This window comes from Bos indicus, chromosome 18 (assembly GCF_029378745.1).
Source record: "Bos indicus isolate NIAB-ARS_2022 breed Sahiwal x Tharparkar chromosome 18, NIAB-ARS_B.indTharparkar_mat_pri_1.0, whole genome shotgun sequence".
NCBI lineage: Eukaryota > Metazoa > Chordata > Mammalia > Artiodactyla > Bovidae > Bos > Bos indicus.
Genome location: NC_091777.1, coordinates 54,030,657 through 54,095,945, shown reverse-complemented (window position 1 = coordinate 54,095,945; position 65,289 = coordinate 54,030,657). Strand labels below are relative to the sequence as shown.

The 65,289-nt window shown below is 49.1% G+C and overlaps 3 protein-coding genes, 1 non-coding gene and 1 pseudogene across 7 annotated transcripts; 3 read left to right on the top strand and 2 right to left on the bottom strand.

The window, feature by feature from the left end:
- The first annotated feature begins 21,279 nt into the window (after nucleotides 1-21,279).
- Nucleotides 21,280-23,816, top strand: LOC109572218 (insulin growth factor-like family member 1). The gene is made up of 4 exons (XM_019978804.2): nucleotides 21,280-21,328; nucleotides 22,342-22,395; nucleotides 22,508-22,772; nucleotides 23,640-23,816. Exons 1-4 carry the CDS (start codon nucleotides 21,304-21,306, stop codon nucleotides 23,662-23,664), a joined length of 369 nt encoding a protein of 122 aa, XP_019834363.2. The 5' UTR covers nucleotides 21,280-21,303; the 3' UTR covers nucleotides 23,665-23,816.
- Nucleotides 23,817-25,034: 1,218 nt separating this feature from the next.
- TRNAW-CCA (transfer RNA tryptophan (anticodon CCA)) lies at nucleotides 25,035-25,107 on the top strand. Its single transcript has one exon. It is a non-coding gene; the product is annotated as a tRNA-Trp (tRNA).
- Nucleotides 25,108-30,374: 5,267 nt separating this feature from the next.
- On the bottom strand, nucleotides 30,375-31,237 carry LOC109572946 (phosphatidylethanolamine-binding protein 1 pseudogene; annotated as a pseudogene).
- A 6,362-nt stretch (nucleotides 31,238-37,599) lies between these two features.
- Nucleotides 37,600-39,775, top strand: PGLYRP1 (peptidoglycan recognition protein 1). Its single transcript, XM_019978620.2, has 3 exons — nucleotides 37,600-38,013; nucleotides 38,739-38,860; nucleotides 39,512-39,775. Exons 1-3 carry the CDS (start codon nucleotides 37,745-37,747, stop codon nucleotides 39,691-39,693), a joined length of 573 nt encoding a protein of 190 aa, XP_019834179.1. The 5' UTR covers nucleotides 37,600-37,744; the 3' UTR covers nucleotides 39,694-39,775.
- A 562-nt stretch (nucleotides 39,776-40,337) lies between these two features.
- Nucleotides 40,338-60,542, bottom strand: CCDC61 (coiled-coil domain containing 61). Of its 4 annotated transcripts, none has more exons than XM_019980047.2 (14): nucleotides 60,484-60,542; nucleotides 52,283-52,441; nucleotides 51,951-52,033; nucleotides 48,964-49,121; nucleotides 48,236-48,397; nucleotides 43,595-43,805; nucleotides 43,434-43,516; nucleotides 42,575-42,744; nucleotides 42,383-42,458; nucleotides 41,946-42,082; nucleotides 41,793-41,871; nucleotides 41,563-41,617; nucleotides 40,762-40,840; nucleotides 40,338-40,647 (listed from the first exon to the last, which is right to left on the bottom strand). In XM_019980047.2, the coding sequence occupies exons 2-14, from the start codon at nucleotides 52,428-52,430 to the stop codon at nucleotides 40,550-40,552; spliced, it is 1,539 nt and encodes a 512-aa protein (XP_019835606.2). In that variant the 5' UTR covers nucleotides 52,431-52,441; nucleotides 60,484-60,542; the 3' UTR covers nucleotides 40,338-40,549. The 4 variants fall into 4 exon arrangements, with proteins under 4 accessions (XP_019835606.2, XP_070627408.1, XP_070627407.1 ...); XM_070771307.1 differs by lacking the exon at nucleotides 60,484-60,542 and adding an exon at nucleotides 56,317-56,411 and having other exon boundaries at nucleotides 40,762-40,837; XM_070771306.1 differs by lacking the exon at nucleotides 60,484-60,542 and adding an exon at nucleotides 56,317-56,410.
- Nucleotides 60,543-65,289: the final 4,747 nt, after the last annotated feature.

The following is a 65,289-nucleotide window of genomic DNA, read 5'->3' as shown; positions in this document are numbered from 1 at the left end:
TCCCTGCAGATGGTGACTGCAGCCATGAAATTAAGACGCTTGATCCTTGGAAGGAAAGTTATGACCAACCTAGACAGCATATTAAGCAGAGACATTACTTTGCCAACAAAGGTCCATCTAGTCAAGGCTATGGTATTTCCAGTAGTCATGTATGGATGTGAGAGTTGGACTGTGAAGAAAGCTGAGTGCCAAAGAATTGATGCTTTTGAACTGTGATGTTGGAGAAGACTCTTGAGAGTCCCTTGGACTGCAAGGAGATCCAACCAGTCCATCCTAAAGGAAATTAGTCTTGAATATTCATTGGAAGGACTGATGCTGAAGTTGAAACTCCAATACTTTGGCCATCTGATGCGAGGAACTGATTCATTTGAAAAGACCGTGATGCTGGGGAAGACTGAAGGCAGGAGGAGAAGGGTCAATAGAGGATGAGAAGGCTGGATGGCATCACTGACTCGATCGACATGAGTCTGAGTAAACTCTGGGAGTTGGTGATGGACAGGGAAGCCTGGAGTGCTGCAGTCCATGGGGTCACAAAGAGTCAGACACGACTGAGCGACTGAACTGAATTGAATATGCTCATCATATTAGAGAATCATAGCACTGACATTCCCTGTCTTTAGGGTATTTGAGTGCTAGACAAATTAGCCAGTCGCTCTATTTTTTCTTCTCTCTTAATAGATATATGAATGTTTTCATTTAGCCCTTATATCAAAATGTTGTCTATCAAGAAAGATAGACGTTTGACTGGATTTTGTCTTATTCACTTTAAATCTAAACTTATTAGTCATCGAAAGCAGGGACATCCGGCCCTGTAATGTCTGAGAACATCGACCTAATGGATCACTTCCTATTTATCATAAATTACAGATTCACCATCAGTCATCCCCAATTCTGAGATCCAAAGAGCTCTGAAAAGGAGAGCGTGCCATTGAGTGCACTTGATGGCAAAGGCTGGCCCCACGTGGGCTACTTTGGTAATCTATATTTATCCTACTGTGGTGTAAACAGCCCACATTTCACTGTGGGAATATTGATCTGTTTGCTTCCAGGAGTCACCCTGAACCCAGGTGGGCTGGCCTCATACATGTCACGTATACAAACCACCTTTCTAAAAATCAAACACCTCCTTCATTCTTAAACACACATGCTTAGTAAAGGACTGCCGAGCTTATTTTTCTTCTGGTTCTTTTCTAAACTATAGATATCTTGCCATCATTTTAAAATGGATTTTATTTTTGGTTGCCCTGGGGTCTTTGTTTCTGGGTGGGCTATCCCTAGTTGCGGAGCACAGGTTCTAGGTGGACGGGTTTCGGTAGTTGCAGCGTGTGGGCGCAGGAGTTTCGGCTCTCAGGCTCTAGAGCATGGGCTTAAATGCTTCATGACACGTGGGATCTTCCTGCACCGGGGATTTAACCCGGGTCCCTGGCATTGGCAGGCAGCTTCTTACCCAGTGCACCACCTGGGAAGTCCTACCATAATTTTTAATTAGACATTATAGGTACAGATGAGTTAGTCTGTGCATGAATTTCATTTCCTGGTAATAAAAGGAATATATTTTAAAATCTATTATTTTTAAAGGGGGTACTGGATTGAATAGATTTTATATCTATTATTACAGTCAATTGAAATTATATCACTAAGCCAGTGATTCCCAAAGTATGGTCTGCAGACCCCTGGGAGTCTCTGAGCTCCTTTCATGAGCTCTGCAGGATCAAAACTGCTTGCATCAGAATATTAAGATGTGTTACTCTTTTAAAAATTTATTTGAAAAAAAAAAAAAAAACTTTATTTGGCTGTGCCAGGTCTTAGCAGCATGTGGGAGTCTAGTTGCCTGACCAGAGTTCAAACTCAGGTCCCCTGTATTGGGAGTGTGGAGCCTTAGCCACTGGATCACCAGGGAAGTGCCCTGGCCTTATGCTACTTCCCGCTATAAGGTAAAGTTTTCCAGAGGCTATGTGATACTTGATTATGTCATTGGTCTGATATTAACGTGCAGTGTATTTATCACTGCTACTTTCCAATCAATAAATAAATCTTTAAAAAATTTATCAGTTTAGGGGCTTCCCTGGTCATCCCGTGACTGGGACTCTGTGCTCCCAGTGCAGTACAGGGGGCCCGGGTTCAACTCCTGGTTGGGGAACTAGATCCCACTTGTCACACTGAGACCCAGTGCAGCCAAATAAATAAATAAGAATGTTTAAGAATGATCAGCTTAGATTCATATATGGTAAATTGGAAGAACTGTCCTGTAGTGTGCTGATGCCAGCTCTTACTGGCTCGGGAGAGTGAACTGTTTAATTTCTGATCGTATGTGCCAATTGTTAAATCTTTGGTAGCATGAAATGAGCCCGGGTTTGGAGAATTTACACCACAGAGACATTATATCACGGATTTTTTTTTTTCAGAGAGCTGGATGAACATCACACCATATTGTATATTACCCACACAAACAAAGACTCTTCAGGATCCTGGAGATTTCCCAGGCAATCCAGTGGTTAAGATTCCCATGCTCCCAATGCAGGGGGCACCCATTTGATCCCTGATCAGGGAACTGAAATCCTGTATATTGCCCAGTGTAGCTAAAATAAACAAATAAAGAGATGTTGTAAAAATGATTCTTCTTTCCTCAATAGTTTTTAAGAATATAAAGGCATTCTGAGACCAAATCATATTAGAACCAGTCCTCTCAGATCAGATCAAACGAAAAAGCAATCAAGCCCTAATCTAAGCCTGACGCGCCCCCTGGTGGATGTGATGATATACACACCCAAACATACACACCTAAAAAGTGTGTGTGTGTCTGCTTGGTTGTGAAATAGCAATGTACAGGTAAAGATCACACTGATAACGTATTTTAACGCTTTCCATTTATTTTTACAACTGTATTTATTATCTTTGGACGCTCTGGGTCTTCCTTGTGGTGCGCGTGCGTCTCGTTGCTGTGGTGTCTCGAGTTGCAGAGCACGTGCTGTAGGGTGCGCGGGTTTCAGTGGTTGCAGCTAGTGAGCTTTGTAGTTTCAGCTCCCAGGCTCAATAGTTGCCGCCCCCGGGCTTAGTTGCCCCGTGGCCGTGGCATCTTCCTGGACCAGGGATCCAACCCATGGTTCCTGCATTGGCAGGCAGATTCTTAACCACTGGACCACCAGGGAAATTCGGTCTTCACTCTTTTGAAGCTTACAGGCCAGTTATTTTGTAGAACATCCCTTGTTTTTGGGGTTGTCTGATGTTTGCTCATCATTCACTCCAGCATACATATCTCTGGTAGGAACACTACAGAAGGGATTGTTTTCTTATTGTGTCCTTTCCTGGGACACATGATTCTGATTTATATCATTATCCATGAAATTAACTTTGATTACTTTTAATGATTTGAGCCTGTCAATATCTCTTGTTCTTGTATTGTTTAGTCGCTAAGTTGTATCTGACTCTTTTGTGACCCCATGAGCTGTAGCCCACCAGGCTCCTCTGTCCATGGGATTTCCCAGGCAAGAATACTGGAGTGGATTGCCACTTCCTTCCCCTAGGGGATCTTCCTGACCCGGGGATGGAACCTGTGTCTTCTGCACTGACAGGCAGATTCTTTACCGCTGAGCCACCAGGGAAGCCCACCAGGGAAGAATGCTGCTGAGTCACTTCAGTCGTGTCAGACTCTGTTCGACCCCATAGATGGCAGCCCATCAGGCTCCCCTGTCCCTGGGATTCCCCAGGCAAGAACACTGGAATGGGTTGCCATTTCCTTCTCCAATGCATGAAAGTGAAAAGTGAAAGTGAAGTCGCTCAGTCGTGTCCGACCCTCAGCGACCCCATGGACTGCAGCCTACTAGGCTCCTCCGTCCATGGGATTCTCCAGGCAAGAGTACTGGAGTGGGGTGCCCCTTGTGTATAATAATGGCACTTTTCCCGCTGTGTTCTGTGCGTCCACCAGGTGGCGCATAGCATTCCTTCAAATTACAGTGTCGACAGCCATTCACCGCCCATACTGCTTAGATCCATCCATCCACGAGTCACAAAAATAGTAATCATGTAATCCTGCCCTTTATCCCAACCTTTTTTTGTTTGGATTACTTCTATGAAGAAAAAAATTCTTTCTCCACTAATTGTATGTCCTGAGGTCCAGGTCTTATGTGAAAGGCAAAACAAATACTTGATTTTTTTTTTTTTTTGACCAATTCTCATAATACTGACCTGGTTCCCTGATCCTGTAACAGGAAGAGGGCTTGTCCTTTTCTTTCCTGTCCATGGAGGGAAAAAGTGTTAGAAGACAAAGTTCAACTGAGTTCATTTTAAAGATCTTATTGGTTTTATTCAAATACTCATGAGCTGGGTAGTATCCAGTTTAGCAGATGGAGAAGGGTACTGGGTGCTGTCATAAATCCTGTCTGTTCTCATAAGAGACACAAGTCCTTTACACCCCAAAGGCATAAGGGCTGTCAGTATAGATATTAACCTTCATTCCTCCGCCCTTAAGGCAATTTGAATGAAAGTCATTCATTCACCTTTCTGAACTCATTTATCAGGACCTACTATGGGGCTTCCCTGGTGGCACAGTGGTAAAGAATCCACCAGCCAGTGCAGGAGACGCTGGTTCAATCCCTGGGTTGGGAAGATTCCCTGGAGAAGGAAATGGCAACCCACTCCAGTATTCTTGCCTGGAGAATCCCATGAACAGAGGAGCCTGGGGGACTACAGTCCACGGGGTCGCAAAAGAGTCAGACATGACTAAGCGACTGAGCACAGCATCAGATCAGATCAGATCAGTTGCTCAGTTGTGTCCGACTCTTTGCGACCCCATGAATCGCAGCACGCCAGGCCTCCCTGTCCATCACCAACTCCTGGAGTTCACTCAGACTCACGTCCATCGAGTCAGTGATGCCATCCAGCCATCTCATCCTCTGTCATCCCCTTCTCCTCCTGCCCCCAATCCCTCCCAACGTCAGAGTCTTTTCCAATGAGTCAACTCTTCAAATCAGGTGGCCAAAGTACTGGAGTTTCAGCTTCAGCATCATTCCCTCCAAAGCAATCCCAGGGCTGATCTCCTTCAGAATGGACTGGTTGGATCTCCTTGCAGTCCAAGGGACTCTCAAGAGTCTTCTCCAACACCACAGTTCAAAAGCATCAATTCTTCGGCGCTCAGCCTTCTTCACAGTCCAACTCTCACATCCATACATGACCACAGGAAAAACCATAGCCTTGACTAGATGGACCTTTGTTGGCAAAGTAATGTCTCTGCTTTTGAATATGCTATCTAGGTGGGTCATAACTTTCCTTCCAAGGAGTAAGCGTCTTTTAATTTCATGGCTGCAGTCACCATCTGTAGTGATTTTGGAGCCCAGAAAAATAAAGTCTGACACTGTTTCCACTGTTTCCCCATCTATTTCCCATGAAGTGGTGGGACCGGATGCCATGATCTTAGTTTTCTGAATGTTGAGCTTTAAGCCAACTTTTTCACTCTCCACTTTCACTTTCATCAAGAGGCTTTTGAGTTCCTCTTCACTTTCTGCCATAAGGGTGGTGTCATCTGCATATCTGAGGTTATTGATATTTCTCCCGGCAATCTTGATTCCAACTTGTGTTTCTCCCAGTCCAGCGTTTCTCATGATGTACTCTGCATATAAGTTAAATAAACAGGGTGACAATATACAGCATTGATCAACTCCTTTTCCTATTCGGAACCAGTCTGTTGTTCCATGTCCAGTTCTAACTGTTGCTTCCTGACCTGCATACAAATTTCTCAAGAGGCAGATCAGGTGGTCTGGTATTCCCATCTCTTTCAGAATTTTCCACACTTTATTGTGATCCACACAGTCAAAGGCTTTGGCAGAGTCAATAAAGCAGAAATAGATGTTTTTCTGGAACTCTCTTGCTTTTTCCATGATCCAGCGGATGTTGGCAATTTGATCTCTGGTTCCTCTGCCTTTTCTAAAACCATCTTGAACATCAGGAAGTTCACGGTTCACATATTGCTGAAGCCTGGCTTGGAGAATTTTGAGCGTTTCTTTACTATCGTGTGAGATGAGTGCAATTGTGCGGTAGTTTGAGCATTCTTTGGCATTGCCTTTCTTTGGCACTGCCCTACTTTGGGATTGGAGCACAGCATGGGGCTTACTATTCAAGCGGTTGTGTTAATTACGGGTAGGGTGTCCCGCCTAGAAAATCCCGTACTCTTCTTGGAGCTAAGAACATTGGACATGAAAAGTAAGATCAACTTGGAGAAGAGGGATTTCTGATCAATCTAATCTGGGACAAGATAATAATCTAATATGGCGGCACCATTTGGGGATGTCCAATCAGGGGGTAAAGGAAGCAGGGCATCAGGGTTAAGGTTTGACAGGGGTGTATGGTGATGTGAGCGGCAGACAGTAGGTCTGTAGAGACATGAGAAGTTCTGTGTGTTCTCATTAAACGATCGGTCTTCACAGCCTGAGGGACTCAAAACCAAATCATAGATGGCATAGAAGTTTGGGAGTTGCACACACAGCACGTAAGGAGCATGTGCTCAAGGACAGGAATCCCTCCCTCAGAAGCACGAATTCTGCTTCTAAAAATATGAACTGGTTGACATCATGAATTACTAGAGAAATGCAACTATAATGAGGTACCACCTCACACTGCTCAGAATGGCCATGATTTAGTCTAAAAACAATAAATCCTGGAGAGGGTGTGGGGAAAAGGGAACCCTTCTACACTGTTGGTGGGAATGTAAGCTGGTGCAGCCACTAGGGAAAACAGCATGGAGGCTCCTCCGAAAATGAAAAACAGAACTACCATGTGATCCAGCAGTCGCACTCCTGGGCATATATATTCAGAGAAGACTACAATTCAAAAAGATGCAGGCACCCCTCTGTTCATAGCAGCACTATTCGCGATAGCCAAGAAATGGAAGCTATCTAAATGCCCATCAGGGGATGAAGGGATAAAGACGTGGCGCATACATACAATGGAGTACTACTCAGCCGTAAAATGGAATGAAATCATGCCACTTGCAGCAACATGGATGCAGCTAGAGATTATGGTACAAAGTGAAATAAATCAGAAAGAGAAACACAAATACTGTGTGATATCACTTATACGTGGAGTCTAAAATTCGACACAAAGGAACCTATTTACATAACAGAAACAGACTCAGACGTGTGGTTGCTAAGTGGGAGAGGGGGCTGCGGAGGGATGGAATGGAGTTTGTGATGAACAGATGCAAACTGGTATATACAGACTGGACAAGCAACAGAGTCCTGCTGTAAATCACAGGGAAACATTCAATATCCTGTAATCAACCATCATGGGAAAGAATATATATGTGTGTGAATCACTTTGCTGTAGAGCAGAAATCAACACAACATTGTAAATCAACTCTACTGCAATAAAAATGATTAAAAATAGAAAATATACAGAAAAAAAAAAAGAAGGAAATTTCTGGGTCATACATTGACACACAAACAGAAGTATTCAAAGGCCTTTGTAAGTCCTAAAAGCCAGGTGCCTTTCTCTGGGTCATGCTCCTCCCCCCAGTTTCTCCTCCTGCATATCTGACACTCTCTCTGTCCTCATGTAAGGCCACCTCCTGTAAGTTTCCTGGGAGACGTTCTCTGTGGCCAGATAAAAAACAACAGTAGATGCTGCCAGGAGGACGATTTAGTCCATTCATTCTTGGGGCAAAGGGAAATCCAGCGAGGAAGCAGGTGAAATGGGAACTGAGCATCATCCTGGCTTCCACATCCAGGAGCCCGGCTCTGCCATCCTGGACTTGGAGCTGGGGGAAGGACATGGTGGGGCTTATTCAGGGGTGGCTGTGACCAGGGCTGGCCTGCCTTTCCCAGATGGGCTGGGCCAGCGGGGTTGGAGGCTCTTGGAGGGATTCAGGGGGCCTGGGGACTGTTCCAGCCTGTATCACCGACTAGCATGGGACCTCACCTCAGTATCTTGCTTGAATCCAGGGATCAGGTTGAGAGAATTCAATAAATGGCCAATTGATTTCATATTTACCGTCCAGAAACCCAGCATCTTTTACACACAGCAGAGGCAGAGTCCCAACAGCTGAGCTAGCTTCCGTTCAGCATCCTCACAAAGCTGGGCTCAGGAGCAGAAGTCAGAGCCATCCGCACACAGAGAGGGTGGGCACCCAGGTGGGCAAGAGGCAGGAGACAGATGGACAGTGTGAACAGCTGGAGTTGGTTCCCTGTGAACAGAAACTCGACAGCAGCAGGAGCAAGAGAGTAGCAGGGCCCTGCCCAGATAAGAGACAAAAGACCTCGTGTTCCTCATCCTCAAAGTCAATGACACATGCGCAGAAAGGCCAAAAGGGAGGGGGTGTCACCTATTAGTAAGTGATGTCCTCCTACCCACAGCCATTTTCACCAGAATCCGCATTGGCTAAGAGATGCACGTGAACACACGGGAGCAAGATGATTGGCCAAAGGAGACCCGGGAGAAACGCCCCACACTAGTGATTCAGACCACCCTGAGGGTGCAGCTGTCTTTGAGCCCTCCCACTTGTCTATCCACACACACTCTTAACTCCTCTCAGTAAACACGCGACTTGCTTCACATCTCTCTCTCTCTATGTGGAAATTTATTTCTACACAGCTGATGGTCCTGGGCCTTGTCACTGACCCCTGGTCCCTGGTGGGCTAGTGGTTGGGATTTGGTGCTCTCGTTGCGGTGGTCGGGTAAACTCCGGGACTTGGTGGTGGACAGGGAGGCCTGGCGTGCTGCAGTCCATGGGGTCGCGAAGAGTCGGACACGACTGAGTGACTGAACTGAACTGAACTGACTCCAGTCTCGGGCGGGGAACTGAAATCCTGCCTCAAGCCGCTGCAGATCAGGCAGAAGGAGGTGGGGGGTCTCTGAGGGAGCTGGCAGTGGCACTGGATAGCGCCACGTGTAATGGCTTTTACGACACTCGAGAAGGAACAGAAGCAGGATGCCAGCCCGAAGCCTCATCCCTGTCGAATCAGGGCTCTCAGAGTCCATCGAGCCCTGGCCTGGCCCCCCGCTGCCCTCCCAACAGCACAGCCTCTGAGTCTCCCCTGCGATGTCGGGGTCCCCCTCCTCTGTCCCACCGCAGGGCCTGACTCAGCGGCCCTGAGACACTAGACTCCAGGCCGGGGCGTGGGGGGCTGGGCTCCTCCCTCCTCAGTGATGCTAGCCTCGCTGGCCTCCGCGCGGGGCTCCTCTCCCTCACCTCCGCTGGGATCCGGGTCTGGCCTCACGCCCCTTTCTGATCGCGCTAACCAGGTTTGCATTGCTCCAGGAAACTCCTGGTAACACTGAGGACCAAAGAGAGGAACCCCTTCATGGGAACACGACATGACGGGGCAGGGATTCTCAGGAAAAGAGGAGGCGATTCCCCCAAACCTTCCCTATTCCCAAGTGTAATAACAACTCTGTGTAGTGACTTACGGAGGGAAATAGATATTACATCATTATGCGGCTCACATATAGCCACAGAGAAAAGTGCATGAACCAACATAGCAGAGGACTCTGCTCAGAGCATTTTCTCTGCTGTTCTAGTCTATTCTTATTCACGGAAAACATTAATACTGTTTATGCCCAAGTGAACCGGTTTTACATCCTACCCAAAACTGTCCCAGTTTTTCTTAATTGGGTCCGTCAGGTCTCAGTTGCGGCGCGTAGGATCTTCGTTGCGTTCCATGAGATCTTCCGCGGCAGCCACACGGACTCTCTAGTTGCGGCGTGTGGGCTCAGGAGTTGTGGCGCTGGGGCTTAGTTGCTCCCAAGTATGTGGGATCTTAGTTCCCCAACCAGGGATCAAACCTGATTCCCTACCTTACAAAGCGGATTCTTTTTTAAAAAATAATTTTATGTATTTATTTTTGGCTGTGCTGGGTCTTCGCTGCTGCGCGGGCTTTTTCCTAGTTGCAGAGAGCCTTGGAGCACTCTCTAGGTGTGGTGCAGGGGCTTCTCAATGCGGTGGATTGTCTTGTTGCAGAGCAGTTTCCAGGGCATGCGGATTTCAGCAGTTGCAGTTCGTGGCAACAACTTAGTAGTTGCTCTTCCCAGGCTCTAGAGCATAGGCTCAATAGTTGTGGCGCTCAGGCTTAGTTGCTCTGTGGCATGTGGGATCTTCCCGGATCAGGAATTGAACCCCGGGTCTCCTACATTGGTAGGTGGATTCTTTACCACTACCCCATCAGGGAAGTCCCTACCCCAATCTCTTCCTTGGGAAATAGAGTTCCCTGTTCACTTTGAAATGAACTAATCACACCTGAAACTAACACCACATGGTAAATCGATGATACTTCAATTAACATTTAAAAATTAAATTTTAAAAATGTTAATGAAAAAAAGTTAAAAGTTTCTAGTTCAGAGGTGTTGTTACAGGTCATCTCTGGGGGGGCGGGGGTCTGACATGAATTCAACACTTGCAGCCCTGCCAGAGATGAGTCGGATCCCATTCACTGTAAAAGTCCTATTTGTCATCATTTGTCATTTGAGTAGCTTTTTTTTTCTGTCGTTGTGACTGCTGCTTCTGCTGATTCACAATATCGGAAGGAGGAAGGGATCTGGCCTGACCATCAGGTGTGGTAAGTGGTCGCCTGTGTTACATGGAGCAGGGACCAGCCTGTGACAATGACATCTGCAGGGAGAATAAATAGCATGATCAGATATCAAAGGTTGGGGCCCTCTGGCCCTGGGGAGTCCCGGTCTCACCTCCTAACGGGCACGCTGCATACCTGACATTGTTTCAGAAAATATGTTCCACCAAGTTCCTGCCCGCTCCCTAGTAGGGGATCCCTGAGGCCAGATGGCGATAAAATTTCCTACAACCCAGGAGGAAGTTCAATCTTTTTACACTCAGGTACTGAGGGGAAGTCCCTGACTCTGCAGATTACTGGTACATTCCAGAAGCACTGCTGGGGTTTGTTCAGGAATCCCTGAACGCAGGGCCTCCTCGCAGTTTCCCAGGGGCTGGGCTTGAGGCTGATGGAGTTTCCCTGGTTGGTATTTGGGGTGTCTGGGACCAGTCTGGACTGTGTCTCTGACCTGCAGTGGGGCCTTATGCCAGGGTCTTCCTTACTTCCAGGGAACTGAGGTGAGAGATAACAACCAATGAGGCTTCCAGCATCTCTTGTTTCCCATGGTTTTCTGAGCATCCTTTGCCAGTGGGAGTACCTAAGACCATGGTGGTGATGAGGCAGCCGTGGTTCCTATCTTCCCGGAGCTCTGAGTCCAGTAGAGATCCCAGACTCATCCCCAGGTGACAGGCAACTTGTTTGGGGACTGTTGCTGTTTTTTTAAATGTAATTCATTTTATTTTTTAGTGCACTGGATCTTCGCTGCTCCCTGGACTTTCCTCTACTTGTGACGAGCGGGGGCTACTCTCCAGTTTCGGTGCGTGCCCTTCTCATTGCAGTGGCGTCTCTCGTTGTGGGGCATGGGCTCTAGGGCTTGCAGGCTCAGCAGATGTGGCACTCGGGCTCAGTTGCCTTGAGGTACATGGGATCTTAGATTCCAGACCAGAGATCAAACCTGTGTCCCCTGCATTGGCAGGTGAATTCTTAACCACTGGACCATCAGGGAAGTCCCTGTGTTTGGGGACTGTGGATGTGGGCTTTCAGTTGCCTCTGCTGCCCTCTGGGCCGATGACTGCCCAGGAATGGTCCTGGATGACAGAACAACACTCAGGCACCGCTGTATTTAAAATAGTGCTTATGTTTCCCCTAAACAACAGCAACAGGCCTCACCCAAGGAGGTTCAGTGCCATGTGAAGCGAGTATGAACAGTGACTTTGACTTTGTTCTTGGGTCCAGGAGCTGGGGTCAGAGTGAGGTTTGTTTGTTTTTTTAAATTTTTATTTGTTTTGGGTTGTGCTGGGTCTCTGTTCCTGTGCCAGCATTTCTCTTGTTGCAGAGCCCTAGCTCTAGGGCACTTGGGTTCAGTAGTTGAGACTTGCTGGCCCCTGAGCAGAGGCTCAATAGTTGCAGCCCACGGGTTCAGTTGCTCCCAGGCATGTGGAATCTTCCCGGATCAGAGATGGAACCGTGTCTACTGCATTAGCAGGTGGATTCTTTACCACTGAGCCACCAGAGAAGCTCCACAGTGAGGTTCTTGAATATGGGCTGGGGTCGAGGGTTTGACTTTCCTTCTGCCCCCAAGAAAAGGAGAGCATGGTCTCCCCAGAAATGCCTTGGAGGTGAAGCTCAAAAGCTGTCAGAGTCACACAAATATAGAGAACAGACTTGGGAGTTTGGGGTTACCAGATGCAAACTCGCACATACAGGATGGATAAGCAACAAGGTCCTGCTGTATAGCACAGGGAACTATATCCAATATCCTGCGATAAATCATAATGGAAAAAATATGAAAAAAAATGTTTATATATGTACAATGAATCACTTGGCTGTACAGCAGAAATGAACACAACATTGCAAATCAACTATACTTCAACAAAATAAAATAAAAATAAAAAGCTGCTTGGACTTCCCTGGTGGCTCAGTAGTAAAGAATCTGCCTGCCAATGCAGGAGACACAAGTTCGATCCCTGGATCACGAAGATCCCACAGGCCATGGAGCAACTAAGCCCGGGTGACGCAATTATTGAGCCTGTGCTCTGGAGCTGGGAATCACAACTACAGAAGCCCTCCCACGTTAGAGCCTGGGCTCCGAAACAGGAGAAGACACCGCAGTGAGAAGCCTGAGCACTGAAACTAGAGAGTAACCCCCGCTCGCCACAGCTAGAGAGGGGCCCACGCAGCAACAAAGAACCCAGCCCAACAAATAAATAAATAAAATCTTTTTTTTTTTTTTAAAGCTGTCAGAGTCAAACATGAGAAACTGGGCCCTCCTCTCATGCAAGGTATTGCCTATAAATGGTCTATTTGGCCCTTTGAAAAAAGCGTAGAAGTTCAAACCCAGGGCTCTCTGACTCCAAAGCCTCAACACTTTGGGGGCTGGTGTCCTCCATGTCTATGGAGCCCTGGTCGGGCCCCCCACAGCCTCTCTGAGTACAGCCTCTCAGACCCACCCCTGCTGCCCTGATTTCCTCCCACTTGTCCACCCAGGAACTGACTCAGCCACCCGGAGAGACCAGGCTCTGAACTCCGGATGCCGGCAGGAGTGGCCCCTCAGTCTGAGAGACGCCAACTCCAAGCCCGCCCTGGGCAATTGGCTTCTCTTGGGAACTGGCCCGTGTCCACACCAACCTCAACCCTCCTTTTGGTAGAAACACCACGCTAGGTGCCAAGCCTACCAGGCTGGGTGCCAAACACCTGGGGTGGACGACGTGAGAGCTGAGCCCATTTTTCCGAAAGACACAGCGGGACAGCAGATCGCCGGAACTTTGGAAAGCAGCAGGCAAGCCTGTGCCTGGAGATTTCTGATCTCTTGTGTGTTTATTAATCTCTGTATGTGACTCACTGGGAAAAATAGATATTACTTCCTTTAGTTACACACAGTCCAAAAATATGTGATTACCAAGTATTTGTGAAGATTCTCTGCCATGCACACTCTCCTATCTTCCATGAATTTTGTCTTCATTTTATTTTATTTTATTTTTTTCAGTGCCATTCTCCCAAATCTTCCCACCCTCTCCCTCTCCCACAGAGTCCATAAGCCTGTTCTATACATCAGTGTCTCTTTTGCTGTCTCGTATACAGGGTTATCGTTACCATCTTTCTAAATTCCATATATATGCGTTAGTATACTGTATTGGTGTTTGTCCTTCTGGCTTACTTCACTCTGTATAATAGGCTCCAGTTTCATCCACCTCATTAAAACTGATTCAAATGTATTCTTTTTAATGGCTGTCTTCATTTTAAAAGCTTTTTAGCTTTCCTGGTGGCCCAGTGAATAAGAATGCACCTGCCAATGCAGACGACACAAGTTCGATCCCTGGTCTGGGAAGATCCCACATATCATGGGACAATTAAGCCTGTTCACCACAGCTACTGAACCTGCGCTCTAGAGCCCATGTGCCGCAACTATGGAGCCCAGGTGCCCAAACTACCGAAGCTCGAACCCCGTAGAGCCTGCACACTGTACCTACCGTGGGCCTAGAGCCACCGCAGTGAGACACCCACATGCTGCAGAGAAGAGTAGCCCCGCTTGCCACAACTAAAGAAACAGCCCACACAGCAGTGAAGCCCAGCACAACCAAAAGTAAATAATAAAATAAAAATTCTCTTTTAAAAAGCCCTAAATGGAAGAGTTAAAACTAGCCAAGTCTTAGAGAAAACAACGGAGTAAGTGTTGTTTTGGATTTGGAAATCGTTTCTTAGATATGACACCAAAAGCGAAGAGGCAAAGGGAAAAAAAAACATACAGGCTATACTGGACTTTCAAAAAAGTTTAAACTTCTGTGTATCAAAGGATACTGTCGAGAAAGTGAAAATGCAACTCACAGAATAGGAGAAAATATTTGCACATCACAAATCTAATAAAGATCTGAAAGGTAATCTCTAGAATACATTCAGACTTGTAACTGAAAATCAAGGGCTTTCCTGGTGGCTCAGTGGTAAAGAATCCACCTGCCAATGCAGGAGACACAGGTTTGATCCCTAGTCTCGGAAGATCCCACTGCCTTGGAGCAACTAAGCCCATGCTCCACAATTATGGACCTGTGCTCTAGAAACCGGGAGCCACAACCGCTGAAGCCCAAGAGCCCTAAAGCCTGTGCTCTGCAACAAAAGAATCCACCGTGATGAGCAGCCCCTGCATGGCAACTAGAGAGTTGGCTTTCCACAGCTAGAGAAAAGCCCAAGCAGCAGTGAAGATCCAGCATGGCCAAAAATAAACACACTTAATTCTCTAAAAACCGAAAAGTAAAAAGATTTGAATGCAGATGTTGTCAGTCCAGGGAACACAAGGAACTGTCCACAACGCTGGTGCTGACCAATCTCTTTCATTGTTCTGTTGCTGGAACGATACTTTCCCTGAGTAGCTTCACTTTACAGTGTGATTTAGATTCCCACCTGCGCGTGCAGAGTGAAGGCTGGTGTGGTTTGCCTCAATCTGAAACCCTTGATCTGTTTGGTTCCAGACGAAACTCATTCCCTTCTCACTGAGAATCAAACGCACAACTAGGCCTGATTCTCAAGTGTCTTTCTTGACAACAAAGCCACAAAAAACTGTGAAAAGTGCTCAGGAGAAGATATCCAAGGTGCTATCAGGATGTCATGACGTTACAGACCTCATCCTCTGAATTGAGGGACATCTCAGGAGGGTGGCATTTAAACTGAAATCTGGGGGCCGAACGGAAGGCACGTGAAGAGAGTCGGGAGAGGGTCTGACAGAAACCATCATGTATGAACCCTGGAACTTGGGGATGTAGGGAACACATAGGAGGTGGGAAGAGAGTGGTGAGGCATACAACTGAGGAAATAGCTGTTGAGCCCTGGTAGACATCTGGGTTGTAATCAGGCTTCCCTGGTGGCTCTGACAGTAAAGCATCTGCCTGCAATTCAGGAGACTGGGGCTTGATCCCTGGATCGGGAAGATCCCTTGAAGGAGGGAATGGCAACCCACTCCAGTATTCTTGCCTGGAGAATCCTACCGGGGTCCAGCCCTGGTTGGATCCATGGATTCCCTCTGGAGGACGGCGTTGGCGAAAGGATAGATAAAAGGAGAAAGAGAGAATTTTGCAGTTAAGAAAATAGAGGAGAGAAAAGAGGCTGATATTCCTTGGTTTACGCAGAAAGCCAATAAAGCCCCAGCACAGGACTTGCTCTGTTCACGTAGGCCGCAGGCGTCCTCTTGAATCGCGGAAGGTGCCCCACCTTAGGCACCTTCTCGAGTGGGTCTTAGAAGCCCAGGCAGGAAAGTGAACGCAGAGAGCCCCTGCGCTCCATGGAATCAGCCTGAATAGGAAAAGGAAAGAGAAAGAACAACATGGGGAGACCAAGCTTCGGTGAGCAAGGCCCACACTTTATTTTCCAAAGTAGTTTTTATACCTTAAGTTGTGCATAGAGGATAACGGGGGAAGGGGTAGAGTCATGCAAGGTCAGCAGTCCTTGATCCTTATCGAAGCCAGGCTTTCTTTCTGCAAACTTATCATATGTAAAAGTTTTAGATGATTCACATCATCTTTTGGCCAGGAGGCCTGTTAACATTTTATGACCCTTTCTTCAGAAAACTTATTTTTCTCTAAAGGTGATTATTCTAAAGTCAGGCGCCACCCTCCGAAAGCATTAGATAAAGTTGCATTCCTACAGGGCAAAAGTGTGGTGGGCTATAACAAGAAAAGAATTAACTCAAGGGTCCAAGATTACAAACATTAAAGTTACTACTTACATTTCTATACACCAACTATATTAATCAATACACTCCCAGGGACACAGTAGGTAAGGGATATGGAAACTTTGCAGCAAGCATTAGCTCAACAAAGAAATCCTCTACTAGTTCTATTTTAACAATTTTAACTCTGAGAAGCTCTGCATTGTTAGAATATCTTAAGCTTCCTGTGCCTCTGGTGGTTGGGAGACTGTGAATCTGAACAAACCTGTCAGGCAAGCTAGAAAGTCATCAGAGGGGTTTGAATTGAAACACTCCTATTATGCCCAGGAGACTTATTAACCAGAGTTTTAAGTTGATTTTCTTACAGAGAAAGGTGGTCGGGGATAGCCCCCCCGTTAATGTCAGAGGAGTTGGTGAAAGTTGTGAAATAGTAAAACAGACAGATTTTGGTTTGGGGGTAGATGCTCAGGCAGGCCCAGAGGGGTACCCCTTGAGTTCTGGCTCGCCTTGCCCACCAGATCTCTCCCACATGACCTTGTCATGGGTGGAGACTCTCGTGCTGGCTCCCGGCAGAATCCCATGGACAGAGGAACCTGGCGGGCTACAGTCCATGGGGTTACAAAGAATCGGACCCAACTAAAAAACTAACACACACACACACACACACATGCACACACACACATGCGCACGCACGCACACACACACACAAGGAGTTATAATAAGCCGAGGGCAATGGGGAACCATGAGGAATGTGCAAGAAGGACACTTGGCACCTCCGCCCTTCACTGAGGGCCTCCTTGTCTGCAGAGGCTGGGAAGCATCAGTCCACCTTTCCCACAAGCCCTGGTGGCTGGGGTTCCTGATGTATCTGCAGCCCTGGGCATCACAGTCATGCAGTCATCAGGTGTTTCCCCAGCAGCAACCGTGAGTTTAGGCAACAGCTCTGAGATCTGGATCCTAGATCAATGCAAGGAGACACAGCCTAGAGCCTCTTCCTCCAGCCACTCCTAAGACACATAAGCTCTTAATCGACTATATCATTTGGAGGATCTAACCAGGGCTGGGTCAAGCCAAACCATCCATTCTTTGGTCACCTGAAGTCACGTTGCAGGGAGCAGGGATCTGTTTGTGTGATCCCAGGGATAGAGTTGTGTAAAGGAGGGACACAACCTCCCCATCAGCCAGCAGAGGAGGGACCTCGTGGATCTGGGGAGTCCCAGCCCCTCCTCCTGCATACCTGACATTCCTTCCACACACATGTAAGTCCACCTCATTCCTGCCTGTTTCCTGGGACGGGCTCCCTAAGGCCAGATGGAAATAACACCCAGATACTGCCAGGTAGAAGACCTAGTCTATTTATTCCTGGGGCAATCGGAAAGCCAGTGGGGAACCGGTGAGAGCAGGAACTGACAGCAAACCCCTGGTATCACACCCAGGGAGCCGGCTCTGCCAGCCGCAGCCAGGACACTTGGGAACCGTCACCTGGGGCTTCCCCAGGGTGGCCTATGAGCAGAGTCTGCTTGTCCTTCCTAGATGGGCTGGGCCAGGGGTGTTCAGAGGCCCCTGGGCTGGGGCTCAGGAGCCCTGGGATCTAGTCCAGTCTGAGTCACTGACCAACAGTTGGACCTTGGGTCAGTGTCTTGCTTGGCTTCAAGAAACAGAATGACAGAATGAGACAAATAGTTGTGTGAAGTCAGGATCTTACACTTGTTGCCAAGACAGCTAGAACTTTCTTTAGCCGTAAGTAGAGGCAGGTCCCAACACCTAGTGATGGCATCAGCCAACACAGGCCGGGTGCCCTCACAGTCACCTCCGACGTGGACGGTGACTTCCCGTGTGTCTTGGTGGCAAAGATTCTTCCTGCTAATGCAGGAGACACGGGTTCGATCCCTGGGTTGGGAAGATCCCCTGGAGAAGGAAATGGCAGCCCACTCCCATATTCTTGCCTGGAGAATCCCATGGACAGAGGAGCCTGGCAGGCTACGGTCCATGAGGCCACAAAGAGTCAAACATGACTGAGCGTGCACACACATGCAGGAGACACAGCCGTCCCAGACAGTGAGTTCTTATGGTGGGCACAGTAGGATGGGGTTCCCTGAGGAGGCTGGCGGTAGGATGGGACAGAAGTTTTTGCAAAGGCTTTTTTGGTACCTTGAGAAGGGGCCGAGGCAAAATGTGAACCCAGGGCTATCTTATCCCAAAGACTCAGCGCTGCTGAGTTAATGGCTGTGGATCCCCGGAGTTGGGAAGATCCCCTGGAGGAGGGCATGGCAACCCACTCCCGTATTCTTGCCTGGAGGACCCCATGGACAGAGGAGCCTGGTGGGCTGCAGTCCATGTGGTCGAGAAGAGTGGAACACGACTGAAGCGACTGAGGACGCACGCACGTGTCCACAGGTCTCAGAAGCGACACTGCTCTTTGGGCAGCATCCGGGCTCCGCACCTCTGTGCTGACCTCCTTTCACCCTCCTGTTCTTCAGTGACTCAGCTCCAGGCCCAGGAGTGAGGTCTGGGCTCGTCTCTCTTCAGAAACAGAACCCCAACCCTGCCCTAGAAAACATGCCTTCTGCCACATCCTGGCTGCTATCCAGGCATCGACAGCACCCCAGATACTCACAGAGGCAACTGTCCTCCTGGAGCGATTCCAGGAAGAGCATGGAATCAAGGTCAGGAGCAATGTGCTGCTCCAAACTCTAGAACATGACTTGACAACTAGCATTGGGCAAAGGAGGATCCACCCTTGCTTCAAGCCTCCTCCATTCATGACTTTATTAACCAACACCTGCAACTTGCCAGAAAACAGACATTACATCACTACATGGGTTCCAACATTCCTGAATGCGAGTTGCAGTACACAGCATTTAATTGTGAAATAATTAATAAGATTCTGTGTAATTAGCAGAGACGTGGATTGGTCTCAAGATCTTCATACAGATTGAAGTCAAAAGAGGAAAACAAGTATTGTGTATGTGTGGAATCTAGAAAAATGGTACAAGTGATCTTATTTGCAAAGCAGAAACAGAGACACAGAAAACCATGCATGGATGCCCAAGGGGAAAGAGGCGGGCATGGGATGAATCGGGAGATTGGGACTGGCATATATACACTATTGATACTGTGCTTAAAATAGACAGCTAATGAGAGCCTGATGTATAGCCCAGGAAACTCTGTGATGACCTAAATGGGAAAGAAATCCAAAAAAGAGGGGATATATGGAAACATATAGCTGATTCACTTTGCTGTACAGCAGAAACTAACATGACATTTTAAAATAATTTTTTTTAAAACCTGGAAAAAAGATTCTTTGCAGCACATACTAATCCATTCCTTAATCTATATTTTCTTCAATTAAAAAATGATGTAGCTGATGCCCAGCTTGAGTGGTTGTCTAACCTACTAAAATGTTGCAGTCCACAGTTGGGAAATACTCAGAGACTGCAGAAACCCCCAAACTCCAAGGGGCGACGTGGGGCTGGGAGGGGAGCATGCTGTACCCTGCCCCCTCTTCTGCTGTTGTTCAGTCGCTCAGTCTTGTCCGACTCTTTAAGACCCCAAGGACTGCAGCACCCCAGGCTTCCCTGTCCATCACCATCTCCTGGAGCTTGCTCAAACTGATGTCCATTGAGTCAGTGATGCCATCCAACCATCTCATCCTCTGTTACCCACTTCTCCTCCCACCTTCAATCTTTCCCAGCATCAGGGTCTTTTCCAATGAGTTGGCTCTTTGCAGCAGGTAGCCTAAGTATTGGAGCTTCAGCCTCAGCATCAGTCCCTCCAATAAATATTCAGGGTTGATTTCCTTTAGGATTGACTGGTGTGATCTCCTTGCTCTCCAAGGGACTCCCAAGAGTGCTCTCCAAGGGACTCCCAAGAGTCCTCTCCAGCACCACAGTTTGAAAGCATCAATGGGAAAAAGAAAACATTTAGAACTCTGGTCACTGCACAGGTATTTTTGCTGTAGCAGGATCTTCCCTGAGCTCCTAACTCCGGTCTCAACCTTCCTGTCCAGCCTCCCCAGAGCAGACCTGGGGAGACAGATATTCGTAGACACAGATCTGAATACTCTCCTTCCATGCTCAGGACATGGACATGGTGCTCAGTGCACTGAGGATAAAGTCCTGAGTCCTCAATGCTCACAAGGGACTGACCCTGCCCCTCTCCCACTCGCTCCAGCTCCCTCGTCCGTCTTCCACACTCTCTGGGGCTCAGCCTTCCTAAAATACAGTTCAGCCTCATCCTTGAAATATTAGCTCACATATCCCCTCTTCCAGGAATCCCTCCCTGAACACTCAAGGCATCTCATGACCTCCCACTCTAATCTGGGCTCCCACAGCCACTGAGTTTTTACCCAAACCTGACCTCTCTGAGTCATCATGGTCTTAAAGATGGTCTGTAGCCCTCTCTGATGCTACTGAGTAATCACTGCATCTGTAGCAGCCTCTAACTCAGGGCTTGCCACACAGCTCATTCTCAGTGAATCTTTATTGCCAGGCTCTTAAATGTGTCTGTCATCTATTTTAGACTAAAAAAATAAGGGTCGGGCTTCCCTGGTGGCTCAGTGACAAAGAGGCGGGAAGAAAAGCCACTGCGATGAGAAGCCTGTGTCCCGCAACTAGAGAGCAGCCCCTGCTCCCCTCAACTAGAGAAAAACGAAGACCCAGCATTGCCAAAAATAAATAAATAAATAAAATTATTTTTTTTAAAGTCCAGAAAGTAGAAGACTTAGAGGATCTGATGGGAAAGCTGGCGAGTGGATTCATCTTGGGAGAGTGGGAAGGACCCCAAGGATCCCTATTTGCAAAAGAGGCTGCAGTGTCCGGGGTGAGAGGGAGGCTCTGGTGGGGAGGGGGAGGAGGGGGCCCCATGGGTCTCCTCCTGGCTCTCAAAGAATTGACATCATGTTTGACAGTGACGTGACCAAGCTCACATCTGAAACCTGTTGCTGCCCCAGGGCCCCAGCGTGTCTCTGCAGGCCTGGCAGGAAGACAGGAGAGCTGATGAGAGCAGGAGCTTCTTTCTGGGGCAGGTGGGGGCGGGGCTTCGGCGGCATAGTATAAAACCAGCTGCTGGGATCTGCTACACTTCCTTCCACTCCACCGCAGCCAATCCAGAGCCATGACTCCACGACGCTGCATCCTGGGTAAGAAGGACCAAATCCCGACTCTCTTGGAGCCCAAATCCAAAATCAGCCTCAACGCCATCCTCGCTTCAATCCATCACTCCTCGTCCCTAGCCCCCAGCCAGACAAGGGACTCCATCATGGCAGTACCCCTGCCACATCCCCAAGGGCGTGCTGCCTGCTCAGTCGCTCAGTCATGTCCAGCTCGTTGGGACCCCATGGACTGTAGCTCTCCAGGCTCCTCTGTTCATGGGATTCTCCAGGCAAGAATACAGGAGTGGGTTGCCATTTCCTTCTCCAGGGGATCTTCCTGACTTAGGGATTGAACCTGTGCCTCCTGCATTGGGTGCTGCTGCTGCTAAGTCGCTTCAGTGGTGTCCGACTCTGTGCGACCCCATAGACGGCAGCCCATCCCTGGGATTCTCCAGGCAAGAACACTGGAGTGGATTGCCATTTCCATCTCCAGTGCATGAAAGTGACAAGTGAAAGTGAAATCGCTCAGTCGTGTCTGACTCTTAGCGACCCCATGGACTGCAGCCCACCAGGCTCCTCCATCCATGGGATTTGGCAGGAGTGTTCTTTATCCCTGAACCACTTGGGAAGACCAAGAGCAGCCCCATCCATGTCCCTGATCAATTTCCAAACTCATGCCCAATGCTGTACATTATGACAGTCTCCCACCCCAAATCCTGGCATCTAAATTTTAATATTGGTCATGGACATAACACAACACCAGTGTTAGCTCAGCTGCCTTTAACGCTTGACTCCAGCTGAGCCTCCTGCTCTGAACTCTTCCCTCCCAGGGAACACCCACATCCCTCAGAACCCCAAACCCATTTCTCTGAGTCCTGCCTGCCTCCTCTCAACTTCCACAGACCCATAATCCGCAGACACCTAACACAGGTCTGTTTCTAAGCTTTCCCTGAGCCTTGGTCAGGACAGACACCCCCTCGGACCCCCCCTCCTCTAGGTTGGGCTCCAGTGGCTGCCCCATCCACTTTTGAGGCCAAGCATCATCCCTTTTTCTCCCACAGCTGTCTTGGCCGCTGTCTGCATCCTTTTGCTTCTCTGTTCACATGCTGCCCCAGGTGAGCCCAGGAGGGACGCGGACGCTGGGGGGTGGGGTGCCGCTCCCAGAAGACCCCAGCCCAGGACTTGCCCACCCCGCTGCCAGGGTGACACCACCTCTGTTTCCTCCAGTGTCCCCCACAGGCACTCAGCTGTTGCTGTGCCAGTCACAAGAGCGATGCGGGGACCAGTTCTACGACCCCCGGCAGGACTGTTGCTATGACGATGCCGTGGTACCCTTGGGCAGGACCCGGAAGTGTGGAAACTGCACCTTTAGGGTCTGCTTCGAGCAGTGCTGCCCGTGGTTGGTCAACAGGCCCCAGGAGTCCTTCGTGGTGAAGGTGAAAGGTCAAAATTGTTACTCGGCTGTATCCTCAGACGATCGGGTTTGTGGCAGGTGAGGTTCTGTGCCTTCCAAGGGAGGAGGGGGCACGGAGGAAAGGGGGGCCTGCATACTGGTTCTATGACTCATCTCCCCCCACCGAGTGCTTTTCTGGGTCCTTCCGTCCCCATCCACCTACTCTATTCCATCCACCAAAGACCCAGATGCTGGGAGGGATTGAGGGCAGGAGGAGAAGGGGACGACAGAGGATGAGATGGCTGGATGGCATCCATCACCAACTCAATGGACATGGGTTTGGGTGGACTCTGGGAGTTGGTGATGGACAGGGAGGCCTGGCGTGCTGCAGTTCATGGGGTGGCAAAGAGTTGGACACGACTGAGCGACTGAACTGAACTGAACTCTCTGTTGCTTCTTTCTCCTTTCGTTTTTATTTCTATTTCATCCTCTTCGTTGGTCAGCTTGTGTTTCTCTTTTCTACTCCTCTGCCCGTAATCTATCCATCCCTCCCTCTGCATCCATCTCTCTCTTGCTCCCCCGCTCTCTCTGTCTCTCTTCAGTGTTGGCTGATCAGAGGTCAGTTGGATGCTGTGTCCTGAATGAGCCTGGAGAGATGTGTTGTCCCCTTAGATCTGGGACATGGAGTGGGTTTTAGAGGGATAGGAGACACTCAGATTCAATCCCTCCCTCCTTATTCTGTCTCCTCTGTAACAGTCATCCTAAGTCTATCCTGAGTAGGGAGACTGGTCCCCTTTCTGTGACCATGGACAATCGTGAGAGGTTACTTTGCTGTTGGATGTCCCCAGGACCCTGACCTCTCACAATGACCCCTGTGACTAATACCATGAGGGATGATCAATCCCCAGGCTGGACCTGGGGACCCTTAATGAGATCCGTGATTCCCCTTGGCATTTTCTCCACCAGGAGCAAACCAGGAGGCAGTCTGTGAATTCTGCAACCTTACATATTCTATCATGGCCGGATCGATGCAAACGGAGTCCTTTCTCCACTTCCAAAGGTGGCAAGATAACACCCACTTTTCCACTTAAGAACAAGTTTCAAGTTACCATGACCTCCTGGTTGCACTGAATAAAAATTCCATTTCAATCACAAGTCTCCGCTTTCTTGCACTGATCTCGACAGGGTGTGGCACAAGGTGGGGGACGCGACTCACAGGCAGGGAGGGACGGGGTCTTCGGCGCGGAGCCCGAGTCTGGACTGGTCTCTCCCTCCCAACCCCCCAACCAAGGAGGGAGGGTGGGTCGGCGCGCCCCCTGGCGGGCACTGGGCCCAGCGCGGGGCGGGGCGCTTCTGAGGGTGGACCAGGAGGCAGAAAGAAAAGTCTCCCCTTTCTTGGAAATCCACCCCGGGGCTGGACTTTGTACCGGCCCAGAGATTGTGGTGTGGGGGTTGGAACTCTCACAAAGGAAGAATTTGCTTGTCTCCAAAAAGGATTTCCTAGAAAGAAATCAAAATTTGCGCCTTTACAAGATTCTGGAAACGGAGGTATCTGAACTTAGTAAGGCAGAGCACAGGCAAAGGTCAGAGTGGTCGATTGGTAAGACATTCCTCCTCTGGAGTCAGCTCTGCTCAGAGAAGGGCCTGGAAACTTCTGGAATGTTTGGACCTTTAACCGAAGGTCATTTCAGCCCAGGCCTCTCTAACGGCCACAACCAGTGACACCAGCCTTCCACAAAGGTTTAGAACAGAAAGTTGGGGAGAGGGCTGATTGTCGGAGGCCCGTTTGGGGGCACACCCAATTCAGGGACAAAAGGTATCACTTTATTCTGTGTAATTCTGATATAAAATTGTTTTATATCAATATAAAATTAACACATAAGAAAATAATTTCCATGTCTTTCACAACTCAAAAAGTACACTACAGAAGTCTGGGTCCAGGAAGGGACGGGACTGGCCCGTGAAGTAAGTGCAAGGAGAGAGGAAGGAGTTTGGTTCCAGGGTGGGGAGGTGGGTTTGGACACCCTTTCAAGTCATTCTTCACCAGAACGTTCCAGAAGGGGGCTGGGTGCAGATGTGGCTGGGGCCTTCTCTGGTAGTCCAGTGGTGAAGACTCCACCATGTGTAAAATTGATAGCTAGTGGGAACCTGGTGTAGAGCCCAGGGAGCTCAGCTCTGTACTCTGTGATGACCCAGAGGGGTGGGATGGGGGGATGGAAGGGAAGGCCAGGAGAGAGGGGATACATGTATGCATAGAGCTGATTCACTTCTTTGTACAGCAGAAGATGACACAACATTATAAAGCAATTATACTCCAATAAAAATAAACAGAACAGAGACTAGAATAGAACTAAGCAGGCTTCCCTGATGGCTCAGAGGTTAAAGCGTCTACTTCCAATGCAGGAGGCCCAGGTTCGATCCCTGGGTCAGGAAGATCCCCTGGAGAAGGAAATGGCAACCCACTCCAGTATTCTTGTCTCGAGAATCCCATGGATGGAGGACCCTGGTAGGCTACAGTCCATGGGGTCGCAAAGAGTCGGACACGACTGAGGGACTTTACTTTCACTTTCTAAAAATAAATATAAATAAAATGAAGTGAAAAAAAAGAAAAAGACTCCTCCATGCTTCTACTGCAAGAGGCACCATGCCATCTCTGGTCAGGGAATAAGACACTGCTGCTGCTGTTGCTAAGTCGCTTCAGTCATGTCCGACTCTGTGTGACCCCATAGACAGCAGCCCACCAGGCTCCCCCATCCCTGGGATTCTCCAAGCAAGAACACTGGAGTGGGCTGCCATTTCCTTCTCCAATGCGTGAAAGTGAAAAGTGAAAGTGAAGACGCTCAGTTGTGTCCGACTCTTCGCAACCCCATGGACTGCAGCCTACCAGGCTCCTCCGTCCATGGGATTTTCCAGGCAAGAGTACTGGAGTGGGGTGCCATTGTCTTCTCCTGAATAAGACATTACACACCACAAAAAGTAATTAATTATGAAAATAAAAATAAAGAGAAGATCAGGAGGTGGGGCTGCAAATGAGGGGGTAGGAATGTGGGACAGGGCTGTGGGGGTGGGGCACTCAGAGTCTAGCCCTGTGAGTGGACCCCAGACTCCATTCAAACATGGGAACCAGAGCTCAGTCTAGGAGATCAAGGGCCAGGCAGCACAGGTTCGTAGGTGAGACGCTCTGGGAACTTCAGGTTGAAATCTTGCCTCCAAGTGTCCCTCAACTTTTCCTCTTTGTTCTACCCTTTCCCTGTCCTTCCCAGTTGCCTCTTTTCTCAGTCTATGGCCTCAGGATTCAGATCCACCCATTTTCTCCTCACCAGCAGACTCCAGTTTCACTTACTATAATGTTGACACAGAGCTTCCCAGGTGGCTCAGGGGTAAAGAATGCTCCCGCCAATGCAGGAGACGCAGGTGCAATCCCTGCATTTTGAAGGAATCAGGAAGATCCCCTGGAGAAGGAAATGGCAACCCATGCCAGTATTCTTGCCTGGGAAACCCCAGGGATGAGGAGCCTGGTGGGGTCGCAAAGAATTGGATATGACTTAGTGACTAAGCAATGGTGTTGACAATCCCTTCTGGGTGAGATTCTGGAGGAGGGAGCTGGGTGGGGAGACTGGTTCTAGATTCTCTTGCTCCTTTACTGGAGGAGGAGGCGGTAGAGGAGGGGCTTTGAAAATCGCCTCTGCTTGGGATAGGAGGACCGTCCCCATCATCTCTGAGGTGCCGTGGGACCCCCTCCACACACACCACCAACTCAGCACAGAGACACTTGGCCCAGAATGAGAAAAGTTCTAGTGTCTGTGTGACCTCCAGTCCTGGCATGGGACTTGAAGCGGCCTTGGTTGGCGCATTTCTGGGTCTACTGGGGCCTTGACGAAGATTGCGGCAGAGTCACCCCCTTGGAGAGCTTGTGGAATGATGAGCTCATCATGTTTGAGGGAAGATTCCCATTTCTGGGAGATGGAGGTGACCATCGGAGAGATGGTGCAGGGAAAAAACTGACTATTCTCATCCTCCATTCTCTACCCGGTCACCATGACTGGATTGTTCATGGGCTCCTCTCACTAAACCTCTTGAAAAATGTCCATTGGTGCGGAAAGTGCCTTCCAATATATTAAGTATTTTATTAAAAATTCCACACCTGTAGGGGCTTCCCTGGTGGTCCAGTGGTTGAGTCCAAGCTTCCAATGCAGAGGTCCCAGGTTGGATCCCTGGTCAGGGAACTAGATCCCACATGCCGAAAGTAAAGATCCCGAGTGCTGCGACCAAGACCTGGTGCACCAAATAAATACAATTTTTTTTAATTAAAGGAAAAAACAAACAAAAAACACAAAAGCCTTTCCTGGCTCAAAGGAACAGAGCCCCTTGGAGAAACGACTGATCTGGGAGCTGAGGCAGGGAAAGCACAACCTAGGCTGAAACATTTGGGGCCAGAAAGTGTGAAAGGGAGTAGACAGAGAGTGACAGGGACTTGTCAAAAGGACCTTGCCCCACAGTTTCTCATCACACATGGCCCAAAGCTGGCTCCAGGTGCTTGCTCTTCACTCCGCACCCCATCAGGAGATGCGCGTGCGGCGGCCTTGGCGGGCTGGGCGATCCTCGGTACCCATCTCAGCAGACCAGCGCCTCCATTGCGCGAAGGTGGCTCTCATGCAAACCCCTGACTCACACACCTAGACTCCTTGTTCCGCATTTCCAGACGGGTCGGGTGTGTGGCCAGCCTCACCACTGACCTCACGCATTCGCTTCATATACTTTGGTCCTGGTCCAGCGCTTGGAATCCCCCAACCCACGTCCACTAGTACAACTCACGCGGGGTGCACGGGGCACACTCCACCCCAGTCCCGACCACATACCTGGTCGCTGTGGGGCAGAGCAGGGAGGGAGAGCAGTTATATCACGGGAGAGACAGGCCCCCAGGGAAATCACAAAACAGGACTCCTTCGAGGCTAAGTGACCCACCTGAGACTAAGGGAGAAAACGCGCGGCGACGCGTGTGGACAAACAGGGTCGGCGCGCCCTCTGGCGGCGAAAGTGGGGACACGCGGGGAAGGATGCTCCATCTCCCACAATGCCAAGAACAATCCCCAGGTTAGAGCTGAAGGTGAAATGAAACTGTATTTCATCCAAGTGAAATACAGTGTACCAGGCTTTTCAGAAGTAGTTATTCGTTTCCTTACTTACTGTCTGTCTTCCCCACATGAACGTGAGTGCTGGAAAGTCCTGTTTTGCTCACAGCTGAATTCCTAGCACCTACAACAGGTAAGTGGGACACACAGCGGGTGCTTAGTAAGTTATATGGACTGGAATTAACAATTTTGCCCTTGGATTCAGGCTTGAGTCTGACTCCGCAGGGCAAGGCATCCCCAGGAGCTAAAATGTGCCCGAGTCCCCATTTCTGGACATGGTCTGGGACCTTGAAGCCCCCGAATTTGCTGAACAAGTAGCTCAGCCTTTTTCTGAAACTTGGGCATGGGTCTGTTCCCTGAGTCAGTGATGTTAGGGGATCGGGAGTGCACCTCTAAACCTGAGGAAACCGCTCTATCTCTGGGGCTGTGGACAGAGCAGGGGCAAGCTGGTGGGGTGCACAGGTGGCCCCCATGGTGGGATGGGGGAAGGGCATTTAGAAAAGAAGAGGGATGGTCTTCAAGTTAGGAGTGGAGGGGCCTCCTGTCTGAAAGTCTCCATGTTCCTGGGTAGAATTCCAAGCTGTCAGGGAATTCTAAATTCCAGTGGGATCTTCCAGCCTCCAGTTCCTCCCCATTCCTGCAGGATGGGGAGCTGGGAGCACCTGTGAATGGAGGTTGCTTGAATAGCCCAGGTAAGGGGAGAAGACGCATATAGGGAGTCCTGAATGGGGAGGAGGGAGGTGTGAAAGGAGAGCAGTCCCCTCCCCCAGTAAAAAGGAACTAAAAGCAAGTGTTTATCACATGAGTATCGCAAATTACTGGAAGACTGACAGGGGGTACCCTCACGATCCAATAAATGTGAGAGAAAGCTGCCCCCCTTCCCCCACCTTATCTCCCCAGAGTGAACCTAGGACTTTGGCAGAAAAGAAAGTCCACTTTGAAATCACGCCACCCAGAGTCGTTTGATAGGGACTGTCACTTTGCACGTATCTTTCTGTTTTCTTTTTTGGAGGTGTCTTTGTGAAGAGGGTAGATCATATTTTGTTTAGCAGCTGTTTGCTTGGTGTAAAACTTTGAAAAACTATTTATTGGGACTTCCATGGTGGTCCAGTGGTTAAGAATCTGCCTTCCGATGTAAGAGACGTGGGTTTGATCCCTTGGTCGGGGGACTAAGATCCCACATGTTGTGGAGCAACTAAACCCTATACCACAATGAAGATCCCATGGAAGACCCAATGCAACCAAATAAATCAACATATTTTAAAATATTTATTTATTTTGGCTGCACCGGGTCTTGGCTGTGGCACCTAAGATCTTCACTGCAGCACCCATGTGGAATCTAGTTCCCTGACCAAGGATGGAACCCGGATCCCCTGCATTGGGATTGTGGAGTCTTACCCACTGGACCACCAGGGAAGTTCTGGGTGTATAACTTTTAAATCTTTAGCAATAGGGTGTGTAGGCCTCCATCTGTACTCTATTAACCATCGTGTGAGAGGCAGCCCCAGTGTTTACAACAGCCCTGTGAGGGAGGGACTGTTGTGAAGTCCATTTCACAGAGGGAGAAAGTGAGGGTGACTCAACCTGTGATATTCATATGCGTTTATTGCCAACTGTGTGCTTAGAACTTAGGATATAATGGTGTGTGAGAGGGGGAAATGATAGCCCATTTTTTACCTTTAAATGGGGCAAAAGTACATCCTGTACTTCTGGGGACAATCTCGTGTTTGCCCACTGATGCAACGTAAATATTAAGGGCTCCCTCATTCACTCTGAGGTGTCATGGTTTGGACAATAAATTATATGATGGCCCTTCTTAGAGACCGCACTGTATGGGAGAAACAAAGATTAAAGAATGAAACAGGGAGGTTTATAACTCCAGTTGTGACAAATACAGAGATGGAAATAGTGTGGGGAAAGTAAAATAGCAGGGTTTGTCTTCGTCCAAGATATCAGAAAGGCAGTGTCAGTCTGAGAAGGCGATGCTGAAGGACTAGTAAGTGACAATTAGGATGGAGCAGGTGAGCGGGGAACATTCCACGCTTGGGAACATCGAGGGAAACGTAAAGACGCTGCTTTGTGTTTTAATTTTTTTTTTCACATCTACACAGTGTTTTTATTTTTATTCAAACTATAAGCAAACAGCAAAATTAACACAATATTCACCAACTCCAGACCCGTTTTCTTTTTTAAACCAAAGTGTGATCAATTTAACAAGCACAGACTTTCAGATTCTGATAACCTCTTACCCAGCCCTGCTGCTCGTCTAGATGGCCAGGCTTTAACAGCAAAGCAATTTCTTCTACGGAGCTTTTTCCAGTATTGCTCTTTAAAGGAGCCACAGTGGGACACTGACACGCAGTAACCAGCCTGAGACGTGGGGGGTTAGTGGACATGCCGGCCCCTGGTTGTCTTGGTGAGACAGAGCCGTGAAAACACATGCCAGTAGGTACCTTCACACACAATTCTGTGCTCAGGCTCACAAAGGCAGAGACAGTCAATCTCTTTTTTGTTTTCAACCTCCCTTAAAGACTCTTTGAAGTTCTGTTCTAATACTGCAGACCTGGTCTTTTTACCAGAATTTTTTTTCTTCTTTAAAGTCTGGGTTGTTGTTCGTCTATTAACATTTGGATAAACTGCATCACAGTACCAAAGAATCCCCCACCAAAACGGAGTTCAAATTTGATCAAAACATAACCCCCCTAAAATTATACAATACAGGCAGAAGGAAAGAAAAGTCACCCTAAATCTAAATCTGACCACTCAGGGCTTAGGCAGAGAAATGGGGGAAAATCTACATGCATCACTAAACTGAAACACTGTCTGGGAACTCTGGGACAGTGTCCATCTCCTCTACTTCCCAGACAGCTGCTCGTAGAGCTTGGGCACATAATCATCCCATTTGGCCTGGTAACACGTGCCGGCCACTGGGGCCCCAAGCTCGTACTTTTTGCGGAAAGAGGCCACCTTGAATTTGCCACGGTGGTCTCCAGATCGGTTGCTGAGAATGGGCTCATCACACTTCAGTGGTCCTTCCTGCTCATAAACCAGCCAGACGTAGCAGTGCAGGCCTGTGCCCTTGGGAGGCCCAGAGCCCACATAATCGGAGAGAACCGTGCCACTGCTGATGTTGTTGCCCTTCATGTTGACCACCAGGAAATGGTGCCATTCCCTGTATTTGGGGTCCTTCCCGCTGGGAGCATCCGGATCTGTCAAGACCAAGGTGTACAATTTACCTAGATCAAGGCCATCCCATGTAGTGCTGGTGGGCCAGTTTTTAACCTGGGTGGGTGTCAGCACTTTGCCCAGTTCGTCGATCTCCACCCCGCCATATTCGACCTGCAGCGGGTGCTGCGGCCGCTCATCCATTTCCTGCAGGCTCAGAGGCCCGGGCCACTTGCTGAGGTCCACCGGCATCACGGAGCCGAGCGGGTCAGATAGCAGAGAAAGTGGCTTGTGGACTCCTGCTTTGTGTTTTAAACTTGTTCTTGCTAGAATTACCATTTAATTGGACTTCTATCATTGTTGCTATAACAAAAAAACAAGTATTTTTTATTAACTGCAAGAAAATCTCGAGGGGATTTCAGTTCAGTTCAGTCACTCAGTCGTGTCCGACTCTTTGCGACCCCATGAATCACAGCACGCCAGGCCTCCCTGTCCATCATCAACTCCCGGAGTTCACCCAAACTCACGTCCATCGAGTCGGTGATGCCATCCAGCCATCTCATCCTCTGTCATCCCCTTCTCCTTCTGCCCCCAATCCCTCCCAGCATCAGAATCTTTTCCAATGAGTCAACTCTTCGCATGAGGTGGCCAAAGTATTGGAGTTTCAGCTTCAGCATCAGTCCTTCCAAAGAAATCCCAGGACTGACTTCCTTCAGAATGGGCTGGTTGGATCTCCTTGCAGTCCAAGGGACTCTCAAGAGTCTTCTCCAACACCACAGTTCAAAAGCATCAATTCTTCGGCGCTCAGCTTTCTTCTCAGTCCAACTCTCACATCCATACAGGAGCACTGGAAAAACCATAGCCTTGACTAGACAGACCTTTGTTGGCAAAGTAATGTCTCTGCTTTTGAATATGCTATCTAGGTTGGTCATAACTTTCCTTCCAAGGAGTAAGCGTCTTTTCATTTCATGGCTGCAATCACTATCTGCAGTGATTTTGGAGCCCACAAAAATAAAGTCTGACACTGTTTCCACTGCTTCTCCATCTATTTCCCATGAAGTGATGGGACCAGATGCCGTGATCTTAGTTTTCTGAATGTTGAGCTTTAAGCCAACTTTTTCACTCTCCTCTTTCACTTTCATCAAGAGGCTTTTTAGTGCCTCTTCATTTTCTGCCATAAGGGTGGTGTCATCTGCATATCTGAGGTTATTGATATTTCTCTCGGCAATCTTGATTGCAGCTTGTACTTCTTCCAGCCCAGCATTTCTCATGATGTACTCTGCATAGAAGTTAAATAAGCAAGGTAACAATATACAGCCTTGACGAACTCCTTTTCCCATTTGGAACCAGTCTGTTGTTCCATATCCAGTTCGAGGGGGTTTATACCGGCTGAATTAAGTATTTTAAAAATTAAACAACAGCTGATGAATTAAATATTTTAAAAATTCAGCTTCCTAAAACATAGCGAATAAATCTAATTTCAGCCTATCAAAAAAGTACTCAAGTAATACTTTATATAAAATAGGTAACCAACAAAGCCCTACTGTGTTGTACAGGAAACTATACTCAATATTTTGTAATAATTTATAAGGGAAAAGAATCTGAAAAAGAATATCAACACATATATATGTAAATATGTGTGTGACTGAATCACTTTGCTGCACACCTGAAACTAATACAATATTGTAAATCACCTATACTTCAATTGAAAACTTACATGCGACTTCCCTGGTGATCCAGCGGCTAAGACTCTGAGCTCCCAATGCATGGGGTAGGGGTTTGATCCCTGGCCAGGGAACTAGATCCCACATACTGCAGCTAAGAGTTCACACCTGATGCAGCCAGATATTTAAATAAATAAATATTTTTAAATTACATTAAAAACATTTAAAAGACTCAAGTAATACAGTCCCAACTGTTATGGGCAATATAACAATTACCCATTGTTATAAATTGCTCTAAATGTTCGCAGGGGCATGTCTCATTTTTAGGCTGACAAGACACAGAATAAATAAAATTCTAACAAGGGAAGTCTTCATCCCACCTAGCTAATGACTGCACCCTAAGTTTCGTTAAGGAATATGTGTAAATATTTCTGTCTTTTTTACAAAAGGTTAGTTGAGTGTTTTGTAATCCGAAAGTTAAATTACAAGGTTGCTGAATTTCTTCAAATTCCTCTTTGTACAGAGTCCCCTGGGGGCAAGGTAGTCAAAGTTTCTTCATGGACAGCAAAAGGGCAGGGTGGCTGGGCAACTCCGGAAGAAGGTCTTGGCCATGATCGTGGTGAGGCTGGGGTGGAAGCAGCCCATTCTGTAGGCCATGGTGAGGAGCATAGGTCTCATCCTGAGTCATGAGGAGCCATGGAAAAAATAAGTCTGGGTTTTTGATTTGAGCCTGGGCCTCACAGGGGCCAGGGTGCATGATGCAAGGTCATTGAGAAGGTAGGAGCAAAATCCAGGTGCGAGAAGATGGTAACTGAATCGGAGTGGAGAGAGCAGAAATAGACAGGAGTATCCTGATTTATCAGATATTTAGGAGACGGACTTCCCTGGTGGTCCAGTTGTTAAGAATCTACCTTGCCAACGCACGGGACACAGATTTGATCCCTGGTCCTGGGAGATCCCATATGCTGTGGAGCAACTAAGCCCGTGTGCCACAACTACTGAGCCGCACACTCTAGAGCTCGTGCTCTGCAACAAGAGAAGCCCCTGCTCACAGCAACCAGTAGAAGTCCATGCTGAGCAATGAAGACCCAGTGCAACCAAAAAAAAAAGTGGGGGGGTAGTATTTAGGAGATAGCAGCATCATGACTTGGGGATGGACTAAACAGGCATCCAGTCATTCAGTAACTATCTATCGAGCATCTGCTTGGTGCTGGGCATCATTTTGGGTGCTGTTTTGGGGAGAGGGTAGGAGATGGTCAAGGATGGTGCTCAGATTTATGGCTTTTGTAACTGGAAGATGATCATATCATTCGCTCAGACAGGGACTCCCAGAAGAGGGCCAGTTCTGGAGGAGGAAATCCTCCATTTTGGAAATCCTGTGTTTGAGGTGCCTCTGGAGCACCCCAGTGGAGATGTCAAGTAGGCAGGTGGATACGCAGATCCAGGATTCAGCTGAGAGCTCAGACATAAAAATAGGAAAATTGTCTGCCTTTTGGTGTGACTGAAGCTATTGTCTGGATATGGTCACCTGGCAGAAGAGTATACTGATCAGGAAGGGAAGAATGAGTCTGAAAGTGAGAACAAAAGACCAGCCAGAGAAGGAGAAGGAAAATCAAGAAAGTCTTAGGACACAAAAGCTAGAGGAAGTGCGCATTCTGAGGAGGAGGAAGCATTCAGCTCTGTCCAATGCTGTCCAGTTGCTCAAGGTTATTCAGTGGCAGAGCTAAAATGTAAAGCTAGGTTCACACCATACGCAATTATAAATTTTAGCCCAGGTAAAGGTCTAAAAGTCACACACACAGTAACGTCTTTTTAATAGAAAATGTTTTATAATCTTATTTGTGGAAAGATCTTCTTAAGGTAAGACAGAAAACAAACTATTTTTTAAAAATTTTAATAGACTGGAGGAAAAGATTTGCAGTACATAGGGTTAAATCCTCATATGCAAAAACCCAACAGGAAAATGATTAAAGAAATAAGCAAACAGTTCCCAGAAGATGGACACAAACATCCATTAATATGTAAAAAGATATGTAAAATATGTCTAAGGTTGAGGAAATGCAAGTAAGACAATAATGAGATACCATTCCTTGGACTGATCACATGGCTGGAGAAACGAAACACTAAAACTTCTTTAGGAATGCCATTAAGCAATACCTAATAAAATCTAAAACGTAGCTTTTTCCTGACCAGGATATTTGTCCATGGTGTCCTCATGGTATGCAAAGTAACAGAGCTCTCCACTATTCACTCTATTAACTATCAATTCTATTAATTGTATTAAGTCTATAAAAAGTGCATTTGTACCCTTTTCTATATGTACCTGATTCTTTAATGCTCTATAAAGAACCGAGACACAAAATATACATACTCAACAACTCAGCAACCCTAGTAATGGGGTTGTTTTCTTTACTTTGCAACTTGATAAGAAAAGGCAATCCAATTTTTTTTTAATGGTCAATGGAAAATTAAAGACAACTGACCAAAGACACATCCGAAATGGGCAGCAAACAGAGAAATACAAAGTCCCTCAAGTGGTTATAAAATCACCAATTAATGTTCCAAAGAGATTCCACTTTATACCCATAAATTTAAGAAGTGATAACACCCACTTTTGGGGTGAGTGGGGGCTCCAATACATTAGTAGTAGAAATATGAACTGTTAACAGTCTTCTGGGAAAAACAATCTGGTAATATCTATTAAATACGTATACCCTTCGACCTAGCAAGTCTATATGTATGATTTATAAACACTCCACTGTGTAAGGCTGCTATGTCTGACAATAATATTTTGTGCAGCACTGGGGGTGGGGGGTGAAGAGGGACTGAAAAATCTTCAAAGAAGAAATTATATCCGACTTCCCTGGTGGTCCAGTTGTTTAAGAATCTGCCTACAAGTGCAGGGGACACGGGTTGGATCCCTGATCCAGGAAGATTTCACATGCTGAAGGGCAACCGAGCCCGAACACCACAACTACTGAGCCTGCGCTTTAGAGCCCGTGAGCTGCAACTACTCAGCCTGCCTGCCTACAGCCCGGGCTCTGCAACGAGAGAAGCCACTGCAGTGAGGAGCCCGTGCACTCGAGAGTGGGCCCTGCTCGCCAGAGAAAGTCTGAGCGCAGCAAGGAAGACCCAGCACAGCCAAAAATCAAATTTTAAAAAGAAATATTATGTAACTTTTATGAAAGACAGATTAGAACTATGGAGATGTTGCCCTGGAGAGATGCCAATGAAATATTAGGTGACAAAAGGCAAATCGATGCTATGGTTTTGATTTTACTTTTGTCCATACATGTATGTTTGTAGGAAGCAGAATGTGGTTTGGAGCTTAATCTCTGGAGTCTGGAACTTGTGGCAACATCCAGGCATCACCATCTTCTCCCTGAATGTAATAACCCTTTTGTGCCTCAGCTTCCTTGATTATAGAAAAGGCAGGGTTAATAATATCTGCCTCACACACCTTGCCGGGAGCACGCACTGAGATCATTCATGAACATGCTTGAGGATGCCTGGTGAGCCATTTAGCGATATCATGAGGTATAAGCATGATCCACATAAGCTTGGAGGATACGGTGGAAGAAAATATACCACACTCGTCTCATTGGTGACCTCGGGTGGGTGGGGCTGGACAGAGGGGGACACAGCTGATTAAAATTTGTGTCAATTCAACTTGTTACAGCCAGCATACATTATTTTTAATTTTTTCCATTTATTTACTTTTGGTTGCACTGGGTCTTTTTGTGGCGAGCAGGCTTTCTCCAGTTACGACCAGCAAAGGCTACTCTCTAGTTTTGGTGCACAGGCTTCTCATTGCGATGGCTTCTCTTGTTGCAGAACCCGGGCTCTAGGCACATGGGCTTCAGTCGTTGCGGCCCATGGGCCCTAGAATATGGGCTCAGTAGTTGTACGTGGGCTTAGCTGCCCCTCGGCATGTGGAATCTGCCTGCACCAGGCATCAAACCCGTGTCTCCTGTATTGGCAGGTGATTTCTCAACCACAGGACCACCAGGGAAGTCCTTTAAAATTTTCTCATTAGAGCATGGTTGATCTACAATGTTAATGTAGCGTCTGCTATACAGCAAAGTGTAGCATATGTTATCTTGTAAAAAAAACACAAAACCCTACCAAAGTAGAAGGAAAAGCAAACCAGGCAGTCTTCCCTGAACTCAGCAAGTGCCTCTAGGAGGTAATGGGAAAGGAGACCTGCGCAAGGCAGAGTCCCCAGGGGAGTCTTCTGCCCCACCTGTGATCCCAAGCAGCTGAGTGGTGCTAGGTAATGGCTGTTCCTCTCTGGACCTCAGGATCCCTCCTGTGGAGCTTACCTCCAAGGGAAGATCTGAGGTCAAATCCCGGTGAAGCTTATGTGGCACTCTGAGTCAGACATCTTCTAAGCAATCATCCCATGAATTAGATACTTTATAGGATCAGGCCCATTTTGCAGGTGGGGAAAACTGAGTCACAGAAAGGTTAGAGTCACTTGCGCAAGTTCACACACTGGAATGTCACCAGATTTAAACACAGGCAGCCTGGCTCTGAATGGGGGTTCTGGACCACCAGGCTCTCCTATCTTCCATGTGTCAGCAAAGTGATCAGCCCGCTTCTGGCCTCAGTTTACTCAACTGTGAAATGGGCTTTCCATATCAGGCTTAGGCCCAGGAGAAGTGCTTTCAAAAATGGGCGCCTGTGTTTCTTCAGTTCCTTGCAGGAAGAAGGCAGAAGAGGCCTCAGGGCCTCCCTGTTTTCTCTCCTCCTGGTTTTAAGCTCCTGGTGAGTTGTCCAATGGCTCACCGAGGGCAGAGACAAAGCAGGGCAGAGATCCAGACACTGGGTCTTCCAGAAACCACGGTTTCGCCCAGGGGCCTGTGTGCCTCTCCCCACCCCCGACTCCCAGCTGGATGAGCGGGCTCCCCTCTCCCTACCCCGCCCAGACCTGACCATACCACATCCTGTTGGGGCCCCGCCAGAGCAGGAAGAGGAGTCCCTCCGGTTGTGAGGCAAGACCTTTACCGCATGGCTCCCTCCACCCCACTGCCCCCACCGAGTCCCCGTAGATAAAGGCCCAGGGCCGCCGCGCGTCCTAGGCATCTCCGCGTGTCCTGTCCTGCCTGCCATGTCTCGCCGCTACACACCGCTCGCCTGGGTCCTCCTCGCCCTCCTGGGCCTCGGGGCGGCTCAAGACTGCGGCAGCATCGTGTCCCGCGGAAAGTGGGGGGCCCTGGCATCCAAGTGCAGCCAGAGGCTAAGACAGCCTGTGCGCTACGTGGTGGTGTCGCACACGGCGGGCAGCGTCTGCAACACTCCGGCCTCCTGCCAGAGGCAGGCCCAAAACGTGCAGCACTACCACGTGCGGGAGCGGGGCTGGTGCGACGTGGGCTACAAGTGAGTGCACAGGGGAGGCCGGGGCTGGAGCCGGGGATATAGGCGAGAGGAGCGCGCGGGGCGACGGGAGACCGCGGGCACCAATTCTGGAGCCGCCTGCAACGTCTGTTTCTCCCCCAGCGTCGCCGCTTAGGGCTGGGCTTGTGCAGGCAGTGCAGACGTGCAAGGGGGAGGGGAGGGGGCTGCAGTCCTGGCTCTGACCCCAGAGGAAGGGACAGCTTTTGCAGGTGCACAGGAACAAGCCCTGTGCACTGGATTCGCTTGGTAAAGTCTAGTGCCTGGTGAAGCCGGGGTTGGGGCTACAGTCCCAGCTCCATTTACCGCTGCTTGAGCCCTGGGGCAGGCAGTCCCCTCTCTCAGCTTCAGGGTCATCTCCCTCCTCTGCAAAGTCAACCGGGTCGTGGGCCACTCTATTGCTGAGCCAGCCAGTACTCCTTAGAACGATGCCTGGCTGTGTGACCTCGGGCAGGTGTTGCCACCTCTCTGAGTAGCTATCGGATGGGGGCAGTGGCAACTCATGGGGTTAGGGATGCGAAAAGGTGCACTAGAGCTGTGCTTGACAAATAGCAAGGGCGAGGGTCATTGTTTTTATTGTGGAAGATCAGGGGATAAGGAGGAGGGTTGTTGGGGAAATTGTGAGTGGCAGGGGCAGGGACAGGGGTGGGGTGAGCAGAGGAGGGAGGAGTCCTCCTTCAGGAAGCCCTCCATCATTTTCCCACCCACAGTTTCCTGATCGGAGAAGATGGGCTCGTGTATGAGGGCCGGGGCTGGAACACCTTAGGTGCTCACTCTGGGCCCACGTGGAACCCCATAGCCATCGGCATCTCCTTCATGGGCAACTACATGCGTAAGTGTCCAGCCATCAGCGAGGGGGCTGACATGGGTTCTGGGGGATGGCACTTCGTGCTGCGTCCTGGCTGGGAGGCTCTGCCACCTACAACCTCTCTGACCTCAGGCGTGATTCTGTTTCTGAGCCTCGTTTCCTCTTTTGGATAAAGTCCATTTCCAACTACACGGTTTCAGATGAGTTCATCTCTATAAAAGTTCTTAGGTCAGTCCATGAACTGGAGGGTTAGGGTTAACCTGAGAAGTGCTTGGAGTGAATTGCCATTTCCTCCTCCAGGGGAATCTTCCCGACCCAGGGATCGAACCCGGGTCTCCTGCATTGCGGGTAGATTCTTTACCGTCTGAGCTACCAGGGAAGCCCCAGAAGTGCTTGATAAGTGGCAGCTACAGCTGTGGATCGGATGGGAAGGTCTGGGGGCAGAGGAGGGTGAATAAATGATCATCTTGAAGGCCGACACTTGTGGAGGGCTTGCTCTATACACAGTCACTCATCTTATCCCCCAGCCCTGTGGGCAGGTGCTGTCATTCTCCCCTTTCACAGACGAGAAAACTTAGGCACAGAGAGCAGTGGCAGGCCGGGTTCTGGGCCCAAGTGGGCCTCCCTCGGCCCTTGGAGGAAGCCCCAGCCTAACTCCTGCCTCTCCTCCCCCAGATCGGGTGCCCCCGGCCTCTGCTCTCAGGGCGGCCCAGAGTCTGCTGGCTTGTGGCGCAGCTCGGGGATACCTGACTCCTAACTACGAGGTCAAAGGACACCGCGATGTGCAGCAGACGCTCTCTCCAGGGGACGAGCTCTATAAAATCATCCAGCAGTGGCCGCACTACCGCCGCGTGTGAGGGCCTGTCCGTCTTCTCACACCCCACCCATCCCATCAGAAACCCCACCGCCTTCCCCTGCCCCAATAAAGGCGAAGCTTAAACTGTATTCCTGTGTCCTGCCATATGCCTCTTCTCTCTTCCTCCCACAGACCTCAGCCACACACCCCGCCCCTACCCCTAACCTCCCAGCACTCTGACCTTGCTGGTGCTCAGAACCCAGAGGTCCCGACCCTGAACCGAGACCCCAGAGATCCCAGCTGGGAAGCAACATCACAGCTCAGAACCCGGAGGTCTCAGGTCAGAGCGCCGGGAATCAGCACCAAGTCCGCTGAGACGTCACCACCAGCAGCTCAGGAGTCCTCACCTCCTGGACAGTGAGCCATGCTACAAGACACCCCCTCTCTACCTCACCACCAAAGACATTCAGTGCAGCATCTCTGCTCGGATCGCTGTGGGGATGAGCTGCTCACTCCCAACCCTCGGGTCCCCCTCTTTCATCGCTTTAGAAAGTGCGGGAGTCTTTCCTGAGCCTGTAGCCCCATCTGCCTCCCAAGTCACAGCCAGAAATACACACAGGTCCCAGTTAAACACCCTGCCATCCCAGCCACCAGATCTTCATTTCTCCCCACTCCACCCCAACCCTTCAGTCATAAACTGAGGGATCCCAAAGGCAAATATGTTTATTTACAAAACTCACTTACCCTCCCTCCCAGCAGGCCATGCCTGCGGGAGGGGGTGGGGCCTCACACGCCTGAGACCCCCCCCCCAAGAGCACCAGGAGGGGCGGGGCTGGGGCGGGGCCAGGACGCACCGGCCCCGCCCCCACGCCGAATCCAGCGGTGGGTGGGGTTGGAGGTCCAGTCAGCATCCGAGGTCACGACCGCATGTCCAGTCGGTTCATGTATTCCTGCAAGGCCTTCAGGCGGGCATCTATTTCGGCCATGTCAGCCGCCTGGTGGTCCGAGCTGTACTCTGTGAGAGCAGGCGTGGGTGTGGGGGTCTGTAAGGGGCCCAAAATCCTGCCCTCGGTACCATCCCAGTGGGCTCTGGGGCAGGAGAGGGGGAGGTGTTGAGTCCCAGGCTCACCTTTGATGGGAACCCAGCCCCCTGAACTGGCCAGGCGTCTCTGATGGCGACCGCGTTCAAGGGGGGTGGACTTCTGCTGCTGGGGATGGCGGGAAAGGGGGTCAGGCACCCTCTATTCCGGCACCCCCCAAATCCCACCAGAAATTCTGAACCAAAGGACCTCATAAAAATAAGGGGTGACATCTGCTGAGCACTTATGCAAAACAAGCTCCTTGTATCTTCACCAGAATCTTCTGAGGTGAATACTATTACAATTCCCATTTAGCTGATATAGAAACTATTGATAGCTACAGAAGCTAAGTAACTCCCTGAATCACACAGGTTATAGCAAGCGGAGGCAGGTTTTAAGACCTGGCAATTTGAGGCCAGAGCCTTGCTGCTAATCGGCATCCCCTGCTCTTCCGGTGGGCTTCCCCTGTGACTAAGCGGTAAAGAACCTGCTGGCCAATGCAGGAGGTGCGGGTTCGTTCCCTGAGTCGGGAAGATCCCCTTGGAGAAGGGAATGGCAACCCACTCCAGTATTCTTGCCTGCGAAATCCCACGGACAGAGGAGCCTGGCAGGCTACAATCCATGGGGTCGCAAAGAGTTGGACACGACTTAGTGACTAAACAACAACCACCCTCCACCGCACCGTCATTCTCCCCTCCAACCCAAAGGTATCAAAACACTGCCCCAGAGGAATTCCGAATCGCCCTTTACAACCCGACCCACTAGAATGGAATCACGGGAGAAAAAGAGCGCGAGCTTCTGGTGGTTTAATGCTGCCCCGCCTTCTCCAAAGCCCGAGGAAAGACACTCACCGTATTGAACCCACTCCACGTGGTGGGGCTGGGCGCCTTCCCCCGGCGGCGAACGCTGAGAGGAAGGAGTGATCAGGGCCAATGGGAAAAGTCTGGGGCACCTCCCATCTCGCACTCTTCGTCGGTTTCAAGGCTCCAGCCTCCATCACCCAATCTCCCCTCAAAAGAGTGTTTTGAATCTCCCCAGACATCCGTTTGGAGGCGGTCCTTTCCCTCAGCCCAAGTTTTACCCTCTAGGGAGGGACTCAGAGAAATCCTCTAACTCGCTGCAGGAGCTGGCGGACGAGTAGCGGCTGCGGAAACTGTCCACTAGGGGGAGACGGAGAGTGTGAGCCTCCCGCACGGGCCACAATCCCGCCCAGCCCGCTCGCCAGCCCAGTTACCCGAGGAGCTGCGGTTTCGGGAGCGGTTAGCCGCGTCTCCTCGACCGGTCACCGCTGCCGGCGGCCGAGTCTGGCGAGACCAGGAGACGGATGGGCCGTCCCCGCTTCCTCCGCTGCCCAATCGGTTCCGCTGCTGCCTGGGGAACGAGAAATAAGACGTCCACCTGTGTGCCCAGTCCCGGGAAGGGCGTAGCTGCGCCCCTGCGGGTCACAGCTAAATAGGTGAAAACAATGCGGAGACACAGACCAGGAAGGGGTGTGAGAGACAAGCCATGGGGAGAGGGGAGGCTGGCAATCAGGAGAGGAGAAGGTCGGGCGGGAAGCAGGAGCAGGCGACAGGTGATGGAGATGGGAGAAGGGGCTGGATGAGGGCACGCTTCAGAGCGGCAGGGAAAGGGGCAGGGCTACGGGCAGGTGAGGAGGAAACATGCTCTAACTTCATCTTGATCTCTCTCTGCTTCTTCTCCTTGGCTTTCACAAAGGCTGTTGGGTCGAAACGGGGCACGCGACCACCTAGGACCGGGTGGGGGTGGGTATGGAGAGAAGAGGAGGCTGGGGTCACCGGATCACGCCCCCACAGTTCTAGTCCCACACACCTCCTCCCACGGGCAGGGAGGGCCATCACGGACCTGTGGGCGAGGGCGAGGGGCGGGCAGGGCGGCCTCGACCCCGGCCTCCGCGGCCGCTCTCCCGGGATGAGGAGCGGGCGGCGCCACGGCCACGCGACGTCGAGCGCTCCCGGGACGTGGAAGCCCGATCTTCCCGCGCCGAGGGCGGCACCACCGGCGGGGTCCGTCTCCTGGGAGCACGAACCCACTGTAAGTTTCCCACCGGTGACAACACTCTTCCCGGACTGCACCATCTCCGAACCTTCTATCCCAACCCCCACCCCCCCACCGTCAACTCCTAACATTCACTTCTTACACACGGTCCTCACAGACCTCTTTCCCCAGGCTTCACCCGCTCAGAACCCCCCAACCAACCCCCTAAAAAAAACCATCTGTCAGTTCCCTACATTCTAACACATCCTCTCAGTAGACCCTTCTCCCAGAGGTCTCCCAAGCTCCCTGGAAATCATTCCCAATTTTTCAACACGCACCCCAATACATGCCAGCAAACATAACCCGGATCCCCACCTGCTTAGCCACGCCCTCTCACTCAACTAGCCTTCAGGCTCCGCCCCTCTTCGGTCCCTAGCTCCAGGCCGGCCTCCCGAATGCCGCCTCAGGCCTGCCCATCTCTCTACAGACCCCGCCCATCGTTTTCAACTACTGACTCCTTTCCTAAGCCGCTGGCAGCCCATTAGGTCCCTCCCACCCTCCATCCCCGCCCACTCAGGCCCGACCGGTCCTCTCCAACCTCTCTGGGCCCCGCCCCGTCACCCATGCCCCGCCCAGTCACGTGGGCTCCGCCCCGCCCATCTCGCCCCGGAGCCCACCCGCAGGCGGGTCCGCAGCGCCGAGGCCCCGCCCCGGGCGCGCCCCTCACCCCCTCTTGTACAGGGCCAGCTCGGTGTTCAGCGCCTTCAGCCGCGCACGCAGGCTCCGCTCCGACGCCTTCACCTCTTCGAGCTGCAGGGAGAGAAGAGGGGCGTGGAGGTCCAGACTAAAGCCAAAGTCCGGGCCCCGCCGGCCGCCCCGCCCCCTCACCTCCTTGGCGAGGCGGCGGCAATCCTGGCTTCGACTGCCCGACCCGCGGTGCCCGAGGCCGCGCTCCTGCCGCAGCTCCAGCTCCAGGCCGCGCACGAGCCCGCGCAGAGACTCGACCTCCTGGCGCGCCGCCCGCCCGGTCACCGCCTCCTCGCGCAACCTGCCCAGCTGGGCCTCCAGCTCGCGCTTCTCAGACACCAAGCGCGACACCCTGGGAGAAGGAGGTAGAAGGCGAATGCCGGGGCCGGGTGAGGGGCACGGTTCCATACTCTGCCCTCCTCCACCCGGGTGGGCACGCTCCGCTTGCGTTAGAGAAATGCAAATAAAAACCACCAAGAGATGCTGGGTTGACAGGACCTTTTTAAGACAGGGATCCAGCGCTCAACATCCACACCCACCAGTCCCAACATCACCTGACTGTAGGCAGATACACAGCACCACGGGGGAAGGCGTCCCAGAAACCTGCATCTCATTAGCCTATCAGTTTAACCACCACTTCACGGGAAATACAGAGGTCTGGTCAAGGCTATGGTTTTTCCAGTAGTCATGTATGGATGTGAGAGTTGGACTGTGAAGAAAGCTGAGCGCCGAAGAATTGATGCTTTTGAACTGTGGTGTTGGAGAAGACTCTTGAGTCCCTTGGACTGCAAGGAGATCCAACCAGTCCATTCTGAAGGAGATCAACCCTGGGATTTCTTTGGAAGGACTGATGCTAAAGCTGAAACTCCAATACTTTGGCCACCTCATGCGAAGAGTTGACTCATTGGGAAAGACTCGGATGCTGGGAGGGATTGGGGGCAGAAGAAGGGGACGACAGAGGATGAGACGGCTGGATGGCATCACTGACTCGATGGACGTGAGTCTGAGTGAACTCTAGGAGTTGGTGATGGACAGGGAGGCCTGGCGTGCTGTGATTCATGGGGTCGCAAAGAGTTGGACACGACTAATCAACTGAACTGAACATGAATCACAGTGATAAAATCAACAAGAACCCTGGTGGTCCAGTGGTTAAGACTTTGCCCTTGCTTCCACTGCAGAGGGGAAGGGGTTGGATCCCTGGCTGGGGAACTAAGATCCCACAAGCCATGTGGCAAAAAAGAGAAAAAATCCAGAATGTGGGAAACTGTATAAATAACCTGGCTTCTTCCACAAAGCAGCAGCATGAAAAAGTAAAGGGGGCTGTAATAAATTAAGAGACTTAAGAAACACAACAAACTGTAATGTGGGGCCATATCTGAATACTTATTCACACAAGCAAATTACAAAAAGACATTTGCACACCCTGGGTATCAGATGACATTAAGGTATTTTTGTTAGTTTTGTTGGATGTCATAATACCGCTTATGTTTGTTGCTTTTATCAAAAATAACCTTATATGTTAAAAGATACATATTGAAATGTTTACAGAGGAGATCCAATATCTGGGATTTGCTTCTCAGAGGACAGGAAAGGGTGTAGATCATAGAAGATGGGCAAAATGTGTTAGATAACCATTGAAGCTGGGGCACAAGCACCTGTGTGTTATACTACTAGTTCTGTGCATGCTTGGAATTTTTCCTAATTAAACGTTTTCTAAAAATCTGTGGCTCCCCTACACTCTCCAAGGAGCTTCTTCATCTGGTCCCTTCCAGCTGACTTCCCCTCTCCCCTCCTCTCCTCCCACCTCCCTCTCCCACGATGCTCTTTGCAAATGCAGTTCCCTCCTCCTAAACCATCTCTCCTCCTCCTGGCAGGAATGACTCTACTCATCCTCCAAACATCAAGACCCCAGTGAAGCCTGCCTGGCCCCCCACCCCAGCCAGGGGTGAGGTCAGGTCCCTCTAGTCTCTGCCCCCCGGATCTCTGTACACTTCCTTCCCAACACCAATCACTGATCAGTGTGATTATCTGTTTTCTATCTGTATCCTTCCTCCAGCTCTCCGGTCAAACCCGGTGTCGGGATCCGGGTTTTGTGGCCAGGCTGACTGTACCCAACTCTATTCCAGCTCCTACGAGCTGTGTGACCTGGGGCAGTTTCACTTCACATCTCTGTGAAGTTGGATTATAATAATAACACCTACTGATAATGTTGTAGGAATCTATAAAGAGTGCTTAGACTGTGTACAGTACTGAGTGATGGCTCAATAAACATCAAGTAGTGCCGGGAAGTGTACGTGGCACACCGTAGGAACTCATTAAATGTTAGATGAGTGAATTAATGAATCTTGGCCTCTTTCCAAACTCCCTAACTTCAAGTTGGGAAGAGGAAGGTAAGAATTGCCTGGCTCTGGCTCTCAGAGCAGAGAGCGCCGTCTTGTGGCCATTCTGGGAAACACATGCACACACGAGGAAGAATCACAGGGTTCTCCAGCCCAAAGAGCTCCCGCCGCTCAAAGGGGAGAGGTCTGGTCCTTCCTGAGCGCTCAGTCCTGCCGCCGGCGCACAGTGGCTGAGGAAGGAAAAGGGGCTTGAGCTGACTGCTTGGATACAAGGTCGAGCCTGGCCATAGTACTTTACTGTGTATGGAACAAATTCTCTAACCTCTCTGGGCCTCAGTTTTCCTCCATAAAATGATAGTAGTGCCTACTCTGGGAGGATTAAATGAATTAAATCATATGGCACTGAACAGAGTTCCTGGCACACAGTTAAGTGCTCAATAAACATTGCTGCTGCTGCTGCTAAGTCGCTTCAGTCGTGTCCGACTCTTAGCGACCCCTTGGACTGCAGCCCACCAGGCTCCTCTTTCCATGAGATTTTCCAGGCAAGAGTAGTGGAGTGGGTTGCCATTGCCTTCTCCAATGCATGAAAGTGAAAAGTGAAAGTGAAGTTGCTCAGACATGTCCAACTCTTAGCAACCCCATGGACTGCAGCCCACCAGGCTCCTCCATCCATGAGATTTTCCAGGCAAGAGTACTAGAGTGGGGTGCCACTGCCTTCTCCACAATAAACATTAGATACTGCTATTATTATTAATACTAAAAATAGTATTAGCCCTCCCCAATGTGTACCAAATAGGAAAAGGAGTACGTCAAGGCTGTATATTGTCACCCTGCTTATTTAACTTATATGCAGAGTACATCATGGGTAACGCTGGCCTGGAAGAAGCACAAGCTGGAATCAAGATTGCCGGGAGAAATATCAATAACCTCAGATATGCAGATGACACCACCCTTAAGGCAGAAAGTGAAGAGGAACTAAAAAGCCTCTTGATGAAAGTGAAAGAGGAGAGTGAAAAAGTTGGCTTAAAGCTCAGCATTCAGAAAACGAAGATCATAGCATCTGGTCCCATAACTTCATGGCAAATAGATGAGGCAACAGTGGAAACAGTGTCAGACTTTATTTTTCTGGGCTCCAAAATCACTGCAGATGGTGACTGCAGCCATGAAATTAAAAGGTGCTTACTCCTTGGAAGGAAAGTTATGACCAACCTAGATAGCATATTCAAAAGCAGAGACATTACTTTTCCAACAAAGGTCTATCTAGTCAAGGCTATGGTTTTTCCAGTGATCATGTATGGATGTGAGAGTTGGACTGTGAAGAAAGCTGAGCGCTGAAGAATTGATGCTTTTGAACTGTGGTGTTGGAGAAGACTCTTGAGAGTCCCTTGGACTGCAAGGAGATCCAACCAGTCCATCCTAAAGGAGATCAGTCCTGGGTGTTCTTTGGAAGGACTGATGCTAAAGCTGAAGCTCCAATACTTTGGCCACCTCATGCGAAGAGCTGACTCATTGGGAAAGACTCTGATGCTGGGAGGGATTAGGGGCAGAAGGAGAAGGGGACGACAGAGGATGAGATGGCTGGATGGCATCACCGACTCGATGGACCTGAGTTTGAGTGAACTCCAGGAGTTGGTGATGGACAGGGAAGCCTGGCGTGCTGCAATTCATGGGGTCGCAAAGCGCTGGACATGACTGAGCAACTGAACTGAACTGAACTGAATGTGTAGGACCCCTACCAGATGGAGACCAAGTCCCAAGCATACAGCAGGCACTCAGTAAATATGCTAGGAGCCTTTGCTTTCCTCACTTCACTCTTTAAGTCCCCTTGTTTTCAAAACATTCCCACCTTTGCACATGCTGTTCCCTCTGCTAAAACACTCTTCCCCACCCCAAGAACCTATCAGGTTCCTGTTACAGCCTCCCAAAGCAGAGGCTCCCTTTCCTGTCTCACCCCATCTCTATTTGCAATATACTCAGGTGGGTATGTGATCAAAGTCTCTGCCCCCTGGGCTGGCACTACATCATGGTTAGGGAAAGGTCAGCAAAAAAGAGGTACTCGGGGAAGGTGGATTCAACTGAATAGAGCCCTGCCTCACACCCTGCCTTTGCACCTGCCTTGCCCTTTGTCTGGAACACCCCACCCTCGCCAGGCAGGGTCAGGTCTCCCTCTGCACTCCCTCATCCATGGTGAATCTTCTCTGACTGCAGACATTGTCTCCCCCACTGGACTGGGAGCCCCAGGATAGGACCAGGACTGTCTCAGTCATTGCTGTGTCCCCAGCACCATTAACACACGGCGGGCACAAAGGAGTGGCTCAGAATAAATATTTGGGGAATGAGGGAGGGCCATCTTTCCAACACTGCTAAGCAGTGGGTCCTGCAGTGCACGATGGGATGTGTCCCCTCCCCCAGCCCCCAATGCCCACCCACCCCCAAGACTCACTGCTCCCGCAGGTGCCAGATCTCAGTTTCCCGGCCATCCCGAGTGTCCTGGCCATCCAGCCCTCGAAGGCGGCTCAGCTCCTCCTTTAGTGAGCGAATGATGCCCTGCAGGACCACAGGGTCCGGCTTGCCCTGGTACGGGAGGGGCAGCGGGTAGTGAATCCTGAGAAGGATTAGAACCATGGCATCTCAGAGGCCAAGAATCCACCTGGGAAAGGACAGGTGACCATTTCTGGCCAAACACTGAAATTGGTTGAGAGTCTTCTGGGAACACTTGTTTTCCTGATGAAAACAGCAGATACAATTAGCAAGCACAGTTCTGTTCCATTTCCTTCTGCTTTGATACAGATGCAATGTCTGGAGGTCCGGCAGCTCTTTTGTGACCATGAAGAGATAATGATGAGGTCAAAAAGCCAATATGTCAAAGATGACAAAAGAAAAACAAAAAGAGAAGGAGGCTGAGTCCCTAATGAAGCTGTTGAGTAGCAGCCACCTACCTAGACATCTTGTTATGTGATAAACTATTGTTCAAGGCCCTGGTAATGGTTATCCTGATACTTGCAGCCAAACACAATACTAAACGACATAAACCTCCACACTGAAGATTCCAAAGGCAAGGCTTAAGCAACATCCCCACCTTGCCTTGGGTACCAGCGGTTCCTAAGTCCTAGCCACATCCTCTTCCACCTGACCACCAGCTACCAGCCTGGTGGGTACCCTTGTACCCACCTGTCAAACTCCACAGAGTAGATGAGGATCAGGTAGCGCTTGGAGTTGAGCTGGGCAGACCTCGAGGCCAAGGGGCCTGGGCGGCCCCCCATCTTTCGGTTCCGCAGGGACTCCAGATCTGTGTAGGTCAGCAGGTCAAGGGTGACCGACTCACTGCTCTGTTGGAGAGAATGGAGGAGTTGCCAAAAGACTCAACATGGCCACACCCAGAGCACACAACCCACACGCCCAGGCCATGCCCTGATCATCTGTTGGGCTAGCTGGGCTTGCCTACCCAGCCGTGGTAGGCTGTGGGTCAAGATGGCCCTCTGGTGCAGGAAATCATCAGAGGGACAAACTGGAAAGAACCGCAACTCTCAGCCACAGGAGACAGCTTAGTGGTGTGACTTCCAAGTGTTGTCTGAGCACCCCTGGGGGTCCCCAAGACCCTTTTAGGGGAGTACATGCAGTCAAAACAACTTGCGGAATAATAACTAAGATGTCATCTGCCTTTTCTTTCTGTGCTGACATGCGCACTGATGGTACAAAAGTCATGGTGGGTAAAACTGCTGGTGCCCATTAGCAGAATTCAAGCCAGGGGCGTCGAATGTACTAGCAACTGCTATATATTCCACGGCTGCTATACAGTCTCCACGGGGGAGGGGAGGCAGGGAGAAACACACAAAGAAATAGATAAATAAAAACAAAATGAAACCTATGAATGTCCCTGATGAACCTGCAAAACTTATTAATTTTTTTGAATCTTGACCCTTGAGCACACAGATGTTTACTACTCTGTGTGACAAAACAGAAAGTCCACATTTGGCTGCATATCCAAGTATGACACTTTCTAAGAAAAGCACTTGTGGGGCTGAATTTGGAGCTAAATTAGCCACTTTTTCATGGAACACTATTTTTACTTGAAAAGGTACTGACAGACAAAACCATGGTTATTTAGTCTTTGATATTTGGCAAGCATTTTCTCAAAAATGAACAAAGTGAGCCTGTCACTTGAAGAAAAACAGCTAACAGTATTTGTTGGCAACGATAAAATTCAACCTTTAAAGTGAAAATTCAAATTTTAGAAAACTTGGGCCTGCCACTGCGGGCTTGACAGTTTCTCAATGTTGAAAGATTTTCCTGGCCAGATCAGTGAGGATATTAACAAATGTGACTTCCTAATACTGTATAATGAAATGTGGCAACCTCTGAAAGATCTGCACAATTCCATGAAGCAATATTTCCCAAATGACCAACTCCTGATGTTACAAGTGATATTACAAACCCATGATGTTACAAAATAGGTAAAAGATACTTGCAAAGTACAAGATATGCCAATAGATTTTAATATGACAGCATAGGAAAAATTCATTGATACGGTCTCAGATTCCACATTGCAAGAAACCTTTCAGAAACTACCATGTATCCAATTTTAATGTGTGAGCAGAATTATCCGAAAAAACTATTAAAGGACTACCTTTGCCAGCCACATAGCCTCCTGAGGATTTTTTTTTTTTTTCTGCATGTATGTCAACCAGGACACATCACAACAGACTGAAGAAGCACATGATAACCTAGCAGTTATCTATTAACCCAGATAGTAAAGAGATTTCAATAATGTTTTTTTAAAAAAACTACATTTCTTTCTAAATAATTTTGGTTTTGAGACTACTATTCATAAAAATATTACTTAGGTCAATAACAGGTTTGTTATTGTTATTAAATGAGTTCATAAATATCTTTATATTTTTCTCAGTTTTAATTTATGACATGGCGAACAAATACTGCTAGATGAAACAGGCATAAACAAAAGCTCTTTGGTACCCTCGGTAATTTTTAAGCATATAAAAGGGTCCTAAGACCAAAAAGTTTGAGAACCTCTGGGTTAAATAAATCATGATGCATGGGTACACTTGAATGCTAAGCAACCACTAACAAGGATGACAAACTCAAAAGTTACAATAATAATAAAAACAGGCAACATCTGTTTAGTGCTTATTGTGAGTCAGGCACTATTCTAAGCTTTTTACATATAACTCATTTAACCTGCATAACCCTCTGAAAAGGGGACTATCACCCCCACATTACAGATAGGGAGACTAAGACACGGAGGGGAAGTAATTGGCCCCGGGCACCCAAGTAGTAAGCGGTAGTGATGAGTCTGACTTTTAGCATCCATAATCTTGGCCATTATGCTATACTGCTTATAGACACCAAAATGTTAACAGTCTAAGGTGGGGGATAGAAAGGGAATTAAGACTCTCACTTTCTAAGTCACACACATTAATATCATCACAATTTTATGAGTGTAATTTTATCCATAATCAGAGAAATAATGCAGTTCATAGTTTTCAAACGATGTCTGAATAGTATCTACGTTCCAACCTGCTTCTTTTTTTCATATTAATACTTTCAACTACTTGACATATATTTTTTTTTCAACTGTCTGTCTAGTGGGAGCACTGAATGTCAGGTTCGTGAGGGCAGATTTTGTCTCTTTTGTTCAGTGTTGTATTTCCAGTGCCTGGCACACAACAGATTCCCAGTAGATGAAATGATTAGCTACATCCACTGATATGACTAAATTTTTTATGAAATACTGTTGGATCTTTTTTAAAGGTTACAGAATACCTTGGGAAATTTATCAACTCTGTAAAATTAGAGATCTGCAAATATACACACCACACATGTTCACAAGTGAATAGAGAAATGGAGAGATGGCTGGAGTGATTTTCATCAAAATACTAACAAAATATTACCAGGAGTGAACATGAGGAATGCAGTGATTTTTACTTTCTTCTTTACATTTCTCTGTGACTTGAATTTTCTCCATGAGAACCACTGTCATCACAATTACAATGACAATACGCCATGTACATTTGGGAAAGAAGAAAAGACAGCCCTATTTCCTCAATGAAAGAGAAGTAGAAGGTCTTGCATACATCAGACGGGCATCTACCCTCCCAGGGACCCAGAGGACAAAAACCTCCCCCAACCCTGGCCCCTACCTGGGTGAGGGCCGACTCCAGCATGTTACAGAAGATGCTGAACTGTTTGAAGTTCCCTGTCTTGTGAGTCAAATCTTCGATGACTAGGTAGAGAGAAAAGTCCTTCCTGAGCTCCGACCACGTGCCCAGCCCAAGGGCAATGCACCCAAGCTTTCTACCTTTCCCCAGCACCAGTGCCTCTGGCCCGAGGGATGAGTCCTACACACCCTCCCCCTTAGAGAGCTCTGGTCAGGTAGAAGGGGCAGGTGAGCAGGATCCAGACTGGCCTCATCTTCTGGGAGACACTGACTCTGGGGAAGGACAGGCGAGCCCACCCAGGCAGGCACACTCACAGTTGGCATCGAACTCGCCCCGCCACTGGTCGGCCGTCATCCGATCCTCCACCTCCAGCTCTAGCACCTGCCCAGACACCATCACCCGCACAGCATGCTCCACACCCCGGAAGACGTAGTCCACCTGCAGGCCAGCAGGCTGGTCCATGGCCAGAGTCGCTGGAGAGGTGGATGAGACAGAGACCCAGAGGGGCTGAGAGCCCAGGCTCAGGAGCTGGAAGGCCAGAATCCTGGTCCCACCATGCACCACCTTAGGAAGAGACTCTGCCTCTCTGTGCTTCAGTTTCCTCATCTGGAATATGGGTACAGAACAGCACCTACCTCATAGAGCTGTCATGAGGATTAAACTGAACAATACACGTAAAGGCCCTGGGAACTGTGTTCTGCACGTTATTAGGCCTAATATATGCTGATTAATAGAATATATGATTTCCAATAAGAGAATCATGATTAATACTATTATTAATTTATTAATCCCTATATGCATTATATATTTATTACTTATTCATTTATTCAAACGTTTGTGAAGAAAAGTCAAGCTGGAAAGAAAGATGGAGCATTGAGATCAGGCTGGACAGGGATTTTAAATAGGGGGTCAAGGGCAGGCCTTCTGTGGAGGTGACATTTGGGCAGAGAACTGAAGGAGGTGAGGGAACAAACCATGTGGCTACCCCTAAGGAGAGTGCCCCAAGTCTAGAGAAGAGCCAGTGCATGGCTAACAGATTCTCCATGAGACACCTGAAGCATTTAAACTGAAGTAATCATTGATCTTCTTCATTAGTCCATTGCAAGTATAAGTACTTTCTCTTAGCCAACATGACTACTACTCACTGTTAGTGCTAGAGAAGCTGGAGGAGGGGATCAGGCCGCCATCCTCAGCCTGAGTTCTAGGGAGTCATTCAGAATGCCAGCCCCGGGCTGCCTGAGTTCATAACCAGGTTCAGCTCTGGGCATGTACGTGGGCGAGAAACTTAACCTCTCCTGGAGCCAGATTCCTTACCTTTAAAGCACATGCCCTGCCATACAGAGTGAAGTAAGTCAGAAAGAGAAAAACAAATATTGTATATTAACACATATATATGGCATCTAGAAAAATGGTAAGGATTGGGAACCATTTGGTACAGAATGGAACTTACCTGCAGGGCAGGAATACAGATGCAGATTTAGGAAATGGTCTTAAGGACACAGGCAGGGGGAAGGAGGGAGTGGGACGAATTGAGACAGTAGCACTGATATATATACACTCTAACTCGTGAAATAGATATAGCATGGGGAGCTCAGCTTGGTGCTCCGTGTTGACCTAGAGGGGTGGGGTGGAGGGTGGGTGGGAGGGAGGCGCAAGATGAGGGGGATATATGTACATTTATAGCTGATTCACATTGTACAGCAGAAACTAACACAACATTGTAAAGCAATTGTACTCCAGTTTAAAAATAAAAAAATAAAGCACATGCTATCCTGGGTGCTGGGGATATGATGAGAAACCATATTCTATCCCTACCCTCAAGAAGGCGGCAATAGAGACATAAAAATGTCAAGAAGAGGAGAAAGAGGATGCTAGTGGGTGGGGGTTGCTCTTTTTAGCTAAGGGGGCCACGGAAGGGCCACCCCCTCCCCACTGAGCAGAGGCCTGGATGGAAGAGAGGAGATGGGTGAATATCTGGGGAATAAGCTCCATGTAGAGGGAACAGCCAGGCAAAGGCTCCAAGGTGGGATGTTCCTAGTTTGTTCTGAAAACAGCAAGGTCAGCGTGAGGGAGGGAGAGGGGAAAGTGAGGAGATCAGAGACGTAACGGGCCAGATGATGTTCCTGCAGGCCTTTGTAAGCCCATAGGAGGATAACAGCATTCATCTCCCTGGACTGGCGTAAAGATTAAATGAATTAACCATGTAAAAATCCTCAGCAAAATTGAGCCACGTGTGACACACACCAAGCATTCAATATGGATTTGCATCATCATCATTTTTTACTGAAATGTAATTGATGGACATTATGTGAGTTTCAGGTGTACTACATGGTGACTTGACATCTGCACACATGATGGAATGATCACCACAATAAGTCGAGGAAACATCTGTCCCTGTACAAAGTTACTTCAATATTATTGACTATATGATGTGGCTTGCTTTATAACTGGAGGTTTGTACCTCTTAATCCTCTTCATCTATTTCATCCCCACACCTGACCGTCATTATTCTTGTTATTACTACTTTGTGGCTGTTTCTGAGCTTGAAAGGGACTAGAAAGACAAGGCAAGCCCATTCTCTCCCCAGTGTACAGATGGGGAAACTGTGGCTCCGTGAGAAAAAGAGCTCTGTCCAGAGTCCCAGAGGTGCTCCAAAGACAGAGCCACCAACAGCTGTCCCCCACTCAGATCACAGGGACCCCTCCTGTGCTTAACTTCCTTCTCTTTAGTCCTTCCTTCTCTTTAGTCTCTTTAGTCCTCACACTTTCCCCAGTTTAGTCCTTCCTGAAGTCTGATATTAGAAAATCTAATATTTTGAGAAAAAGACGAGCCCTGGGAATTCACTGTTTATCCAGTGGTTAGGACTCCTTGCTTTCACTGCAGAGGGCCTGAGTTCAATCCCTGGTTGGGGAACTAAGATCCTGCAAGCCAGGCACAGTGGAGCCAAAAAATAAATAAATAAAATTAAGTGCCACTATTAAAAAAAAAAAAATGAGCCCTGAATCTCTTAGGTCAGTGATTTTTAATCTTTTTAGAGTCCTAGAGTCTTTGCAAATCTAATGAGATCTCTTAAGTCTCCCCAGATAAATTAATAGATCCAAAAACCTTTGCCAAGTAATTTCAGGGCCTCCCAGAATACCACTCTTGAAGCCCATCCACAGATCCCCTTTCTCAAAGGCCCAAAGACAATTGCCTGAGCCCCAGACATCTTGAGAGGCTTCTCTGACCCTAGGTCCAGGCTCTTAACTTTATTTGGGGAAGGCGTCTCTGGTGCTTTGGAGGTGCTGATGAAATCTGGAGACCACTTTGCCTCGGAAAATTCACACTCTCACAACTGTACTTTCATTCTCCGGAGTTTCAGAAATGGGGGTTAATAATTCCTGACCTACTGGCAAACAAACAGCTACACATTTCAACATATCCCTCAGTCCCCGGCCCTCAATACGGGTGCCAGGCAGCGCTGGCCCCGCCCCACCGGGTGTTCTAAACCCCGCCCACCCACTCTGCCCCTCCCACGCCGCAAGCCAATCAGCGGCCGCGCCGTCCAGGTTACCAAGGAGTCAAAAACAGCTGCGGAACACCTGCTGAACCACGCAGCCTAACCGCCCCTAATTCACCAAGGTACTCGTGGTACCCGATCCGGGAGACGGAGGAGGAAGAGGGCCTGCCCCACCCCATCCCGGCTGCTAACCCGGCCCCGCCCTCCTCCTTACCCACTCCCGCACAAAAGCCCCCCATTCATAGCCCTTCAGTTGCTAACAGGGATTTTCTCATCCAATTGTCCTGATGACAAACCCGCCCACCTCAGTCCCCAGATATTAAGCCCCTGAATATTTTGCCCGAATTCAATCCTCTCCTTACACCTGCCTCCTTCACCTGCACAAACTTTACCCGCTCCCCTCCCTCCATTCCCTCTTCTAGACAGAATAATCTCCACACTCGCCATCCCCACAGTTCGACTCTCCCCCTCCTGACACCAGCTCCCCAACACTCATTCCCTATATTCTGGCCACTACCCCCTCTCCAAGTCCCCCATGTTCTACTGGGGCTCCCCCTAACATTCTATTTGAATTTTGTCCCCCCTACGCTGTTCCGCCTGGATTCTATCCGCATATCAGCCCAAGGTTCTACTCCACACACACCCCATTTTTCAGCCTGTATTCCATAACCCTTGTATTTCATCTGGATTCCGTCCCCTCTCAAATTCTATGTATACTCCCTCTCTCGCCCGCCCCCCGCATTTTCCATTTCTCTTCCCTTGATCACCACGCCCGGACCCTGCGATCCTCCAGACCCTGAGCCCCTCCTCCCTCCTTCACGCCCGACCCCACCCCCACTGTCCTTCTACCTGCATCCCCCATCCGTGCTCTGTGACCGCCGACCAGTGGCCCATCCTGGTTGCTGGTTTTGTTCCAGTACCAGGTCTCTCCACCTCAGCTTTCTGACACGTCCCCCCTCCCCAACCCAGCGGGGATGCCTTGCCTTTGAAGCGCCGCCCCCCGACCCCACCCCCGTCAACCCGTGACGTCAGAACCTCCACTTCGTGCACTAAGTGTGGACTCTCCAGCGCCCCACTCTGGGCCACACACCTAACCCCATTTCTCTGGCCTCATGACATCATGGTTTTAGTGCATGAGTGCACGCGCGCATACACACACACACTCATTTTCCAACTCCCAGCCCTCCCATCTTTCGCTAAAGTGACCCACCTGTGCATTTTCAATGTTGCATTACCACCCCAGCTCCTCTTCCCAAACTGTGCTCCCTGGATATTTCAGATTTCACAGGACCGACCAGAGCTGACAATCCTTACGCTGGGCTCCCCCAAAACAAATCCAAATCACCACCTCCCACACCAGATATGAGTAAATCCCCGCCCCTGGCAGTCCCCACCCTTGATGGTTGTTTCCCCACTATCTGCCACCCCCAAACAGTCCAGCCAGTCATGACCTAGTGCGCACATGCATGCACATGTGCACATGTGTGTGCGTGCGCGCGCACACACACACACACACACACACACACACACACGGCCTGGCCTAAGTAACTCCTCCTAGCCCCATTCCAAGCTCATGGCCCCTGGCCCCCCCCCCCCCAGCCATCACATGGTTGAATTAGGGCTGAACAGAGCCCCCTCTCCCTTAGCCCTGCACTCCAAAATACAGACCAAGGTCTTCCACACTATCCCCTTGGAATGTAGACCCCAAAACCCTTTAAGACACCCCACCATCCAGACCTCCATAGTGCACACTGAAGCCCATCACCACCCCCTGGGGTATCAGACTCTCCCTCCCCTGCCATCCTTCAAATGTGTTTTGCCTTAGATAAACACCATGCCCACTTAACAACCAATGATTCACCATTAGTTCCACTCTCTGGTAGGTACTGTAACCATCCCCCATTTTGTAGATGAAACTGAGACTTGCCTGGAATCCTGCAGTGAGGGACTGGCACATTCACCCTCTACTCATTCCTCAGCGGCCCTTCCCTGACTACCACCTTCCAGTTGCTCCCCTAACCCTCTGCTCCTTTCCCTCCCAGAACAAATCCAAATGGGGCCTCACACCTTAAGCACTCCAGGGTTCAGATCCTAACCCGCAGTGTGACCCCAGGCAAGTCATTTAGCCTCTCCCAACCTCTCTCCATTGGTGAAGCAGGGATTATAAGAACTCCCGCCTCACATAGGATTATTGTGGGAACTGAATTAGTCAGTATACATAAGATGCTTCAAATAGTGCCTGGCACTTGGTCAGCTATTACCATCTGTACAACTAGCTGATGATAAGTTGGCAAGCCAGATGCCCATGAAGGCACAGCCATTTTGACCATTCTTGTATCTTCAGCTCCCCGGGCCTGGCACAGATCAGCAGCTGCTTGTGAATTCATGCTCGATACCAGGAGACAGGGTTCAGGGCACTGGAGATACAAGCAAGGTCTTCTCCTCTCAGCTCACTCCTCTGTCATCTTCCAGGTCTCAGCTCCAGTGTCCCCCCTGCTGCAGGAAGCCCTCCCTGACTCCCAAGCTGGGTAAGGACTGCCTCAATCACTTCAGGGTTCCCAACACCGGCCAGCACCAGGCCAACAACAAAGGGGAGTTGACTGATGAAGAGTTCAACCCCGAGCTCTGAACTGACCTGTTTCTCAAAGTAAGGAATGCAGACCTTCAGCTTCAACATGGGAGTTGGTGACAAGGCAGTGTTCTGGGCGTGGTCCCAAAGCTAGAGGCAGAATCTCTGGAGGTGGGCCCAGGAATCTGCATTTCCCACAAGCTTCCCCAGCACAAACTAGAGCTGAGATCTTCTGCTACTGGCCACCACATTCTGCTCAGTTTATGACCCCATCTAGACCCCAACACACAACCCAACACCCTCCCAAAGCTTAACAGTCCTGCCCTATATCACAGGGAGACCTCTCAAGAAATGTAATGGTGAAACAGTACAAATAACACCTTTAAGTGGAGAAGGCAATGGCACCCTACTCCAGTACTCTTGCCTGGAAAATCCCATGGATGGAGCCTGGTAGGCTCAAGTCCATGGGGTTGCTAAGAGTCGGGCACGACTGAGCGACTTCACTTTCACTTTTCACTTTCATGCATTGGAGAAGGAAATGGCAACCCACTCCAGTATTCTTGCCTGGAGAATCCCAGGGATGGGAGCCTCGTGGGCTGCTGTCTATGGGGTCGCACAGTCAGACACGACTGAAGCAACTTAGCAGCAGCAGCAGCAGCAATACCTTTAAGTACTATGCACGTTTCCAGTTGCTGAGTTCTAGATCCACTTGGAGCCCACACTCTGAGGGACGTCGAAGTAGCCCAGTGGATATAAACAAACACTAATCTACGTGAAGTAGTGGTGAGTGTTATGAAAAAAAATAAAGCCAGAGGGTGACAGAAGCTATTTTGGTTTTGGGTTGTCAGTGAGAGCCTGGGGGAATTCATTGCAGACAGAGGGGACAGCAAGTACATTTCCCAAGTGGAGATTTTATTGCTGTTTGATGGACAGCAAACGGGTTGGGGCAACTGAAGCAGGATGAACAAGTGGGATTGGTGGGATTTGAGAGCATGGAAGAGGGGGAGCTGGATCAGGTGGGGCCTCGTAGGCTTGGCGAAGACTTCTACTGCATGAGATGGGAGCCATGGGGGGGTTATGAACAGCAGAGCAACATGATCTGACTTTTTTTTTTTTTTTTTGATCTGACTTTTGAACTAACTTGACCGTGGGGTCAAGGGTAGAGGCAGGGAAGTCAGTGAGAAGGCCACTGCAGCAGACCAGGTAAGAACAGGTGATGGCTTAGGCCAAATGTAGCAAAGGAGGTGGTGGGATATGACTGGATTCTGGATGTGGTGTTTTTCTTTTTTTTAAGCTATGCTGTGCAACATGTGGGATTTTAGTTTCCTAACCAGGGATCGAACCGGCACCCACTACATTGGAAGCGCAGAGTCTTAACATTGAACCACTAGGGAAGTCCCATGTGTTCTGAAGGTTGATCATGAGATTTGCTGACTGATGGACAGTACGTGGGTGAGAGAACAGGAAGGAGTGAAGGCCGACTCCAAGGTTTCTGTCCTGAGTACCTGGAAGGATGGAACTGTCATCAACTAGGTTTGGAGGCTGAAGGGGAAAACTCCAAGTTTAGTTTGGGACACGTTTTTGAAGTCTGTGTGTCAGCTGGACTTCCAAGTAGAGAACAGTAGTGCCAGCCACTGCACATATGAGCCTTGAGTTCAGGGTAGAGACTCCAAATGGAGATACACACTTAGAAACATCATTACATAAAGAGTATATGAAACCAAGAGGCTGGGTGAGTCCACCAGGTGAATGGTATAGCCAGAGAAGAGAGAAGGTCATTCTTCTGGTGATGAAGCTGAGGCACAGAGGATTAAACAACTCACCCAGTGGCAGGGCCAACGTTCAAACTAAAGCAACCCAATGCCAGAGCCCACACTCTTAACCACCCGTGGCATTATTAAGAAGTCTGAGTTAATTCACATGCAACATTTGGTAGGTGCCTGTCACACAGCCCTCAGTAAACGTTACGTGTATCAAAAGCCTTCACAAGTCGTCAAAACACACTCTCATCCCTGGAGTCTTCACACATTCCTTCCCACAATATTGTTCTTCATCTGCCCTCCACCCAAATCAAAGCTTGTTAACAGATGGCAGGGACCTCCACCACTCCACATCGCGCTGTAATAATCCTCTGTCTTAAAACCTCCCAATAAATTGCAAGTCTGTCCTACAAGGGCATTTCTACGTTTCACCATCTGCTGTATCCTACTTTACACACTTTCCCCGTTCAAGAGCCTCATGCGAAACAGAAAGCAGCCCCCGACTCACATACTACCCTCTGTCTCACAACCTCTCACGAAAGCGCCTACCCGTGTTAAAGGCAACCCCTCCCGATTCTCACACTACTAGGTCAGATGCCTGCTCAGCCCCTTCTCCCCCCAGAGCACCCCCTCGCCCCCAGGATCGCTACTCCGACCCACGCACCCGCAACCCTAGCCGTCTCTCACCTTCTCCAGGGACGCCCCTCCTCGCGAGCGGTTCAACTGCCGAAGCTCCAACCCCGCCCCAGGATCCGGCCTTCTCGCTGCTGATTGGTTCTGGCTTACTCGCAGCCAAGTTCTCATTAGTCAAAACAGACGCCCGTCACTTCAGTCCCCTCCAGAGCTTGCAATTGGTCAACTCGGAAGAGAAGTTCCAAAATGTGTCGGAGCGTCAGTTTCCTCTCCAATCACTATTGGCTGGAAACTACTGCCAATCATAGAAAGAAGGTTGCACCTCGGAGAGGGAGGAAATCCCGGAAGTAGCTCTTTGACTCCGCCCACAACCCCCTGCGGCAGAGCAGACCACGCCCATATGGAGGGACGGGGGCGGGACGGGAAAGTGTCCGACGCACATGCGCAGAGCGAGGTCTTCGCCTCGGGTTAAGACGCTAAGGAAATGTTCTTAGCGTGAAGACCGGTTGAGATTTATCGTCGGTCGGTGTGTTCCAAGCCTGCACTTAGCAGTTTGCAGGCCTTGGCTTATTTAAAATTAGCAAAAACCCTGCACTGTGGGAGCTATTATAATTCCCATCTTGTCACTAAGGAAATAGGTTCAGAGAAGTACAGCCACTGGCCCGGGATCACACAGCTTGAAAACTACCCCTATTTTGGTTTAAGAGTTATCAACAGGGTGATATAGCTTACAGAATTTAATAGGGGAGTAAGGGAGGGGAGCGTTCTTTAAGAAAAGGAATACAAAATCGCTAACACAAAATTCAGTATGGGTATGAAAATTTACTTAGAATGTGAAATAATAACATATTACATATTTAAAAGAGCTGGCAAATACCACAAACATTGCAAAATCCCAGAAGATAATTGTCACGCGAGTGTATGTTCCTCGGTTCTTTGTCTCATCACAACAGATTTGGAGCAACGGACATTAAAGCCCTCGGCGCATCACAGCTCTCGGGTCTTGGACAAACTGTGTTACAGCTCTTAGGCAATTCAGTGTTACAGCTCCATTTTATTTAGAAGATAGAGAGAGAGAGATATAAAGAAAAGAGCGCAGGCACATGGGAGAGAGAGTCTGAAAGAAAGCGCTTTGGCTCCTCCTTTTATATGTTTTTTCCTCCACCTGGGCCTGCCCTATGCAAATTGGGCTTAGCCAGGAGTTTGTTCTGTTTGTTCTGCCTGAAGTCTTCACTCTGGTCCTCGGACCTTCCTTGTCTTTTAGCCACCGCCATTTTGGACTCCTTTTCCCTATTCTACCTACCTAACATTCCCCTCTCAAGAGATGGGAGGCCCAATTCTTTGGGAATAGGGGCGTCGAGGTCTTTCTGGCTACTTCCTGCTGAACTGGGGCGGCGAGCGGTATTGGGCCTCCCCCTCTTGCTAGTCTCAATCTTCAGAGTCCTTATAGCGGTGTCCAAGGGCGTGTGATATTTTCCGTGGTCAGCTGTAGTTTTATATCTTTGTTGAACTGGCACTGCATGTTGTAGCTGGTTGACCTGGTCAGAGACAAAACAGGTTAGACAATTGACAGTACATGGAATAATCATAGGCATCATCAATATAGCATAACGAGGACTAGTAGGGACATTGGTCAATTTTAAATTCACATCGCCAGGATAGCTCAAGTCCCTCCTTGTTCAGGGATCAGAAGATCTATCTCCTGTCTGTTTTGGAGTACAGTCTCTGTCAAGCTGTGTTGGCTCCTTAGAGTTATCCTGAGAAATCTTATCCCCAGAAACCAGATTTTGGGGGTGTTCATTAGAACGGCACTCATTGGTAGTTCTGAATAGGTATCTGAGAGCTCTCAGGGGCTCACAGGTGTATTGAGTGTCCTCTTCTGTTTTCTTCCATGGCTTGACTCGTGAGTAGTGAATCCAGGAGTCATGTCCTGGTACCTTGACTGCTGTGGGGGTAGAAAGTATTACAGGGCAGGGGCCCTTCCATGTGGGCTGGAGTTGAGCCTTTGGGAACCCATCTTTCCAGACTTTAATTAGGACTTGAGTTCCTGGAGCATATAGTGGTGACTCTTTAGAATCTTTTGGGGCCTGGTTCATACCCCACAAGCGTATATCCTGTTGGAATTGCCCAATGGCTATGGTATAAGACTGGAGGGTCTGAACCTCTGGATCTAGGAAGAGGTCATTGACATAAACAAAAGGTCTCCCATATAGCATCTCATAAGGACTAAGACCAACCTGTTCCTTAGGGGCAATGCGGGTGCAGAGGAGAGCTATTGATAAAGCCTCCTTCCATCCCAGGGAGGTCTCCTGGGTTATCTTTTTTATCGCTGATTTTAAGAATTGATTGGCTCTTTCTACTTTTCCTGAAGATTGAGGCCTCCAGGCACAATGGAGATAATAAGTAATGCCCAATGCTTTCGAGACTCCTTGGGTGACCTTAGAAGTAAATGATGTCCCATTGTCACTTTGTAATGACCTGGGCAGACCAAATCTTGAAATGATTTCATGGACCAGTTTTTTTTTACCACCTCCTCAGCCTTCTCAGTCCGGGTGGGAAAGCCTTCAATCCATCCTGTGAATATATCTATCATAACGAATAGGTATTTATACCCTTGAGAAACTGGCATCTGGGTGAAGTCCATCTGCCAGTCCTCTCCTGGGTAGACCCCACGTCGTTGGATGGGCTGGGCCAGCTGGGGTCTTCGAGCTCCTTGAGAGTTGTTTAATTGGCAAGTGGGACAAGAGGAGACCACCTGTCTTATAGTTGTTTGGAGGCCTGTTCCTCTGAAGGACCTTCCTAGTAATATTTGGAGGGCCTTTTCTCCTAAATGAGTAGTGGCATGTAAGGAGTTAACCAACTTCCATTGGAGGTTTCCAGGAAGAAAAAGGAGTCCCTCCTTTTGGAACCACCCCATATGATCTTCTTGAAAGCCCTTGCTCTTAGCTTTAAGAATCTCGCCTTCAGTATATGAAGGAGTTCCTGGCAAATTAGTCTGTGGAACTAAGGTGGCAGTCCCTATTAGGTCATGGTTCTGTAATGCTGCTCTCCTAGCTGCCTGATCAGCTGCTTGGTTCCCTCGTGCCACTTCTGTGTTCCCTTTTTGGTGTCCTTTACAGTGGGAGACTGAAAACTCAGTAGGCAGATGGACCGCCTCCAAGAGTCGAAGAATCTGATCACCATATTTGATTGGGGACCCTCGGGTGGTCAAGTGGCCCCTTTCTTTCCAAACAGCCTCATGTGCATGTAGCACCAGAAAGGCATACTTGGAGTCAGTGTAAATGGCTATTCTTTTTCCTTTTCCCAGCTCTAAAGCTTGAGTCAGGGCTATGAGCTCAGCTAATTGGGCTGAAGTACCTGGTGGCAGAGGCTTAGCCTCTATAGTCTCAAAATTGGAGACTACTGCATACCCGGCTCTTCTTTTTCCATCCAAGACAAAGCTGCTTCCATCAGTGTACCAGATTTCCTCAGGATTGGTCAGAGGATCTTCTGACAATCCCTCTCGGGGTTTTGTCCAGTGGTCCAAGGTTTCTAGACAAGAGTGAAAGAGGAGAGAGCCCTCGGAGGTAGGGAGGAGGGTGACTGGGTTAAGAACCTCACAAGGGGATATAGTGAGGCCTCGATTTTCCATCAGCATTACTTGATATCTGAGGATTCTTTAATCAGACATCCATAAATGGCCTCTCCCATTTAGGAGTTGTTTTACTTGGTGGCTGGTAAAAATAGTTAATTTGCCCCCAAAGGAGAGTTTTAAAGCATCTTCTATCATGATTGCAATAGCTGCAATATTTCGAAGGCAGGGGGGCCAGCCTCGGGCACTTAGATCGAGCCTCTTGGATAAGTAAGCTACAGGCTGGGGCTCAGATCCCAACCTTTGAGTTAACACTCCCAAGGCTATTCCCTCTCTTTCATGGACATAAAGTTGGAATGCTTTTTCTGGGTCTGGCAACCTCAAGGCAGGTGCCTGAGTTAAGGCCTGTTTTAGTGTAGCCTCTGCCTCCTTTTGAGGAGTTCCCCACATCAGTGGGATTGAATCATCTCGTCTCTTTAAGCTTTCATATAAGGGCTGGGCAATTAGACCATAGTTGGGTATCCAGATTCTACAATAACCAGTTAGCCCCAGGAAAGCTCGCAATTGTTTTCAAGTAGTGGGGGAGGGCAACTGGAGGATTCCTTGTACCCGATCAGAGGACAGCCTCCTGGACCCGTGTGTAATCTGAACTCCCAGGTAAGTGACCTTTGTCTCGACCATCTGTGCCTTAGCACCGGAGACTTTATATCCCCTTTCTGCCAAGAAGTTTAGAACCTGAATTGCATGTTGTTGGGCGCTTTTCTCATCTGGAGAGCAGATTAGTAGGTCATCTACATATTGTAATATTTTCCCATTAGGTCCCAGGTCCAGATCTAGGAGATCTCGGCTAAGGGCCTGTCCAAACAGGTGGGGGCTATCTCTGAACCCCTGAGGTAATACTGTCTAAGTCGTCTGTTGGTGTTTTTCTCCTGGGGCCTCCCACTCAAAGGCAAAAAGGTTTTGGGATTCTTTAGCCAGTGGTATGCAAAAAAATGCATCTTTGAGATCCAAGACTGTAAACCACTTGGCACTGGGTGGGATTTCTCCCAAGATTACATAGGGATTGGGTACTGTGGGATGGAGGGGGACTACAGCTTCATTTATAATCCGGAGATCTTGAACCATTCACAAGGTTCCATCTTTTTTCTTTACTGAGAGGATTGGGGTGTTACATGGCGAACTGGTAGGGACCAATAGCCCACAAGCAAGGAATTTATTTATTAGAGGCTGTAGTCCCTCCTGAGCCTCTCTTTTGAGAGGATATTGTTTCCGGTTAGGAAACCGAGTGG

Bases quoted from the DNA above. Each gene is read 5' to 3' on its own strand.
- LOC109572218 (XM_019978804.2), top strand. From the start codon at position 21,304: ATGACTCCACGACGCTGCATCCTGG. The intron at 21,329-22,341 runs GTAAGAAGGACC...TTTCTCCCACAG, and splicing joins TCCACGACGCTGCATCCTGG to CTGTCTTGGCCGCTGTCTGC. The intron at 22,396-22,507 runs GTGAGCCCAGGA...TGTTTCCTCCAG, and splicing joins CTGTTCACATGCTGCCCCAG to TGTCCCCCACAGGCACTCAG.
- PGLYRP1 (XM_019978620.2), top strand. From the start codon at position 37,745: ATGTCTCGCCGCTACACACCGCTCGCCTGGGTCCTCCTCGCCCTCCTG. The intron at 38,014-38,738 runs GTGAGTGCACAG...TCCCACCCACAG, and splicing joins TGGTGCGACGTGGGCTACAA to TTTCCTGATCGGAGAAGATG. The intron at 38,861-39,511 runs GTAAGTGTCCAG...CTCCTCCCCCAG, and splicing joins CTTCATGGGCAACTACATGC to ATCGGGTGCCCCCGGCCTCT.
- CCDC61 (XM_070771306.1), bottom strand. The intron at 42,083-42,382 runs GTTAGAGCATGT...CTCGTTCCCCAG, and splicing joins CAGAGAGAGATCAAGATGAA to GCAGCAGCGGAACCGATTGG. The intron at 40,648-40,761 runs GTGAGCCTGGGA...CTGCTCTCACAG, and splicing joins GGGCTGGGTTCCCATCAAAG to AGTACAGCTCGGACCACCAG.